This window comes from Vulpes vulpes, chromosome 10 (assembly GCF_048418805.1).
Source record: "Vulpes vulpes isolate BD-2025 chromosome 10, VulVul3, whole genome shotgun sequence".
Taxonomy (NCBI): domain Eukaryota; kingdom Metazoa; phylum Chordata; class Mammalia; order Carnivora; family Canidae; genus Vulpes; species Vulpes vulpes.
In genome coordinates, this window is record NC_132789.1 from 26192337 (window position 1) to 26264425 (window position 72089).

Sequence of the window (72089 nt, forward strand, 5' to 3'; positions counted from 1 at the left end):
CTACTCCCCTTCCACCACCCCGAGTTCTATTCCTAGAGTTAGGAGTCTTTATGTTCTGTCTCCCTTTCTGATATTTCCCACACATTTCTTCTCCCTTCCCTTCTATTCCCTTTCACTATTATTTATATTCCCCAAATGAATGAGACCATACACTGTTTGTCCTTCTCCGACTGACTTACTTCACTCAGCATAATACCCTCCAGTTCCATACACGTCGAAGCAAATGGTGGGTATTTGTCCTTTCTAATGGATGAGGAATATTCCATTGTATACATAAACCACATCTTCTTTATCCATTCATCTTTCGATGGACACCGAGGCTCCTTCCACAGTTTGGCTATTGTGGCCATTGCTGCTAGAAACATCGGGGTGCAGGTGTCCTGGCGTTTCACTGCATCTACATCTTTGGGGTAAATCCCCAAAAGTGCAATTGCTGGGTCATAGGGCAGATCTATTTTTAACTCTTTGAGGAACCTCCACACAGTTTTCCAGAGTGGCTGCACCAGTTCATATTCCCACCAACAGTGTAAGAGGGTCCCCCTTTCTCCGCATCCTCTCCAACATTTGTGGTTTCCTGCCTTGTTAAGTTTCCCCATTCTCACTGGTGTGAGGTGGTATCTCATAGTGGTTTTGATTTGTATTTCCCTGATGGCAAGTGACGCAGAGCATTTTCTCATGTGCTTGTTGGCCATGTCTGTGTCTTCCTCTGTGAGATTTCTCTTCATTTCTTTTGCCCATTTCATGATTGGGTTGTTTGTTTCTTTGGTGTTGAGTTTATTATTATTTTTTTTTTGTAAATATCCAGCTTTATTTATTTATTTATTTATTTTTTAAATTAATTTTTATTGGTGTTCAATTTACCAACATACAGAAAAAGTTCTTTCTAGATCTTGGAAACTAGCCCTTTATCTGATACGTCATTTGCAAAAATCTTCTCCCATTCTGTAGGTTGTCTTTTAGTTTTGTTGACTGTATCCTTTGCTGTGCAAAAGCTTCTTATCTTGATGAAGTCCCAATAGTTCATCTTTGCTTTTGTTTCTTTTGCCTTTGTGGATGTATCTTGCAAGAAGTTACTGTGGCCAAGTTCAAAAAGGGTGTTGCCTGTGTTCTCCTCTACGATTTTGATGGAATCTTGTCTCACATTTAGATCTTTCATCCATTTTGAGTTTATCTTTGTGTATGGTGAAAGAGAGTGGTCCAGTTTCATTCTTCTGCATGTGGATGTCCAATTTTCCCAACACCATTTATTGAAGAGACTGTCTTTCTTCCAATGGATAGTCTTTCCTCCTTTATCGAATATTAGTTGACCATACAGTTCAGGGTCCACTTCTGGGTTCTCTATTCTGTTCCATTGATCTATGTGTCTGTTTTTGTGCCAGGACCACACTGTCTTGATGACCACAGCTTTGTAGTAGAACCTGAAATCTGGCATTGTGATGCCCCCAGCTATGGTTTTCTTTTTTAAAATTCCCCTGGCTATTCGGGGTCTTTTCTGATTCCACACAAATCTTAAAATAATTTGTTCTAACTCTCTGAAGAAAGTCCATGGTATTTTGAGAGGGATTGCATTAAACGTGTAAATTGCCCTGGGTAACACTGACATTTTCACAATATTAATTCTGCCAATCCATGAGCATGGAATATTTTTTCATTTCTTTGTGTCTTCCTCAATTTCTTTCAGAAGTGTTCTATAGTTTTTAGGGTATAGATCCTTTACCTCTTTGGTTAGGTTTATTCCTAGGTATCTCATGCTTTTGGGTGCAATTGCAAATGGGATTGATTCTTTAATTTTCCTTTCTTCAGTCTCATTGTTAGTGTATAGAAATGCCATTGATTTCTGGGCATTGATTTTGTATCCTGCCACGCTGTCAAATTGCTGTATAAGTTCTAGCAATCTTGGGGTGGAGGCTTTTGGGTTTTCTATGTAACGTATCATGTCATCGGCGAAGAGGGAGAGTTTGACTTCTTCTTTGCCAATTTGAATGCCTTTAATGTCTTTTTGTTGTCTGATTGCTGAGGCTAGGACTTCCAGTACTATGTTGAATAGCAGTGGTGAATGTGGACATCCCTTTCTTGTTCGTGATCTTAGGGGAAAGGCTCCTCGTGCTTCCCCATTGAGAATGATATTTGCTGTGGGCTTTTCGTAGATGGCTTTTAAGATGTCGAGGAAAGTTCCCTCTATCCCTACACTCTGAAGAGGTTTGATCAGGAATGGATGCTGTATTTTGTCAAATGCTTTCTCTGCATCTAATGAGAGGATCATATGGTTCTTGGTGTTTCTCTTGCTGATATGATGAATCACATTGATTGTTTTACGAGTGTTGAACCAGCCTTGTGTCCCAGGGATAAATCCTACTTGGTCATGGTGAATAATTTTCTTAATGTGTTGTTGGATCCTGTTGACAAGTATCTTGTTGAGAATTTTTGCACCCATGTTCATCAGGGATATTGTTCTGTAATTCTCCTTTTTGTTGGGGTCTTTGGTTTCGGAATTAAGGTGATGCTGGCCTCATAGAACGAATTTGGAAGTACTCCATTTCTTTCTATCTTTCCAAACAGCTTTAGTAGAATAGGTGATTTCTTCTTTAAACGTTTGATAGAATTCCCCTGGGAAGCCATCGGGCCCTGGACTCCTGTGTCTTGGGTGGTTTTTGATGACTGCTTCAATTTCCTCCCTGGTTATTGGCTTGTTCGGGTTTTCTATTTCTTCGTGTTCCAGTTTTTGTAGTTTTGTAGTGGCTTTCCAGGAATGCGTCCATTTCTTCTTGATTGCCTAATTTATTGGCGTAGAGCTGTTCATAATATGTTTTTAAAATCGTTTGTATTTCGTTGATGTTGGTAGTGATCTCTCCTTTCTCATTCATGATTTTATTTTATTTTATTTTATTTTTTTGAAATTAATTTTTATTGGTGTTCAATTTACCAACATACAGAAAAACACCCAGTGCTCATCCCGTCAAGTGTCCGCCTCAGTGCCTGTAACCCATTCCCCTCCAACACCCGCCTTCTTCCCCTTCCACCACCCCTAGTTCGTTTCCCAGAGTTAGGAGTCTTTATGTTCTGTCAATTTGAGTCTTCTCTCTCTTCTTTTTAATAAGGTTGGCTAATGGTTTATCTATCTTATTAATTCTTTCAAAGAACCAACTCCTGGTTCTGTTGATCTGTTGCACAGTTCTTTTGGTTTCGATTTCATTGAGTTCTGCTCGAATTTTAATTAACTCTCTTCTTCTCCTGGGCGTGGGGTCCATTTGCTGTCTTTTCTCTAGCTCCTTTATGTGTAAGGTGAGCTTTTGTATTTGAGTTCTTTCCAGTTTTTGAATGGATGCTTGTATTGCGATGTATTTCCCCCTCAGGACTGCTTTTGCTGCGTCCCAAAGATTCTGAATGGTTGTATCTTCATTCTCATTAGTTTCCATGAATCTTTTTAATTCTTCCTTAATTTCCTTGTTGACCCTTTCATCTTTTAGCAGGATGGTCCTTAACCTCCACATGTTTGAGGTCCTTCCAAAATTCTTGTTGAGGTATAGTTCTAATTTCAAGGCATTATGGTCTGAGAATATACAGAGGAGTATCCCAATCTTTTGGGATCGGTTCAGACCCGATTTGTGACCCAATATGTGGTCTATTCTGGAGAAAGTTCCATGTGCACTTGAGAAGAATGTGTATTCAGTTGAGTTTGGATGTAAAGTTCTGTAGACATCTGTGAAATCCATCTGGTCCAGTGTCTCATTTAAAGCTCTCGTTTCTTTGGTGATGTTGTGCTTAGAAGACCTATCGAGGGTAGAAAGAGCTAGATTTAAGTCACCAAGTATAAGTGCATTATTATCTAAATATTTCTTCAGTGTGGTTATTAATTGGTTTAAATATTTTGCAGCTCCCACATTCGGGGCATATATATTGAAGATTGTTAAGTCCTTTTGTTGGATAGATCCTTTGAGTATGATATAGTGTCCCTCTTCATCTCTCACTATAGTCTTTGGGGTAAATTTTAGTTTATCAGATATCAGGATGGCTACCCCTGCTTTCTTTTGAGGACCATTTGAATGGCAAATGGTTCTCCAACCTTTTATTTTCAGATTGTAGGTGTCCTTCTGTCTAAAGTGAGTCTCTTGTAGACAGCAAATAGATGGGTCCTGCTTTTTTATCCAGTCTGAAACCCTGCGCCTTTTGATGGGGTCATTAAGCCCGTTCATGTTCAGAGTTACTATTGAGAGATATGAGTTTAGTGTCACCATGATATCTATTCAGTCCTTGTTTTTGTGGATTGTTCCACTGAACTTCTTAAAGGGGAATTTTAAGAGTCCCCCTTAAAATTTCTTGCAGAGCTGGTTTGGAGGTCACATATTCTTTCAGTTCCTGCCTGTCTTGAAGCTCTTTATCCTCCTTCCATTTTGAATGAGAGCCTTGCTGGATCAAGTATTCTTGGTTGCATGTTCTTCTCCTTTAGGACCCTGAATATATCCTTCCAGCCCTCTGGCCTGCCAGGTCTTTGTAAAGAGGTCTGCTGTTACCCTAATACTCCTCCACATTAAAGTCAAGGACTTTTTTTCTCTTGCTGCTTTAAGGATCTTCTCCTTATCTTTAGAATTTGCAAGCTTAACTATTAGATGTCGAGGTGTTGAACTGTTTTTATTGATTTTAGAGGGGCGTCTCTCTATTTCCTGGATCTGAATGCCTGTTTCCCTTCCCAGATTCAGAAAGTTTTCAGCTAGGATTTGTTGAAATACATATTCTGGCCCTCTGTCCCTTTCGGCGCCCTTCGGGAACCCCATTAAACGTAGGGTTGTCTTCCTCAAGCTGTCGTTTATTTCCCTTAATCTGTCTTCATGGTCTCTTAATTGTCTCTCTTTTTTCTCAGTTTCCCTCTTTGCCATCAACTTGTCTTCTATGTCACTCACTCATTCTTCCACCTCGTTAACCCTCGTCGTTAGGACGTCGTCGTTGAGAATGGATTTCATCTCATTGAATTGATTTTTAATTTCTGCCTGATTGGATGTAAATTCTGCAGTCATGAAGTCTCTTGAGTCCTTTATGCTTTTTTCTAGAGCCACCAGGAGCTGTATAATTGTGCTTCTGAATTGGCTTTCTGACACTGAATTGTAATCCATATTTTGTAACTCTGTGGGAGAGAGGACTGTTTCTGATTCTTTCTTTTGAGGTGAGGTTTTCCTTCTAGTCATTTTGCTCAGTGCAGAGTGGCCAATAACAAGTTGTATTGGGAAAAAGAGAAAAAGAGAGAGAGAGAGAAGGAAAGAAAAGAGAAAAAGAAAAATGAAAAAGAAAAAAAGGAAAAAAGAGAAGAAAAAGAGAAAGAAAAAGAAGGAATGGTGAAAAAAAGGGGGTGGGGGAAGCAATCAGAAATCCCAAAGAAGGAAAAAAAACAAAAAAACAAAAAACACGGGGGAGTATCTTCTGATTCTGTATACTTTAAGTCCCTTCCTTCCCCTGGAACTGGTCCGTCTGGCTGGTCTTCTGGGGGAGGGGCCTGCTGTGCTGATTTTCAGGTGTTAGATCTTGGGGGAGCTGCTCTGCCCCTGCCTGGTTCAGGGCTCAGTGGGGGTTGTTTACCCCGTGAGGCCCCAGGAGGAACAACCCCAGTGGCGTCAGCTCTGGAGCCCTGGAGTCAGCTCCCACAGTAACTCTGGGGCTCTCCGTCTGCAGGGCCTGGAGGCTCCCGGGCGGGGCCGCTGATCTGCTCAGCTCGGGGTAGGAGCGTCCTTCCTGTCCTGGGCCCTCCCGGCCTCTGCTTGTCCCGGGGGAGGCCGGATCCTGGGCTGTGTCCCGGCGCCCTGTGCTCCGGGGCCTGCGCTGTTGGATTTGCTCCCGCCCTGCAGCCCCCTCCGCGGAGCCGCCGCCCTAGCCCCTCCGAGCTGCTCCGGGTCCCGCCGTGCGCGCTGCAGCCCTTAGGGAGCTGGGCGCACTCTCCCCGGGGCGCAGGTGCCTGTTAGTGTCCCAGGGAGCCCGAGGGCATCCCCGCCCTCCTGGGTCCTGCTCTAACTCCCTGCGGGCCCCTTTCCGCCCGGGAATGTTGGTGCAGCTCCTGCTCCTCCGGGACGGGGCTCTCCTGCCCTGGGGACACTCGCCCCGGCCTCAGCCCGGCTCCTCACGGGGCCCCTCCCCCTTGGGGGCCTTTTGTTTCTTTATTTCTTTTTCCCCGTCTTCCTACCTTGATAGAAGCACGAACTCTTCTCACTGTAGCATTCCAGTTGGCCTCTCTTTAAATCTCAGGCCGAATTCGTAGATTTTCAGGATGATTTGAAGGTTATCTAGGTAATTTGGTGGGGACAGGTGATTTGGGGACCCTACTCTTCCGACATCTTGCCCCTCCCATTTCTGGGTCTTAGTTAGAGATTCAATACTGAATAATTTCCATAACTTCTTTATTTGTAACTTAAAAAGTCTTAGTAGTGGAACATATGAATCAATTAAACAAGGTATCATTATCTGGGAAATACTTCGTAACCAGAAACTTATAGTTACTCACTGCATGATTCCAGCGTAAATAGACAATAAGGATGCCTAATTGGAATGAAATATATCTTTTTTTTTAAATTTTATTTATTTATGATAGTCACACAGAGAGAAAGAGAGAGAGGCAGAGACACAGGCAGAGGGAGAAGCAGGCTCCATGCACTGAGAGCCCGACGTGGGATTCGATCCCGGGTCTCCAGGATCGCGCCCTGGGCCAAAGGCAGGCGCCAAACCGCTGCGCCACCCAGGGATCCCCGAAATATACCTTTTTTAAATCAACCTTCAAATAATCCAGCAGTCCTAGGTGTGCGTCAAATTTTGAGCATTATTCCCTAGATATCATTGTTCTCAGAGAAGGGGAATCATGGTCCAGTGAGGAGATGGGCGAGATGTTAGAGGCTGGAGGAGGAAGTCAGAGCTGGGGAACCATTACTACTTCATCTGCATCAACCGGAGAATTCTTGGTCCTTGTGAAATACATGTTTCACAAATGATTACATAGGTTCTAGAAAACATAAATCAGGTGTATGTCAAACTGGAAAAGAAGAAAAAGCTTTAGGGTTTTCTATTTTCCCCATAAGGGGTCGAGGCAACAGCCATTTTATTTAGTCGTCTACTTTCTCCTGTGCATACAGTCAATCATGTGAGATTGCTTATTTTAAGGTCACGGATGCAGAGCTTCCTTCTCATATTCTTTCCTGTTTCGTTACTTGTTCCTACTTTTCCAAAATAGGGAACAAACTCTATTATCAATCCTCAATGAGATCTATCTAGTATCTCCCACAGGAGTTCAAGTGGTAATGCCCTATCACAACCAGGTAGTGTTGTCTATATCCAAAATGAAGAAGCCCAAAAAAGATACTAATAAACAATTCTATTTAGGATAGTGTCAAGAAGAATAAAACATTTAGGATGGAATATAACAAGTAGGCAAAAATTGTAAACTGAACACTACAAAAGATTGCCAAAAATTAAACAGATTTAAATAAGTGAGAGGACATGGTGGCAATGGATTGGATGACTTAATATAGTGAAGCTTCAACCACCATCATCCAAATACATCTACACACTTGGTGTCATCCTGCCATTTGGACACTGCCCTTGTTTAATCCTTCACTGTCTACTGCTCATCCCCTCTGGTTCCTTGTCAGGCAAGATGTTAGACAATAGCTGCTTACTGGACTCAGATCTTAGACACACAACTCCAGTGAATTCCATGGAACTCTGAACAATATTTCTAGGTTAAGATCCAATGTAATTAGAGTGCAGGACTATGAGGGTTTCAGTGCAGGGGAGGTTGAAGAACCCATGCGAAGTAAGGAGAGATCCATTTATAGTAAGGTTCTCTTAATAGGAATCATCATGCTGAGTAAGTAACAGAATGAGCCTAGAAATACTAAGTATACCAGAGGGACAAACAAATTAGGATTCTGGCTAACATTCAAGGGAAAAATTGATCTCAGACCAATCAGTAGGAGTGGAAGACACATTTCCCCTGATGGCATTATATTGTCATGGCAAATATAGGCTAAAAAGCCTTAGCAGTGAGGGATGCAGACTTGACAGGAAAATCTATATAGCAACAAGAAAACAACAACAACAACAACAACAATGTTCAAACGAAAGAAGAAATCACATAGAATTATTACAAGGTGTGAACCACCTTGGTACCCTGAGAACCTTATGACCCTTACTTCTTTCAAGATGATGATAGAGTGGTAAGAACCTGAGGCACCTGGAAGAAGCAAACTCAGTGACAGATAATTCTGAAATATCTGGTAATATGAGCACCATGCAATTTATCATGTATTTAACTGTCTGGAGACCATTAGTTTTTTGAAAATATGTGTCAGGGCTAAAGTTGACAAGGGCAAGTCCTCATTTTCCATTCCTGGGCAGTGACGTTAAAATGATCGAGTTGCACATTCTGGACACCATTCCAGGAGTGTTGGGTGGGTTCAGAGGGGATGGTGGGCTAAGCATGTTAGCGCAGCAGGGGGCGCTGTCCCATGGGTCCTGTGAGAAGTTCTGTCCTCAATCCATTGGGCCTGAACCAAATGGCTTGTTGTTTTGAAGCTCGTTTGTAGCATGTATGGATTCAGACTGTGTGTTCTCTAGGCCTTGAGATGGGATCGTCCTGAGGACTTTTACTACCATCCCTGGTGTCACCCCAGAGCATAGTTATTTCCTCTTCACCAAGTCATTAGAAACACTGGCATATTTGGCCAACCTCATAGGCAAAGATTATAGCAGCAGAACACAGACACTTGGGGTTTCAGGAACACGGGAGCCGAAGGAGAGCAGCTGGTGCCATGACTGGTATGGTTCCACTTCTAGTATGATCTGGATGACTGGAAAATATGATGTGAAATGTCTCTTAGAGAAGATGAGTCCCATTTCCCCTGAATAATGACAAAAATAAAACCTAACAGAGAAAAATCAATAAACCAGAGACAGAATATATTTCAGATAAATTGCCAAACTTCTGGAGAGTTGAGCAGACATAAATATACAGATACAAATATATATAAGAAGGAAAGAAAGAAAGGATATAAAGAGAGAGAAAGAAAGAAAAAGGAAGAAAGAAAAAGGAAGGAAGGAAAGAAAGACAGTTTACAATGTATTTCTTAAAAAAAGCACAAGAAAAAAAAAACGTGGCTGAAAATTAAGTTAACAACACTACCAGATATTTCTCAGAAGGAGATAGGGAGATTTCATATAAACAGGTGATATTCTGTTCCATACTATGTATCATTAGGGAAAAGCAAATGCAAATATGAATGAGCTACCATTGCACACTTATCAGAATGGCCAAAATCCAGTAGACTGACATCAGATAGATTATGAACAGAAAAAGAATCATTTAAAATAGCACCAAATGGGGCAGCCCCGGTGGTTCAGCAGTTTAGCAGCACCTTCAGCCCAGGGTGTGATCTCGGAGACCAGGGATGGAGTCGTGTGTCAGGCACCCTGCATGGAGCCTGCTTCTCCCTCAGTCTGTCTCTCTCTCTCTCTCTCTCTCTCTCTCTGTCTCTCATGAATAAAAATAAAATCTTCAAAAAATAAATAAAATAAATAAATAAAGTAAAATAGCACCGAATGTGCATTGTCCCCACCCATACTCTCAATGATATGCCATGTTAGTATGACACATCTTCCCAATGATGCATTAAGAACATCAATTCACCTCTGTGCTATTTTTCCCCAAATCCATAATATTAATGTAATCATGAGAAAAAATCAGATAAACCCATGTTCTGGGACATTCTACAATATACCACACCAGCTGTCTCCAAATTCCCAAAATGAAGAACAGAGAAAGCCTGAAAACTCATACATTGGAGGATTTTAGTATGTACTTATGAATAAATGCAATGATGTTACTTGGATTGATTTTAGGCAAAACAGTGTTAAAATAAGTAAATAAATAAATAAGTAAATAAATAAACAAACAAATTTTGAAATCCAGATTGAGTCTGCAATTTTTTCAGGATTATCAGACCACTGGTAAATACTTGTTTTTATGAACATATCATAACAACACAAAAAGTTACCATTAGAAAAAGCTGGGTGAAACATAGAGATCTCTATCCTGTATTTGTATTTATTTCTGTAAATATAAACTTATTACAGAATAAAATTTCTACACACAAATAAAAGAAAAAAGGAATAAAAATTTCTTCTCTCCACTCCTCTGCATTTAAGAACAGAAAGACGGACATTTGTGCTCTACTGGTTTCCAGCCAGCATGCAAAACTTTTCACATTGAGTTCTTGGTTATGGAATGTATTTGCTTTTCTTTACACTGTAAAGAGTAATGTGAAAGTAACAATCAGGTTCTTTGTCTTTTATTTACACAGCTTGAGAGTTAAGGTAAATCTCCTCCCTTCCAGCAGGTCAGCAGGATCCCCACCATCGTGGCCTGGAAGAAAGAATTCAGAACGGGCACCATGAGGATCCCCAGAACTGGACAGTAGGAAGTGCTCCCATTCATGCAGGTCCTCTCTCTTACAACTGCAATGTCCTGACACACTACAACAAACAAGCATACGAACACTTATGAAGGTAGAAAGAGGAAGAAAGAAGACTTCAAACAAATTGAGGAAAATGCAACAGTGCATACCCTGGTTCCTTTTCTTGTGTCAGGTCCCCCACATGTAAGACAAGATCCTGTAGGTTCTTCCAACCAAGAAACATTCAAAGGCTGAGATCCAGAAAATCCAACCAGAAAACACTAAAACTCCAAAAGCAGCAACTCCTCTGGTCAGACGATATGGAGATAAGTTGGCCTGAGTGGAGGAAATATTTGGACAAACCTGCCCATGACTTGCACACACTAATGAATCCCCAAACTGTGCCTCACGCAGGGTTCACATTATTGCTTAGTAGAGACGTGGTGTCCATATCCTCCTGGCAGAAGCAGGCAGTGTCCCAATACCCACCTGCCATGGTGTCAGCTACTCAGGAGATAGCTGAGCCTCCATCGCATGGGAACATCAACAATTCTGGGCAAGGCAGGCCTAGGTGACTAGTTTGCACTCCAGGTTTTCGCACCCATGATTTTGGCAGATACTGGGGAGATCATAAGAACTCCCTTGCTCAGCAGAGAGAATGAGTGCAGTGGTACATGGCAAAGCTGGTTTGTTGCCATATACCCATTGCTGGTGACTGTCTGAACACTGGGGAAGTGAGCCTGGGCTCTCCCTGGGCCTGAAAATACTGAAGTACGATGCAGGAGGCAAGGGAGTTGGACCTGCATTTGACCATCCACTCTCTGGTATCAGTAAGGGCAAGGAATGCAGTGGGGATCAGAAGATCCCCTCCCTGAAGGAAAACAGCTGCATTCAGTCCTGTGCATCCCACCAAGGTGTTGCCAGGGCCCAGCAAAGAGCTTGTCCCACACCCCCACCTGATGGGAGCTGGGAGGTGGCAATCACTGCCCCACCTTCTTCAGCAGAGAGTAAGCAGCAGAGTGGTAAACATTTTCACTGGAGCCACCTGGAAGTTGACACGAACACCCTTCCCCTTGCTGCTGCACCTCAGCGGGAGGATCACTTGTTTGAAGAAAAATAACCGAGGACCAAGCATCTCATTATATAATAGCCATAATACTCAGGATCCAATAAAAAAAATGACATGTCAAGAACCAGGAAAATAAAATCCTGAATGAGAAAGGAGAATCGACTGACACCGACACTGAGATCACTCACATGCTGTAATTATTGGACAGGTAGCTTTCGGCAACTCTCATAAAATCCATGTGGTGTAAAATTACACTCTTCAAACAAATGGAAAAAATAGAAATGCAGAAATTAAGGAGAAATCATTAAAACAAACCAAATGGAAATTTTAGAACTGAAAAAGATAACAGGAGTCATCGAAAAAAAGGAAACTCTCCAGAGGGACTCAAGAGTAGATAACACTCCTTATTTGTTTTTTGGCTTATTTGTTGAAACCAAAAATGGGCTCCATTCCTCCTGTACAGTTCCCACCATCTTGACCAATCTCCGGAGGCTGTCAGCATGGGGCGCTGTGCACCTACTCAGAGCTGGCCAGGCCTGAAACCCACTGAAATGGTTCCACCTGCCTGGGCCCTGCACTGGTGCTCACTGCCAGAGGGAGAGATGACAGCAGCTGTCTCCTCCCAGGGGACAAACCCATTGCTCTCACCCACCCCAGAACTCCTCCCTGGATGGAAGCTCCAAGCTGGGCTGAGGATCCAGAGTCAGATGGCACTGTGGGCTCCTATTTGCACAATATACCACCAAGGATGCTCTTCATCCCTGGAGCCGAGGAGGAGATAAAGGAAACATCCCAAATACAAATCAAAACTAAACAGAGATATGACCCCACACCAGTCATAACAGCTAACAAACACAACAGGAAATAGCAGGTGTGGGCAAAGATGCAGAGAAAGGGGAACCCTCTTGCACTGTTGATGGGTGTGCAAACTTGTGTAGCTCCTTTGGAAAATGGTTTGGAGGCCACTCAAAACGTTAAAAATAGAAATACTCTGATTCAGCAATTACCCTCCTAGGTATTTACCCAAAGAATACAAAAATACTAATTTAAAGGGATACATGCACCCTGAGGTTCATAGTAGCATTTCCAACAATACCCAAATTATAGTGTGAGCCCAACTGATAAATGAAAATGAATATATATATATATATATATATATATATATATATATATATATATAGAGAGAGAGAGAGAGAGAGAGAGAGAGAGGACAGAGGGATGATGGAATATTATATATATATATATATATACACACACACACACACATATGGACTATTACTCAGCCATAATAACGAATGAAATATTATCATTTACAAAGACGTGGTGGAGCTAAAGAGTATAATGCTAAGTGAAATAAGTCAATCAGAGAAAGACAAATATATAATTTCACTCATGTGGAATTTAAGAAATGAAACAAAATATCATAGGGGAAAAAGTGAGGAAAACAAGAAACAAACCTTTAAATCTTTAGAACCGACTAATGCTTACCAAATGGAAGGTAGATTTGCTTTGACCTGGATGGAACTGGAGGGTATTATGCTGAGTGAAATAAGTCAATCGGAGAAGGACAAAAATTATATAGTCTCTCTGCATTTGGGGAATATGAAAAATAGTGAAAGGGAATAAAGGGGAAAGGAGAAAAAATAAGTGGGAAATATCAGAAAGGGAGACAGAACATGAAAGACTCCTAACTCTGGGAAACGAGCTAGGGGTGGTGGAAGGGGAGGTTGGCGGGGGGAGGGCGGTGACTGGGTGGCAGGCACTGAGGTGGGCACTTGACAGGTTGAGCACTGGGTGTTATTCTGTATGTTGACAAATTGAACACCAATAAAAAGTAAATTTATTTAAAAAAACAAATGGAAGGTGGGTGGACTTTATCCACTTGGGTTACAGAGGTGGTGGGGCTTCACGAGTGCACTTGTGATGAGCACTGGCTCATTTATTTAAGTCTTGAATTACTAAGTTGTACTCCTATTACACATTGTGTTAGATATTTGGAATATAAGAAAAACTTAAACAGAAAAGAGACATCCCAGAGACCAGGGCCAGTTTTAAGGCCAGGGAATCTGTGGAAATTCTATATCATGATCTTGACTCCTCTCCTCCTCCCCCTCCTCACCACTTCCCCAATTCATGGAGATTTGAGAGGCATCCTTAGGAGGGATTCATCTGCCTTTCTTCTCCATTCCTAAAAAGGGTCTATTTTCATTTCAGGGACCAATTCTCAGGTCATGGTGACTCAGGAGCTTTCATGGCCGTGTCCCCAGGAGGGACAGTCACTTTCAACAATGCCTCCAGCACAGGACAGTATCCATACCGGATCCAGGAAAAGATTGGCCAAGTCTAAGCCATTTATTTATAATAAAAACAACAAATACTGATTTCTCAGATTCCCTTCTTGGGAGCAAATCTGACTTGACCATCTCCTAGTGCCCAGCCTGAGCCCGAGACTGAGTACCCCTGGGGCTACACTATAGTGGTGCTGGGTCCAGTGAGAGACCCAGATGAGGAAGGGACACATACACTTTGTTTCATTTAGTGTAGATACAAATATCATGTGATTACTGACATCTCATGGCCAAACACCTGAGCCCGGAGCACTGTAAATGCAGACTGGCCAGGGGGAGATGGACATGGGAAGGGTCTGGACTGATTTCCATCCCTGTGTGAGTCCTAACATTGAATAAATGTATGAGTGACTCAGGAGGCCTTAGTTCACTAAAAGACAAATTCAGGTATTTTGTATTACAAAATGTGTGTAGGATCAGAACTATAGATTGAGGCTAAATAAATCTCCTCTAGAAAAAAAAGGAACATTAAAATTCTTCCTTTACAGATAAAATATTAAAAATGGAAAATTCCTCATTTTGTATTTTCTTAATGTTCACTTTATTGGGTTGTATTTCAGTGCAATGCAACTGCATTGCATATTTAAAAATAGTAATAATAATCTTAAAAAAAAAAAAAAGACACGTGCTTGGCTCAGCAGTTGAACTCCCGAGTTTGGTCCTGGGTTTGATCCTGGATTCCTGGGATGGAGTCCCATGTCAGGCTCTCTGCATGGAGCCTGTTTTTCCCAGAGCCTGTGCCCCTGCCTCTCTGTGTGTGTCTCCCTTGAATGAATAAATATAAACTTGTAAATCAATCAATCAATCAATCAATCAATAATAAATAAAACATAGTGATTATTATAAGCCTTTTTGGAAAGGATTCATCTTTCCTAATATCCTCATTTAAATTGTATCCTACCAAAGAATATATGTTGAAATTGTAGACCTCAGGCCTTAAGAATGTGACCTATTATGGAAAAGGGTGCTGCAGATGTAATTCGTACAGATGTGGTGATGAAGGGGGTGGGGTGACTTCCTAATTCGATGGATTTCTGTGCTTGTAACATGACAGTCAGATGGAGACAAGGAGGGATCCTTGGGAGGGTGGAGACAAAGATTGTAGTTCTGCAGCTGCAGACAGGGAACCCCAAAAATTGTCCTCAAATTTCTCACAGTTATGGAGAGGCATGAAGGACTACTCTGCAGGTACCAAACAGATCATGGCCCCTCCCTACAGACTGTGGAGTTGTGTATGAACAGCAGAAATGCCTTTTTATTGTTTTAAGCCACTGATTTTGTGGTGCTTTATTATGGCAGCCCTAGAAATATAATATAATCTAAAAACCAATTTATAGATCTAGGAAGTGTCACTAATAAGTGGATTACAACTAAACAATGAAGTTATTTCTCAATATAAAATTGGAAGATATTAAGTTTGACTTTATCCACTGAAATTGTGTGCTGAAATAGGAAATCTCATACTGCGTTGATGTGAGTATGAATTGGTAAATCAATTTTGGAACATAAATTTTAAGTACTTTAAAAAATATTAAATATATATATGACCTGCATCACTGTTACAAATTTTTGAGATCAACTCTAATGAAAATTATCTAGCTAATACACTCCAAGATAAAATATACAGGTACATCTAGTTAAAACATGTTAAAATAACAAATAATTGAAACCAACTTGAATATTTCTCTGTGGAAAAGTGAAATTATGGTAAATTATCCTATGCATAAATGAATTATGAATCAAAATGAGAGCATCCTAAGCTTGTCAAGAATCCGAATGCTTGTCAAAAATCAGTGATTAGGGGATCCCTCGGTGGCACAGCGAGTTAGCGCCTGCCTTCGGCCCAGGACTTGATCCTGGAGTCCTGGGATCCAGTCCCACATCTGGCTCCCTGCTGGAGCCTCTTCTCCATCTGCCTGTGTCTCTGCCTCTCTCTCTGTTTCTTTTTCATGAATAAATAAATGAAATCTTTAAAAACTATTTTAAAAAATTCAGTGATTATGTTTTATGAGGAGCAATGGAACTACATAAAAAAACAAGATTGTGTTATGTAATATATATGTGTTGTGTAGGTGTGTGTACGGGTGGGAGTGTGTGTATATAAAATACTAGAGCAAATCTAAGACAGTATTATCAGTTATCCCTTCAGGAGCCTGCTTCTCCCTCTGCCTATGTCTCTGCCTCTCTCTCTCTCTCTGTGACTATCATAAATAAAATAAAAAAAAAATAAAAAAAGGAAGTAAGTGGCAGCCAAACTGAGGGTGCATTGGTATCATATTAATTCTTGTAAAAGATTTTATTAATTTATTTGAGAAAATGAGTGAGAGAGGAGGAGCAGGGAGAGGATCAGAAGGAGAGGGAGAAGCAGACTCCCTACTGAGCAAGGAGCCCAATGCAGGGCTCTATCCTGGAATCTGGGATCAGGATCTGAGCTGAAGGCAGACACTTAACCTACTGAGCCTACCAGGCTCTGCATATCAATTTTATAGACCATTTAGAGCAATGTTATTTAATATCAACCTTTGTACTGAGCAAAATTACACAAGTAGACAAAAAACATCTTAAACGTATCAGCAAGTCCTTACAAAATAATTGTTGTAAGGGTAATATACAAGAATAAATGAGAAGCCACAGAAGTAACCAAGAGCAAAGGACATGTCATCCCTGAATGCATGATACTCTCATTGCAAGGACAGAGATAAAAGCCAAGACATGCACATGAGGGCTGGTGAACCTAACAGGAGATCCTGCCAACAACAACAAAAGCCAAGTAAATCAGCTTATAAGGGTACCCCAAGTAGAAATATTACCCAGGTTGAACCAATGGGCTGCTCTAGAGACTTTAAATCTTGAGCTCACTTCAAGTGCATTAAATCCCAATAATGATGCCAGGGACAAGACCTATGCAAACTCCAGTGTCAGGAAATCTTGAAACATACTGTGACATAAATATTTCAGTTAGCTGTCTAAATGATGGCATTGATGCCCTGGAAAAACGAATGGCTCAACCCCACAGAGCTGACCTGCTCATTGTACTGTCCTGGGTGGTGACATAACAGGTCCAACTGCAAAGCTCAGAGGCCCTTCCAGGAGGACTGGGAAGGTTGATACAGGCTGGGGGACATGGTGTCTGAGGCCAGCAGGGGGCGCGAGTGGGCTGCTCCTGGGAGTCAGGTTCTGGGACAGGAAGACCAGGAACATCTATCACTGGCCCCTGCACCCTAGAGCAAGCAGGGTCCTCCCTATGGGTGACTTTCCTGCACCTAAGGCCTTGGAGCCACAAGAGCTGTCAGCTCTGAATCACACAGGCCTCATAATTCATCCTCTACTACGTCATGGAGTAACCTGTCCAAACATTATTTCCATTTCCCTGGAATGATAGATGGACGGGACAATCATACAATACAATCATCAGCAGAACACAAAGGGGAATGGAGCTCAAAATGCTCCATAAGCATCACTTGTTCACACAATGTCATGCTCATTTCTGATAAAGAGACATCCCTGTTCAGCTCCCCGGGGACTACAGCAACAGGGTCCATGATTAACTGAGAGGAGACCAATGCTCTTACCTCTGTCACAGGAGCTCTGAGATTCCCAGTGTCTTCACTGCTGGAAGAGGCACCGCTAAGACCCTCCAAGACAGAAGAGGGAATGTCACTGGGGAGGGAAGAAAATGTTCCAGGGATGGGTTAGATTTGAGGTGAAGTAGATATGAGGCCAGGGGGTGAGAACACGTCCAACACCTCCTCATTCAGCTCTCAGGCTTTCCAGAGAAGAAGCTTGGGACAGAGGTCACTAGAGACAGTATGGTGGTCATTTGCTGAAGGATGTCCTCCTGATACCCTGTGTCTAAGGTCACCCTGCAGTCACTTCTGGGTGTGAGGTCCCAGAGTCTGCTCATTTCAAAGTCTCCCAGGGGACATGCTGGTGTCTCTAGGGCAGAGAGAGAGAGGAAGCTGATTTGCATGAAGTGCCTTCTTAACCTCATAGGACAGGAGACATGAAAAGGTCCAGGGACACCCCATTCCATCCCATTCCATTCCACCCCATCCATCCAGCATCCCTGAGGAAGCTGCAATCTGAGAGGGTCCCCACCATGGCTTGGACGGTGCTTCTTCTCGGGCTCCTTGCCTATGGCTCAGGGTGGCTGACTGTGCAATAGATCTGTCCTGAACATGATGGTTACCAGGCAGAGGGACTACAGCTGTGTCCACCCCAGAGTCAAGTCTGACCTCAGATTGCTCTGCCCTGGAGGCTCTGTGCGTGATTGGTGACTCCATGGCTGACACGGCTCTGAAATTTGTCGGCATAGGCTCTCCTTGAGTTTCCTTAGCCATCTCTTTGGACTTTCCTGCTTGTAGAGAAAACCCACAATAGTACAGCTATGACCAAAAAACAGAGAGCTAATTTCATTAAAAGTTGGAGACTCCTTTTCAAACAAGAACAAAGGCCTTCCTTTAAAGTTGTTGTTGCATCCAATACCTTAACCAGACTTTTCGTCCATATTCTCTCTGCACTAAGCACAGATCTGGGAAAGGTGCATAGTGATTCCACCTGCAGCCTCACAGTTACTTTGTCACTGAGTTTAAATCAATCTCCCTGAGAGGCATTTTGTGTGAAGGAGCCCACATCCCTTTTAAATGCCCAGTTGACTGAGGGGTGACTCACACATCACTCTGTCCCTTGGTCTCCGTCACAGCAACTTCAGCAGTCACTCCTGTCTGACAAGACCTTCCAGCAGGTTTGCCCCTGTGCTCTGATGTCAGCGGCGCACACAACCTCACCTGCCTGGGCTCCTGCAGTCTTTTGACCATGTGCTGGGAGGACAGATCCTAGGAGGAAGTCCCTGCCCACAGGATGGGGAGAACTTATGTTTTAAACAGGAGAAAACAGTGAGAGATGACAGTGATGTTCAGTGTATAACCTTTCCAGGAATGCACACGAGGGCTTCCACCTACAACCTGGAGAATCCACTCCCTGGGTCTTCAGGATTTCAGGAAACTCAGAGAAGGGGATGGCTGCAATCAGGGGGATCATATATAAGGAAGGTCTCAGTATCTTGTGCAGAAAAGGCCACTTGTACAAGGGGACCCTTCACTCCTCTGGATGAGACAGTGATATAAGAGCAGTTGGTCTACAGACACCACCTCCATCCTAAATGACCCATGAAAAGCCAAGTGAGCTGTGGCAGTAATACTCACACAGAGAAGCAGAGAAATAGGGAGATGGATCAGCAGGCTCCCTGCAGGGAGCTGGATGTGGGACTTGATCCCAGGACTCCAAGACCATGCCCTGAGGCAAAGACAGATGCTTAACCAGTAGGCACCCAGGAGTCCCTCACACCAAGAAATTAAAGTGAAGCCTAAAATCTATGTTGCAAGGTAGGAGACCACGTGCATGGACACACATCCTGATCATAGGAGGAGAGTGGATAGAGCCCCGGAGACAGGACCTGAGTCGCATGGCCAACTGATCCCCATGTCATGCAGGGTGAGGTGGTGTCAGGATGCTAGAAGTCGATTGAGGCTTATTTCTGAGGGCTCAGGCTTGATCAGAGCTGGGAAGACCACCTGGCACTGACTGGCCTCTTCTCAGGGCTCACAGCTGGGACTTCCCTAACCACACCCCAGCCCCAAACAGCCCCTCCCCTGCCCACCTCCCTGACATCCTCAGGCAGAGGGACCTGACCCAGGGCCAGGGAGAGTCAGAGAACTGGGGTCTCATTTGCATGGAAGGGCCCCTCCCTCTCTCAGAGGATGAAGAGGGGAAGGGAGAGAGGAGGGGTGGCTCCTCTCAGCTGTGGGACCACAGAACCAGGATCAAGGATGACCTCCCTCCACCGTGGGATGGTCCCCTCTCCTCCTCACCCTCCTTGCTCACTGCACAGGTGACTGAATATGGGACAGGGGGAGGAGACCTGGGAGGACATGTGGGGTTCTGTTCCCTCCTGTTGTATCCAGGCCCCAGCATCACCCTCTCTGTGTCTCTCCCTTTGCAGGGTCCTGGGCCCAGTCTGTGCTGACTCAACCGGCCTCAGTGTCTGGGTCCCTGGGCCAGATCGTCACCATCTCCTGCACTGGAAGCAGCTCCAACATCCGTAGAAAATATGTGGGCTGGTACCAACAGCTCCCGAGAACAGGCCCCAGAACCGTCATCTATGGTAACAGTAACCGACTCTCGGGGGTCCCCGATCGATTCTCTGGCTCCAAGTCAGGCAGCACAGCCACCCTGACCATCTCTGGGCTCCAGGCTGAGGATGAGGCTGATTATTACTGCTCAACATATGACAACAGTCTCAGTGCTCCCACGGTGCTCCAGGCCTGTGGGGAAGTGAGACAAAAACCTACTTACCTGTCTGCAAAGTGAGTGAGCGCCCCAGCAGCTGCCTGCTTAGGCTCCCCTGGGTTTCTGCTGATTCTTCAGTTGATGCCGGGAGCCCAGTTGCATCTTGGGGACCCTCCTGGGAATGGAGACTCCTTCACGTCTCTGACCTCAGAGTCACTCTCAGTAGCCCCATTTACACGGAGGGTCTCAAAGGAAAGAGAAAGTTCTGTCCTCATGAGCTGGGACAGTTTCTTCTAGGCAGTGTACATTCACTCATCTTGTTCTGATTTCTCAATAAATGAAACACCCTTAGGTCGTGAAGCTATGATGGTCCTTCAACCTGGTCCCTGCTCTGTTGATGCACATGTCAGCTCTCTTTGCAACTAGGATCATTATTTCCTCACCTCAAACAAATGACTAGTTTTCTTTATCATTTGATGATTGCATGAAACACATAAATCAATGCCACAATCAAAATAATAAAAGGTATAAAAAAAAAGCTTTCCAGATAAAAACCCCCATGTGCTTGCTTATGGTGACTTTATTCATAATCAGCACCCCTGAAAGCAATAAAAAATTTACACACTGATTTTTTATACCAGCTGTTTATAAAATGATCAGACTGGATGTAATGAAAATGTCCTCAAACATGTTGTATATTCGTAGAGGGTGATATTAGTCAATATTTAAAGAAAATAAGATCTCAAGTCCAAAATTATGCATGGAAATTACCTGCACATTTCTTCGGGAAGAAGAACATACCACAGGCTACACTCCACATCACTGGAATCTCATTGTATTTTGGAAGACGTGGGAATCTAGAGGTGGTAAGGAGGCCAGGGATTCACAGCAGGTGGAGGAAGGAGGAGGGTGAGTGTGTGAGGTGACTGCATTCCTGGTGATGTCACTCTCCTACACAGCACTGTGAAGGCGGCTGCACCACTCTGCTGTGTTGTCACAGCTCAGTAAACAGGACCCCAGAGCCACAGCACCTTCATGCAGGCAGAGAATGTCATCTAGGAGTCTGGGATCCATGACAGAGCTGACAGGGTGACATCATCCCTCCACTGCTCCAGGGCGTGTGGCCCCATGTCCTTGAATGGGGGAGGATAGGAAGGAAGGGACCTGAGGGAGTTTGAACAGGCAGTTAGAAAAGGGAGCAAAGAAACTTCACATGAGCCCCTTAGTCCAGATGGCAGAGCGTGTCCCAGGGTGGAGGGATCAGTCATTGTCATGTGTCAGAGCCGTGCCTGGAATTGAACCACGACCTCCATGGTCACAGAGGGTGGGACCCAGTGTTGTGCCTTCAGGAACAGAAGGTCCCGTGTTGTGAGGGTCTCAGCCTCTCCATAACCAATGTCAAGGTCGGATCTGCCTTGTGTTTCTGATGACGACTGCAGGAGGTCCTTCAGCTACAACACAGGAAACTTTGAAAAGTAAGGCTTGGTCATCTATAAACCTGTAAATATAGCACACACCTGGGGCTACAGAAAGAGGTCATCAAAGAGACAGAGTGAGCCTGTGGCCTCCCCACCAGGAGTGTGGACAGAGGCTCAGCTGACAGAGGAAGGGGCTGGGGTGAGAGACAGAGACAAAGAGAGATCAGGCTTCGGGGACCCACACTGGAATCCATGGGGGCAGCATCCCTGTCTTTGCCCATGTGCTCCCTGCCCTGGGGATTGTGCTGACCCTGAGCCTCACTCTGATCCTGGAGAAGCAGTGGAGCAGTGGGGACAGTTGGAGACAGTACCCGAGGGAGGAGCTACAGCATGGGACTCTGAGCCATTGGGGGTCTTGAGGTGCAGCCTCAGGAAGGCTGGGTGTGACCTGGGTGTGCCCTGTCCTCCATGCACAAGGGGTCGGGATCCAGAGCACTGGAGGCAGGGGGCTCTGCTCTGGGTTCCTGTCCCCTCATCAGTCAGGGGGGACCAGGGCTGGGGCAGAAGGGGAGTGGGGGTCTTCCCCTGGGGTCCATGGGGTACTGACACCTAGAAGACAGCTCCTACGTGTGTCTAGGTCCAGGTCCCACTTGCTGTCAGCCCCAGGCCCCCACAGTTCGGGGGGATCCTCCAGGGCCCCTCCATGACCAAAATCAAGGAGAGGAATTTGGGGTGGAGTGTTGACCAGGATATATTCTCCTCCTCCCAGGGGCTGAAGGGATGAGAGAGAGCCCCCAGATCTGCCTCCCTGTGGCTGCTGTCCTGGGGATGTGCAGGTGGGTGCAGAGGTTGGGGTTCGTCTCCACCCCCACTTCATTGTGCCCACTGTCCCAGGTACTGCAGCCTGACCTTGGACATTCAGCTCATGCTCCTCCCTGACTCCTCCTCCCCCTGGGGTGTGAACGTTTGCAAACATCCCCCGAACACATGCTCACTCCCCTCAGCCTTGCGTGAACATTCCCGTGGGTCTGAGGGACGTTGCCTCCAGGACTCCTCTGCCCCTGCTGCACCCCGGGAGGGGGCTCTGAGTCTGTCCCAGGATCCTGTCCCCTCTGCCCAGCCACACCCACCCTGGGGCCTGCTCACCAGGCCTGCACACCAGCCTCGGGCCATGGGCACTGCTCCTGCTGCTCAAGGTCTGGGGGCCCCATTTCTGAGCTAGGAATTCAGTGTTTGTGCTCCTTCCCCAGATATTCTACTCCTTCATGCACAGAGAAGCCTCTTCCTACCTGAGGCTCCCCTGCACTGACAGCAGCACCCTCTGAAGGGCCTGTCATAGCAGAGACCCTGGTTCACATAGTCATCTTCCCCCTTCTCTCCCCGCCTTCCTCCTGCTGCACAGGCCTGAGTGGCTCCTGGGAGCACAGATGCTTGCATCCCCGCCTGTGTTCCTGTCTAAGTTGCTCTGCCCTGACAACTTGGTATCTTCAGTCCTGCCCTGTTCTCTCTGCCCTCCCATCCGGGGAGGAGATCCCCAAAGGAGGGGATCTCACCGGGGAGGTGACCCAAATTTCACCAGGTGCTGGCGCTTCTGTGAAATCTCTGCCTTCCATCCTGCTTTCAGGATCCTTATGCCCTGCTTTGATTTTCTCTTCTATGACTCTTTGTGCAGGACACGGTTACTCCTCTCTTGAGATGAACTTGAAAGGCGCTCCTCCGAGGGGCTCCTGAAATGTCCCACAGGTGGGATAGGCTCAGTCTTTTGCATGACTTTTATTTTGTAGACATTCCCACAGTCACAGGGGTGATTATAGCTAGATGACTGTTCCCTCCATGTGGGAAGCTCTCAACCACAGACAGTGTATCCATGTTCCTTGCATCAGACCCCACAGGCTGCTTCACACAGTCTTTCAGGTCACAGGTGAGTGCTGGTGACACAGCTCTGGATGTTAACCTCATTATCCTGAGGACCCTGAGTGGGACACGTAACCGGCAGGCGGAACTGTGCATGTCCTGGGCCCTGCAGGGGGACCCTCCTAGCTGGTGGAGGCCCTGGACCTCAGGGCTGGGCAGAGGCTGAGACCCCAGCAGCCTGGTGCCCTCAGGGCCTGGCAGAGGCTCCTGGGCAGGGTCCTGTGGGAGTTCCCACATCTGCTCCCTCCACCCATCCCTGTTTCCCACTGAGCAGAGCCTGTTCTCAGCCTTCTTGTCCTCAGGTCCTACCTCTGCTCCTGAATCACTAACAGGTGGAGTCTAAGAGTAGGGTGGAAGGTGCAAAGTTGCAGAACACGCACTTTCATTTCTCTGGGTCAGCAGTGAGATATGACACTCCTGGGACAGGCCAGTCCCACTGTGGGGGCAGGGTCTTCAGCAACATGGCCTAGATACCTGTCCTCCTCCTGTTCTTGTCTCTTTGGTCAGGTAGGGACAAAATCTGACTTCTGGGAGAGATTCCAAGATGTTATCAGCCCCTATGACTGAGAACCTTCTGGCAAAAATGCCCTATCACTCAGGCATGTCTGTGTTTGTAGGTACCCTGTTCCAGCCTCTGCTACCCAGCACCCCCTTCTCTGTGTCTCCAGGTACTACAGCCAGAATCACCAGGACCCTGAGCAGGGGTATCAGTGTTGGCAGCTGTTCCTTATAATGGCTCCCGCAAAGGCAGGGAGCCCTGCCTGGTATTTGCTGAGGTTCACCTCTAATAGACACCACGTCTCTGGATCCAAAGAAACCTGGGCCAATGCAGGGCTCCTGCTCATCGCTGTGCTGCCACCTGACGACTAGTCTATCAGTGGGGGTGGAGGACTAGGACGATTACTGGGATGCTCTGGTTTGGATGCCAAATGGAGAACGTTTTTTAAGGAGGAGGAAACTGTCTTTTTCAAATGCTGTGGGTACAGCTCATGGCTTCACGACTTATAGTTTCTCAGATAGTGAGGATGTGAGACAATAAACCTTGGGCCCACAGGCTTTGTATCTGATCCTCTTTTATTGAGAAGCTTATGTGAGTGTCCTTTCAGGAAGAGTACTGTGTTGGGACACCTGTCCCTGAGGAGGGAGGAGTGACGCACAGATTCTGATGTTGACTGAGGCACTACAGGTGTCCCGGGTGCACAATGAGGTGAAGTAAGAGAGCCCAGCTACAAATACTACAGGGTCTGTGTAAAATTAGAAAAAAATACTTTGGTAAAATATTTTATTTATTTATTCATAAGAAACACGGAAAGAGAGGCAGGACACGGGCAGAGGGAGAAGCAGGGTCCCTGCAGGGAGCCCGATGTGGGACTGGGTCCAAGGACCCAAGGATCATGCCCTGAGCCAAAGGCAGATGCTCATCCACTGAGCCACCCAGGCATCCCAACAAAGACTTTTAATACAAAAATCTTGGACTTCCTCCTCTTGTCTCTCCTTTACTACACACACTAAATGTTTTACATATCATACTATTGTCTTAAATCTTATGTTTTTTAGGCTTTTGTTTTTTTTTTCTCTCTTTTTTTCTTCTTCTCCCTGAAACAAGCAATTCTGTGGGATGTGGTCCCGACTGGGTAGGTCAATGTAACACTTAATTTCTCTGTCCGGAGACTGTGTCAGAAGCACAGGATCAGAGCTCAGTCCCTGGACACGGCTACCTTCCTTGATGCCAACAGGAAGGAATAGCTTACCCATACCTTCTGTCCAGCTTGGGTAGGAATCAGGGGTTCTCAAGATTCCCTCCTCAGATTTGATTAACTTGCTAGAGCAGCTCACAGAACTCTGGGAAACTCTTTCATCTGTTTGCCAGTCCATTAAAGGACCTGATAAATGAGATAGGTAAACAGACCGGTGAAGAGACACCTAGGACTAAATCTGGGAGTAACTTATGTGTAGGAGCTTCTCTGCCTGTGAAGTTGGGATGCATCACGCTCCTGGCATGGATGTGTTCACCCTGCTGGAACTCATTTCATCTCTCTCTCAAGGATGGGGCTAGGCGAGTGAATTTTGCCAGCCTCTGACCACCTTTTGATCTCTCTAGGGACCAGCCCCATCTGGAAGCCACCCAGGAGCCCATACAGAGTATCCTCATTCAAACAAAGATGCTCCCAGTGCTCTTGTCACTTAGGAATTGATGAGGGTTTCAGGAGCCAGGAACCAGAGCCAGACCTGAATGTAGTTTCTAAGATCTCACAATAATGTATCTCAACTGAAAATAGGGCCAAGACAGTCAGGCTCATACCCACATCTTATGCCATAAAATGTGACTTTTGTGTGACTGAAGACACAACCATAGACCGTATGTTAACACTCACCTTGATCACAGACACAATTTCCCCTTCATCTGAACCAACTGACAAAGAGTCACAACTTCTTCAGACTCCCTGACAACACTTCCACCTCCATACTCCTCTTCTCTCCATCCCCTTGTTCTTCATGCTCCAGTGTCTCTGGCTTTTCAGTTCTGAAATCTGTGTCCACGTGAAGATTTCAGAAAAAAATGACAATACTCTTGGTGTCATTTCTGGTTTCCAGGGTCCATCTCTAGGCAGAAATAGTAGAACTTGGACCAACATGGAATCCCTTCATCATCTGATTCCTCATCTCATCCCCAGATGTAGTTCGCACACCCCACCAGCCTGGGGCAATCTCTGTAATATGGCAATGATACTATTTTATTTCCCACACATGGATGTTCTTTCAGGTGTTGAGGGTTGGCACATAGGAACTACTGGTGTATTTAATTTTTCACCTTCAGCATCACTGGGGCCCCAAAGAAGGTCAGTGTTGATATAATTGGAACAGGAGAGAGTGGATTTTTATTTTCACACATATCAACTATTTTTTAAAAAAATGTTATCTATTTCTTCGAGAGAGAGAGAGAGAAAGAGAGAGAGAGAAGCAGAAGGAGAAGCAGGCTCCATGCAGGGAGACAGATGTGGGACTGGATCCCAGCCTCCAGGTTCAGGCCATGGGCTGAAGGCAGCAGTAAACCGCTGATCCACCTGGGCTTCCCAACACCAACTATTTTTCTTGATTTTGAGAATGTTTGTTTCTAAACCCATCAGGACATTGACTCAGCCACACACTTTCCCTATATCCATGAAGTCACATTCATTAGCTCTTTGACAAATGGTCCCTCAAGGGCGGAAGGCCCCAGGGGATCCTGGGCACAGGAGATATGTCTGTTAAGTGGAAGGGTAGGAAAAGGGACTATGTGGTCCCCTCTGTGCTGTGCTTCCTGAGACCTGGAGACCCTTCAGCTGTGAGACTTGCGTCTGCAGGGTGAAAATGGACAGACATCTCCCACTGCACAAGACTCAATCTTCCTTTTCACAGGATGTATTATCAGAGTTGATCTGCTCCAAATTAATCGTCCTTGTGTCAATTCCATCCTGCTTTTGGAAGTGACATTCCAGACCTGGCCTTCTTTGGCTCCAGACTCCAGGACCCTGGAGTCTTATAGGAAGCCTACTGTGAGGATGGGTTTGGAAGGAAATAACCCAAGAGGGTGGCGAAGGCATAAGAGGGACAGTGGACCTGTGTCCTCATGCTTGGCCTCTGAAGCATAGGTATAGTGAGTGTACATGGAGATTTTTCTCATTCTAGGTGTGTGTGTGTGTGTGTGTGTGTGTGTGTACGAGTTTCTGACACCCCTCTCTCCTATTCTCTCATAGAGTTTGTCTCTGCAGTTTCCAGGCTTCCCTCTCACTCCAGAAATCAGGGTCCCCCCTATTACAATCTCCAAGAAGCATAATCCCCAGCAACAAGTAATACCAGTGACACTCAGTATAACAGTGTTCCTGTCACCAGGGAGGCCATGACATTCCCTGAACACCTGCTCTCCTGGGATGAGACTGATGTTCAGGGACCCAAAAGCGAGTCTGTCCTTTTAGGCAGCTCAGCTCCAGAGGATCTCTGGGCTCTGGTGTGGGCCTGAGGGTGGTAAGTACATTGATTCTATGAAAACAGGGTTGTGATGCTGTCATGCTGCTCAAAACTCATGGGGACCCTCAGAGCAAGGAGAGATCTGGAAAACAGAGAGATGTCACAGAAGAAAAAAGTACACCGAGTCCTTCACAGAAGGGGTCTAGGGGCACACATAACTGCTCTGGACATTTTTTAAAAAAATTTTAATTGAAGTTCAATTTGACAACGTATAGCATAACACCCAGTGCTCATCCCGCCACGTGCCCCCCCTCAGTGCCCATCACCCAGTCACCCCCACCCCCTGCCTACCTTGCCTTCCACCACCCCTAATTCGTTTCCCAGAGTTAGGAGTCTTTATGTTCTGTCTCCCTTTCTGATATTTCCCACACATTTCTTCTCCCTTCCCTTCTATTCCCTTTCACTATTATTTATATTACCCAAAAGAATGAGACCATATAATGTTTGTCCTTCTCTGTTTGACTTGTTTCACTCAGCATAATACCCTCCAGTTCCATCCATGTCGAAGCAAATGGTGGGTATTTGTAGTTTCTAATGGCTGAGGAATATTCCATTGTATACATAGACCACATCTTCTTTATCCATTCATCTTTCAATGGACACTGAGGCTCCTTCCACATTTTGGCTCTTGTGGACATTGCTGCTAGAAACATCGGGGTGCAGGTGTCCCGGCGTTTCGCTGCATCTGTATCTTGGGGGTAAATCACCAGCAGTGCAATTGCAGATTGCAGGGCAGATCTATTTTTAACTATTTGAGGAACCTCCACACAGTTTTCCAGAGTGGCTGCACCAGTTCACATTCCCACCAACAGTGTAAGAGGGTTCCCCTTTCTCCACATCCTCTCCAACATTTGTGGTCTCCTGCCTTGTTAAGTTTCCCCATTCTCACTGGTGTGAGGTGGTATCTCATTGTGGTTTTGATTTGTATTTCCCTGATGGCAAGTGATGCAGAGCATTTTCTCATGTGCATGTTGGCCATGTCTGTGTCTTCCTTTGTGAGATTTCTGCTCATGTCTTTTGCCCATTTCATAAATGGATTGTTTGTTTCTTTGCTGTTGAGTTTAATAAGTTCTTTCTAGATCTTGGAAACTAGCCCTTTATCTGATACGTCATTTGAAAATATCTTCTCCCATTCTGCAGGTTGTCTTTTAGTTTTGTGGACTGTTTCTTTTGCTGTGCAGAAGCTTCTTATCTTGATGAAGTCCCGGTAGTTTATTTTTGCTTTTGTTTCCCGTGCCTTCATGGATGTATCTTGCAAGAAGTTGCCGTGGCCAAGTTCAAAAAGGGTGTTGCCTGTGTTCTCCTCTAGGATTTTGATGGAATCTTGTCTCACATTTAGATCTTTCATCCATTTTGAGTTTTTCTTTGTGTATGGTGTAAGAGAATGGTCTAGTTTCGTTCTTCTGCGTGTGGATGTCCAATTTTTCCAGCCGCGTTTATTGTACATACAGTCCTTTTTCCAGTGGATAGTCTTTCCTCCTTTGTCGAATATTAGTTGACCATAAAGTTGAGCGGCCATTTCTGGATTGTCTGTTCTCTTCGTTTGAATTATGTGTCTGTTTTTTTTGCCAGTACCACACTGTCTTGATGACCACAGCTTTGTAGTACAACCTGAAATCTGGCATTGAGATGCCCCCAGATCTGGTTTTCTTTTTGAATATTCCCCTGGCTCTTCAGCGTCTTTTCTGATTCCACACAAATCTTGAGATGATTTTTCCAACTCTCTGAAGAAAGTCCATTTTATTTTGATAGGGATTGCATTAAATGTGTATATTGCCCTGGGTAGCATTGACGTTTTCACAATATTGTTTCTTCCAATCCATGAGCATGGAATATTTTTCCATCTGTTTGTGTCTTCCTCCATTTCTTTTAGAAATGTTCTCTACTTCTTAGGGTATACATCCTTGACCTCTTTGGTTAGGTTTATTCCTAGGTACCTCATGCTTTTGGTGCCATGTAGATGGAATTGACTCCTTCATTTCTCTTTCTTCAGTATCATTGTTAGTGTATAGAAGTGCCACTGATTTCTGGGTCCTGATTTTGTATCCTGCCACACTGCAGAATTGCTATATGAGTTCCAGCAATCTTGGCGTGGAGTCTTTTGGGGTTTCTATGTTCTGTATCATGTCATCAGCGACGAGGGAGAGTTTGACTCCTCTTTCCCAACGAAGTTGAATGGTTGTGTCTTCATTCTCATTAGTTTCCATGAATCTTTTTAATCCTTGTCTAATTTCCTGGTTGACCCTTTCATCTTTTAGGAGGATGGTCCTTAACCTTCATATGTTTAAAATCCTTCCAAAGTTCTTGTGGTTTCGTTCTTGTTTCACAGCATTATGGCCTGAAAATGTGCAGGGGATGATCCCAATATTTTGGTATTGGTTACGACCTGATTTGTGACCCAGTATGTGGTCTATTTTGGAGAAAGTTCCGTGTGCACTTGAGAAGAATGTGTATTCAGTTGGATGTAAAGTTCTGTTAATATCTGTGAAATCCATCTGGTCTAGTGTATCATTCAAAGCTCTTGTTTGTTTGGAGATGTTGTGCTTAGAAGATCTACTGTTTCTGGAAAGGGCCGTGTTCAGGTCTCCCAAGTATTAGTGTATTATTATCTAAGTATGTCTTAACTTTGGTTAATAATTGATTGATATACTTGGCAGCTCCCACATTCAGGGCATAAATATTGATGATTGTTAGGACTTCTTGTTGGATAGATCATTTAAGTAGGATATAGTGTCCCTCTTCATCTCTTATACAGTCTTGGGGATAAATTTTTATTTATCTGATATGAGGATGGATACCCTTGCTTTCTTTTGAGGACCCTTTGAATGGTAAATGGTTCCTCAAACTTTTATTTTTCAGGCTGTAGGTGTAATTAGGTCTAAAATGAGTGTCTTATAGACAGAAACTAAGTGGGTCTTGATTTTTTATCCAGGCTGAAACCCTACACCTTTTGATGGCATCATTAAGCCCATTCACATTCAGAGTTACTATTGAAAGATATGAATTTAGTGTCATCATAATACTTATTCAATCCCTGTTTGTGTGGATTGTTTCCTTTGACTTCTTCTTTCTTTTACAGAGTCCCCCTTAATATTTCTTGCAGAGCTGATTTGGTGGCCACATATTCTTTCAGCTTCTGCCTATCTTGGAAGCTCTTTATCTCTCCTTCTATTCTGAATGAGAGCCTTGGTGGACAAAGTATTCTTGGCTGCAGGCTCTTCTCATTTAGGACCCTTAGTATCTCCTTCCAGCCCTTTTTGGCCTGTCAGGTCTCTGTGGAGAGGTCTGCTGTTAACCTAATACTTCTCCGCATAAAGGATAGGGATATCTTGTCTATTGCTGCTTTAAGGATCTTTTCTTTTCTTTGGAATTTTCAAGTCTCCCTAGTAAATGTCAGCGTGTTGAACAGTTTTTATTGATTTTAGGGGGGGATCTCTCTATTTCCTGGATCTGAATGCCTGTTTCCCTTCCCAAGTTAGGGAAGTTCTCAGCTATGATTTGTTCAAATATGCTTTCTGGTCCTCTGTCCCTTTTGGCGCCCTCTGAACCCCAATTTTTTTGAACCCCAATTAAATATAGATTTTTTCCTTCTGAGGCTGTCATTTATTTCCTTTAACCTTTCTTCATGATCTTTTAATTGTTTTTCTCTTTTTTCCTCAGCTTCCTTCCTTGCCATCACCTTGTCTTCTATGTCACTCACTTGTTCTTCTACCTCATTAACCCTCATCGTTATGACCTCCATTTTGGATTACATCTCATGAAATTTATTTTTAATTTCGGCCTGATTAGATCTAAATTCTGCAGTCATGAAGTCTGTTGAGTCCTTTATGCTTTTTTCTAGAGCCACCAGTAGCTTTATAATTGTGCTTCTGAATTGGCTTTCTGACATTGAATTATAATCCAAATTCTGTTACTCTGTGAGAGTCGTACTGTTTCTGATTCTTTCTTTTGTGGTGTGTTCTTCCTTCTATTCATTTTGCTCAGTGTAGAGTGGCTAAAAACAAGTTGTCTTTGATAGAAGCGAGAACTCTTCTCACTGTAGCATTCCAGCTGTTCTCTCCTTAAATCTCAGGTTGAATTCATTGGTTTTCAGGATGATTCGAGAGTTATCTAGGTAAGTTGTTGAGGACAGATGACTTGGGGATCCTACTCTTCCACCATCTTGTCCCGCTTTAACTCCTCTGGACTTGATCATGACTTAAATATAGTTTGTGTAGAGACACCAGCTCTGTCCTGACCGATGAGGACCTGAGAGCACCAATGTTGGACTCACCTGAGGAGTCTAAGTAGAGCATAAAGTCTACATTGAGGTAATGGGAGGGCCCTTAAGGGGACAGCTGGTGAGTCCTGAATGGAGAAAACAGGAGACAAAGAGGAGGAAAGATAGAACTTATCTCTAATGATTTCTAGTCACCAATTAGATGAGGATATGTCTTGCATCATGCACCAGGGGGCACTTGGGTCCTTTTCCCTGGAATCTGAGTTAATCTGAGCTGGGACCTGCCACCTGCCACTGCCTATGCTCTCTGCTCAGGGCTCACAGCCGGGAAATCCCCGTGCCCTGGGGCCACACACAGCCCTCCCCTGCCCACCTCCCTCATATCCTCTGGCAGAGGGACCTGATCCTGGGCCAGGGAGGGGTCAGTGGGCTGGGGTCTCATTTGCTTGCACAGGCCTTCCCTGTCTCAGAAAATGAAGACAGGAAGGGACAGATGATGGGAGGATTACATGGAATTGTGATCCAAATTCTGTAACTCTGTGGGAGAGAGGACTTTTTCTGATTCTTCCTTTTATGGTGAGTTTTTCCTCCTAGTCATTTTGCTCAGTGCAGAGTGGCTAAAAGCAAGTTGTACTGGGAAAAGGATGGAAAAGGGGGGAAAACGGTTGGGAAAACAAACAAACAAAAAAAGGAGAGGCATCCTCTGATTCTATATACTGTAAGTCCCTTGACTTCCCCTGGAGCTCTCCTGTGATGCTTGGTCAAGAACTTGGTCTTCCCCATCCTTTCAGCTGTTCTTCTGGGGGAGGGGCCTGCAGTGCTGATTCTCAGGTGTGTGCACCTGGGGGAGCTGCCCAGCCCCTGACAGATGCAGGGTTCTGTGGAAGCTGTTTATCCTGTGAGGCCCCTGCTCCCTGGTGGACTCGCTCATTCCCAGGCACAAGGAAGGTGACACAAGGAAGAACAGCAGTGGCGGTGGCCAGCTCTCCAGCCCTCGAGTCAGCTCCCACAGTAACTACTACAGTCTCCCAGTCTGCAGAGGCCTGGATGCTCAGGAGGCAGGTGTCGCTGATCTGCACAGCTCAGGTCCTCCTGGCAGAAGGAGTGTCCTTGCTGTCCTGTGTCCTCCTTGCCTCCACCTGTCCCGGGGAGATTCCTGGATCCTGGGATGTGTCCTCTGGTGCCTTGGGCTCCGGGGCCTGAGCCGCTGGAATTGCACTCCTGGGTCTTGCATCCCCCTCCATGCAGAGCCTCAGCATGAGCCGCCACTTGAGCTGCTCCCGGGGCCCTGCGAGGTGCGCGCTCCAGGTCCTCAGGGAGCTCAGCCCGCGGGGTGTGGCACACTCTCTCCTGGGGGGTACCTCCGCCGTTAGTGACCCTGGGAACCTGGGGTTCCACTGCCCCTCCTGGGGTCCTGCCAGAGTTCCCTGCAAGCGCCTTTCCATCAGGGAAGATTGGTAAAGTTCCTACTTCTCTGGGACTGGGCTTTCCTGTCCTGGAGGCACTCACCGCTGGGCTTTAGCCCGGGGCCTCATGGGGGCCCCACCCCCACTGGATGCTTTTTCGCTTATTTATTTTTTTCCATCTTCCTACCTTGATAGAAGCGCGAACTGTTCTCATTGAAGCATTCCAGCTGTTCTTGCTTTAAATCTCATGCCAAATATGTAGGTTTTCAAGATGATTTGAAAGTTATCTAGGTAAGTTGGTGGGGACAGGTAACTTGGGACCCTACTTTTTCACCATCTCACCCCGACCCCGATAGTCAGGGTTTTTTAGAAGCTAGAGAAAAACATGATCCAGTCGAGGTTTTAATGAACAGAATTGGATACAAATATTTACTTGGGAGTTTCATTGAAGCACATTTTCTTTCTCAACAATCACCCTCGTTTCTACTAAATATAGCTGATTAAACATTAATTGATTTACCAAATATGTGTAGTTTCAAAATTTTTCTGATTATTCACATATTTGCAGGAAGCATGACAGTAATCATACAGGCTCTTTAAAACCTGCTTGACAGGGCCTTTTATAAGATACCTTTGGGTAAATTTTTAACAGCTCCTCCAGGATAGGAGCCAAGTGAAAACTTGTGTCACATACTTGCCATCAGACCTAACCTACAACACCTATAGAGTTGAGTAAATTGTTCTTGAAGTATCTAAAAACCCAAGATACCTGCACCTGCTAGGACATGACTTTCTTGATTCATGGAGTAAAGAGGATGGAAACTGTAAGAAGGTGCCTGACTCATATTTCCAAGAGGCTTTATTGGATCCATAAAGTCAACGTTAGTTCCTTAGATCTGTCTGGTCATACCTGATTATGTATGTATAGATATATATGTACATACACACATCTCTTTCAAACATGACATTCTAGTCAACATCTTGGTAATATAGCCAATGTTTCCAATTATATCTGTTACAAGGAAAATAGAATCTTATCAAACTTATGTTAATAAATATATTGCCATAAAAGTATAAGAATAATGGCATTTTCTGAGTTTTGGAACAATCAAGTATGGATAAAAGATAAATAGTTGCATTTGTTCAGGAATGAAGCAGAGGTACCTGTCCTACAGGGGGAACAGGCTTGGGACCTGCTCTCAGAGCCAGTGTAAACTGGGAGGATTTTAGTCCTAATTTGGGATAAGGAATGCAGGGCCTAGTTTCCTTTGAATCAGCACTGGGTGTTTCACCACTGATTTGTTGTCTCTAATGTGGTTAGGCTCCGTCCTGTCCTGGAAGAGACTGTCAAGTTTTTCATACCCTTTATCTCCTTAAAATTCTTAACTACTGACATGAGTTCTGTTCTTTTTGTTTGTTTGTTTTGCATTTCTTTTTAATTCTGATATGTTCTGGGAAGACCTGCAAGACAAGTTTGGGGAAGGTGGAGCTACTAGCACTGAGATCCCAGAAAAGAGTTGGGGTTAAAATGACCTCTCTTGTGTCATGAAAGCTCTATCCTATTTTTTCTCCTGGGCACCCCTAGCTTTTTCTGCTCACACTTGGACCCACTGATGGGATTCCTGGGTACCATAGACCCCCATGAATAGAGTGCATCAGTGTGGGCCTTCAGAGATGAGCAGCACAGTCAAAGACAGCTCTCCCCGTGGACAGCCTGCATCACCCTAGAGCCAGCGGGGGAGAGGGTTTCTGTCTGCATCTTCCAACTTTGGGAGGGGCTGCTGGGCCCTGGGTTCTCCTCCCACATCCAGTTTTCCAATCCTCGTGCTCACCACTGACTCCAGACCTCAGTAGTAGGAAAGGGTTCCTCTGACCCAGGAAGCCTTGGGGATGCCTGAGACAGGTCTAGGGGTGGCTCAAGGCTCCCTTCAAGGTGAAGGATCCTTGCTGATTGCTATGACTCCCCAGTTTATTCACGATGAAATATATTTCATTAGTTCTCAGATTGTCATAATTTTAGTTGTTATTTCTAAGTAATATGACATCAATCACTTGTTTCTATGTTTTATGTTGACTTATAGAACCTGACATTGTGTTTTTGAGATATTTTTCAATTATTCTTTATGATTCTTCCTTTTCTTCTTACACGTTAGGTCATTCTTATCTTCAACTTTGATATATATAAAACTGCAAACTTTTTTACAGTGTATCAAAAAACCTTGTGATAAATAGACAAAGTGATTGATTAGGAATCTATGTGTGATATGCTGGGCTCTCACACACAGACATTGAGAAAAGCAAACAGCAACCATGCACATATATGAAACATACAAGTACGAGCGATTCTGAAATGTATAAAAATCGTGTTTTATTTCATCTCATGATGAAGAGAGATTTGACATAACTGGACATTCCTTAAATGTATGTTTAAAGAAAAAAATGAATGAATGAATGAATGAATGGATGGATGATGCAGACCAAGCCTTCAATTAGGTGGTTAAGGTAACACACACATCCATCCTCTGGAGGAGGGCAGGCACCCTTACAGCCCTGGTTGTCTGTTAGTGTCTCCACACCTCTCTACGTCACACCATAGACACTGTGACACATGATGAGAGGACCATCACCAGCCTTCAACCTGTTATCCCCTCTGGACCTCAGTTGTGTCACTCCAGGCAACCCTGACAATGTGGGAGTTGAAAAAATCACCTGAAATTCTGGAACATCCCTGTGCCTCCCACAGCTGGGGTCCAGTGGGTTACCTCTCACTGTCCCACCTTGGGACACAAGCCCTTCACCCTTCCCTGTTTCCTCTGCTGTCATATTCCTCCTGCCATGCCCTAATGTAACTTCTAGGTCTCCTATCCCTAGCTTTGTCCTAGGACGTCCCCTGGAGCTAATTCTGTAATGAGCAGCAGTGACGACAGGCACAGCTGGGATGAAAACTCTCACAGTAAAAGGAAGGGAGGTCACAGGATGGCCCTACTCTGGTTCCTGCTGGATGCCTGTTCTGTCTAAACCTCGAGAAAAATCATCAGCCTTTGCTGTGTCCTGTCAGTCCTGCTCAAGAAGGGCCCAGCATTCCCACCCTCTGTGTCCTCCTCTATGAAGATGTGTGTCCATTCCACAAGCTCCTGCTCACACTCCTCACTCAGAGCCAGCCCGTCTCCCTTGGGCTCCCCCTGTGGAGACAGACCCCCTCTGCTCTCTGTCCCCTAAGTTTTGTCCTCAGACCTACAGCAGTTCCCAGGCTTTCCTGGCTCCGCACTTCACAGGTCCCTCCCGCTAGATCCAAATACGCAGAAGAATCCTGATCAGAGACGACACCCAGAGATGTCTATCCATCCCTGGAGCATCACTCTCACATGGTGGGAGAACAGGTGTCAGAGAAACAGGGGAAGAGAGGCTTGCCTGAAGTGGGAAAGAAGGAGCGATTTGTCTCAAGACCAGCAGGGGGCGAAGTGAGATGGAGTCTCAGGGTTTCTGAAGGACAGGGGTTCTAGGTTGGGCAGCCCTCCACTGATGGGAGGCCTAGGCCCTGGGCCCTTTGATCTCAGTGGGTAATGGGCAGCTCTGTCCTCTCTGGACCCGGAGGAGTCCCAGGACCTGGGTCTGTGTGTGGTTCCCAGCAGCTGCTTCCTCCAGGCCCACCAGGGGGAAGCTAGTGCATCAGCAATCCTCCCTCTCAAAGGGACACAGACCTGTAAGTGCACAGGAGGGAGAGGCAGGGGTGGTCACATTTGCATGAGCGGCCCCTCCTCTGTGAGGCCCTGGGACAGGGGATAAGACAGGCCAGGGGCAGCCCAACCCCAGCTCTGTGGCCTACGAAGGGGCTGCGTCACTATGGCCTGGACCCTTGTCCTCCTTGTGCTCCTCTGTCACTGTACAGGTAGGGGCAGGCCCCAGTGAAAGAGGAGGGGGGACCCCAGCCTGAGTCGGATCCCTGTGGCTCAGCTCCTCAACCACATGCACCCTGTCTCTTGTTGTCATTGTGATGTGTGTGTGTCTGCAGGTTCCCTGTCCCAGCCTGTGCTGACCCAGCCACCCTCCCTCTCTGCATCCCCAGGAACAACAGCCAGACTCACCTGCACCCTGAGCAGTGGCCTCAGTGTTGGTGACTATGACATGTACTGATACCAGCAGAAGCCAGGGAGCCCTCCCCGGGATCTCCTGTACTACTACTCGGACTCATAAACACCAGGGCTCCGGGGTCTCCAGCAGCTTCTCTGGATCCAAGGATACCTCGGCCAATGCAGTGCTCCTGCTCATCTCTGGGCTGCAGCCTGAGGACGAGGCTGACTACTACTGTGCTACAGATCATGGCAGTGAGAGCAACTACTCTTACCCACAGTGTCTCAGATAAGGAGGCAGTGAGACAAAAACCCCTGGGCACTCTTCTCTGACCCTCATCATCTAAAAGGTTCTACGTAGCTTACAGTCAGGTGTATGACACTGATGCTAAGCACAGTGACAGAGGCAGATGAGGGGGTGGGTCACAGTACCAAGCCACAGGTTCCAAGCTGGGACACATGTACTGAGGATGCTAATCCCTTTACTGGTGACAGCAGTAGAGCATAGTCCCTGGGATCTGATATGAAATGGTGCCCCCCCCATAGTTCTTTCTTTGTTACACACAATACCCATGGAGACTTTAAAATGTTAAGCAAAATGTATATTAATACTAAAAAATATTAACATCACATATATTTTTCCCTGTAAATTGTGTAGAACAGAAGATTAAATCCATCCACATGACAGCGCACACCATCATACTAGGTGTTAGGAAACGTTACATATTATGTATATTTTTTCCTTAAGATTTAATTTTTCAGTAATCTCTACACCCAGGTGGGGCTCAAACCTACAAGCCAAAGATCCAGAATCCCACCCTCAGTACTGACAGAGTCGCCAGGGCCCCTATAGATGTATATTTTCAACACAGAGTGTCACTTGCAGTCCATGATCCCAGGGACTGCTTTTTGCCTCCAAATGAGAAAGCTAATTAAATAAATGAACTTTATGACGAGCCTCCCTCCATAACAGAGATGTCTCCAATAACCAGTGTGTCCCCCACTGAAAACTGGCAGTGAGCCCAGGGTTCAGAAACTATACTGCCCAGAGGTTCTGCTGTTAACATAAAATGCTGCCTCTGGGACCAACAGGTAAGAAGCCCTGGGAGCTCAGCTCAGGGACCTCACACTTTGTGTTGTGGTGGTTGTTTCTTTGTGTTTGTTTTTTCCTCCTCATTTTAGAGTCCAACACACCATCCCTCTGAGCCTCAGAATATCCAGGGCCTCTCCAATGGATAGTAACATATGTCCTATAAAATTAGAATTCCTTTTTTTTGTGCAGTACTTCACCCCATTCTGTCACAAATTAAGTTTCCTGCCTCTTATGAGGTTTTATTTTTCATTTTAAATTAAAGTAGAGCAGAGCCTTTGCATGTGAGAAAGAGAACTGTTTCATTTTAATTCAGTCGCAATATTAAATATGCCTGGAGATAGGGCTCCTTTTGAAAGATCCCAGTTCAGTTCACCAATGAGAGAAGGTGCTGTCGTGATTATTTCACCGGGATCTATTTTCTATATTGCCAAATTCTCATCTAAGTGTACCTCCTTCAATGATGATAGAGGGAATTCAGGACACCCGACCCATAGCCAGCATTTGACGGATTGTCCAAAAGAATCTAGCTTCCTGTGTGTGCCAATTCAACCTTTGTTATTTCAACATTTAGTTCCTATTTCATTTAAAACATTTCATGTCTTCATGGATTTCCAGTGGACAAATGTTTTAAGCATTTATGTTCTATGTTGTTATCCGAAATTAACAGGCAGGCATCATGTTTCTTTTTTCTGTCCTAATACATACGTAGGAATGGTTCCTTCTCTAATGTAAAATCTTTTCAAGCACTTCTTTGCAATCAGTATATTTTCCTCGGTGTACTGTGCTCAGTTAAAAAAAAAAAGGTAGGGGATTTTTTATGTTCTCCTTGTTGAATTTCAGAGTTCTTTACGTGTTCTGTGTGCAGATCTTGAGATGAAATGAAAATAGAATAATTACAGGAATAGCCCTTCTATCTGCTAGTCCAAGTGCTCATGGGCTTATGAGAGAAGAGAACCAAAGTTTCCAAACTGCAACTTGGTTCAAAGGCTCCCTTGTCGTGTTGTTTTTTAATGGAAGGGAAATTAAAGCTTGGACTTAAGGAAAGAACTAATCATTGCCAAGCTACTACACATTTGGGCTCAGAGATCTAGACATGAAAGTGGAGAATGACATTATCTTTAAAAATAGGGAGATATGCAAGAGGACACACATTGCCAAGGAAGGAAGGAAGGAAAGAAGGAAGGAAGGAAGGAAAGAAGGAAGGAAGGAAGGAAAGAAGGAAAGAAAAATGGCCCTAATCAATGACTCACACAAACATCATGCATCCTCCCAGGATCCTCCCAGATCCTGTCCCCGAGGTTACATTCCTGACCTGAAGGTCCTTCTCCAGGTACCTCATGTCCTCCTTTCCCACAACACCATGCAGCCCCTTCTTCAGTGCCCCAGGACCACCGGGCTGATCTTGGCTGCCACTGACTGGGGCAGAGGAAGGGGAGTGAAGGAGCTGAAGGGTGGGGGCTCTGGGTCTCAGCTCCTGGATCCACAGGACTGGGAAGCATGAATCAAGCCACAATTGGTAACAGATCTTCTCTGCATGGGTCCCAGAGTACCCAGGGTGACCTCTCCTTGTCCCCCTCCCTTTCTTCACAGGATCCAGCCACAAGGGTCTCAGGCACACAAGGCTGTCCTGAGATGTTTCTGGAGACTATCATGCTTTGTCTTCCTCTCTACTTTTACCACATTCAGTTTCCTCCTTTCCTTTGTAGTCCCTTTCGCTATTTCTTATATTCCACATGAGTGAAACCATATGATTGTCTTTCTCTGACTGACTTATTTTACTCAGAATAATAGTTTACAGTTCAATCCACATTGAAGTAAATCGTAGGTATTCATCCTTTCTGATGGATGAGTAAAATTCCAGTATATATAGATATCTCTCCCACATCTTCTTTATCCATTCATCTGTCAAAGACACGGTGGCTCCTTCTGCAGTATGACTCTTGTGGATATTGGTGCTATAAACATTGGGGTGCAGGCATCCCGGCATTTCACTGCATCAGTATCTGTGGGGTAAATCCCTAGCAGTGCAACTGCTGGGTCGTAGGGCAGATCTATGTTTAACTCCTTGCGGAACCTCCACACAGTTTTCCAGAGTGGCTGCACCAGTTCACAATCCCACAACAGTGCAAGAGGGTTCCCATTTCTCCACATCCTCTCCAACCTTTGTTGTTTCCTGCCTTGTTAATTTTCCCCATTCTCACTGGTGTGAGGTGGTTATCTCATTGTGGTTTTGATTTGTATTTCCCTGATGGCAAGTGATGCGGAGCATTTCCTCATGTGCTTGTTGGCCATGTCTATGTCTTCCTCTGTGAGTTTTCTGTTCATCTCTTTTGTCCGTTTAATGATTGGCTTGTTTGTTTCTTTGCTATTGAGTTTAAAATTTCTTTATAGATCTTGGATACTAGACTGTTATCTGATATGTCCTTTGCAAATCTCTTCTCCCATTCAGTAGTTTGTCTTTTAGTTTTGTTGACTGTTTCTTTCGTTGTGCAAAAGCTTTTTATCCTGATTAAGTCCCAAAAGCTCATTTTTGCTTTAGTTTCACTTGCCTTCATGGATGTATCTTGCAAGAAGTTGCTGTGGCCAAGTTCAAAAAGGGTGTTGCCTGAAAAAAAAGAGGGTGTTGCCTGTGTCATCCTCTAGGATTTGGATGGAATCTTGTCTCACATTTAGATCTTTCATCCATTTTGAGTTTATCTTTGTGTGTGGTGTAAGAGAGTGGTCTAATTTCATTCTTCTGCATGTGGCTTTCCAATTTTCCCAGTACCATTTATTGAAGAGACTGTCCTTTTTCCAGTATCCTTTTCAAGTCTTTGCCACTTTGTCGAATATTAGTTCACCATAGAGTTCAGGGCCCATTTTTGGGTTCCCTATTAAGTTCCATTGATCTATGTGTCTGTTTTTGTGCCGGTACCAACCTGCCTTGATGACCACAGCTTTGTAGTACAACTTGAAATCTGGCATTGTGATGCCCTGGCTCCATTTTTCTTTTTTAATATTCACCAGGCTATTTGGAGTCTTTTCTGATTCCACACAAATCTTAAGATTATTTGTTCCAACTCTCTGAAGAAAGTCCATGGTACCTTGCTAGCAATTGCGTTGAACTTTAATAGAAAAGGCATTATTTCTTCTTTAAATGTTTGATAGAATTCCCCTGGGAAGCAATATGACCCTGGACTTCTGTGTCTTGGGACATTTTTGATGACTGCTTCAATTTCCTCCCTGGTTCTTGGCCTGTTCAGGTTTTCTGTTTCTTCCTTTACAGTTATGTTAATTTGTGGTTCTCCAGAAATGCATCCACTTCTTCTAGACTGCCTAATCTTTGGCTTATAGCTGCTCATTATATGTTTATAAATTGTTTGTATTTCCTTGGTTTTGGTTTTGGTCTCTCCTCTTTCATTCATGATTTTGTGGATTTGAGTCATTTCTCTCTTCTTTTTAATAAGGCTGGCTAAAGGTTTATCTATCTTATTAATTCTTTCAAAGAACCAACTCCTGGCTTTGTTGATCTGTTCTACAGGATTTCTGGTCTCTATTTCATTGAGTTCTGCTTGAACCTTCTGCTTGGTGTAGGCTTTTTTTTGCTGTTCTTCTCCAGTTCCTTTAGGTGCGACATTACCTTGTGTATTTTTCTGCAAATTCTTGAGAGATGCTTATATTCCAATGTCTTTCCCTTTTAAGATTGCTTTTGCTGTATCCCAAAGATTTTGAATGGTTGTTTCTTCATTTTCATTAGTTTCTCTTTTGAAGCTCATGGTACCTTAAGCCTTTTTGAGGAATAGTTCCTAATAATATTGTGTATTTGTTCTAAGGAAATTGGTCTATTTAAGCATTTTTGGACCATTTTATTATTCTTAATTAAGTGTATCTGTAATTTATTATTAATCCAATTTTTTCATTATTTATTTTTGTCCACATTCCATTACCTATTTCCATATTTGAGTATCATGCATTTTTTTAAATTAATTTTTATTGGTGTTCAATTTACCAACATACAGAAAAACACCCAGTGCTCATCCCGTCAAGTGTCCGCCTCCAAAAGACATGAAGAGAAATCTCACAGAGTATCATGCATTTTTGTTTAAAAGTTCTCAAGAGCCCCACTCAGTGCCTGTCACCCAGTCACCCCAACCCCCTGCCCACCTCCCTTTCCACCACCCCTTGTTCGTTTCCCAGAGTTAGGAGTCTTTATGTTCTGTCACCCTCACTGATATTTCCCACTCATTTTCTCTCCTTTCCCCTTTATTCCCTTACACTATATTTTATATTCCCCAAATGAATGAGACCATATAATGTTTGTCCTTCTCTAATTGACTTACTTCACTGAGCATAATACCCTCCAGTTCCACCCACGTTGAAGCAAATGGTGTGTATGAGCACTAGGTGCTATTCTATCTGTTGGCAAATATATATATATATATATATATATATATATATATATATATATATATAATTGGTTTTCAATTATATATATAAAATATAAACAAAAAATTAAAAAAGAAAAAATAAATAAAAATTAAAAGTTCTCAAGAGGTTTATCTTATTTGTCATTGAAAAGCCTGACTCTGTAGCACCATTGTGATTTAAATACAGGCCATCATAGTGTGAACACCAGGGGGCTCTGGGTAATTGAGATTGACAAGAAAAAATGACTGATGCCAACCTTCTTCACATGTGAGAAAGGCCTGAACCAGCTCCAGTGGGACATGGAGTGGGGACTCCAACCATCTGAGTGTCTCCTGTGCTGTAACTCTATAACCCCCTGGTGAAACCGAATGGTGGCTTTTCCCCAACCCATATGGAAACATACATCATCTCTTCCTTCTTCCTTTGACTAGAGCCATCACCAGTCCAGAATGATGTAGGGAACAGTCATGGGGAATGAGACCACATATGTCACGAGTGACTCCATTCCCAAGAGCAAAAGGGAAGAAGGAGCAAGACTATCCCCAGATCTCATGGTGGTGCCCAGGAGGCTGTGCTGTCATATTTCCTTCATGGTTTAGTGCCCAATTGCGACCTAAAATGCACATAAGAAAACCACTTGCTACCAAAATGTAGCTCAGAGAGAAGATCCTGCACTCACTTAAAGGACGTGGTGCCCACCACGCCACCCCCACACCACGTGGGATTCCAGAACTCCCACGTATTTCTACTCTGCACACATGAGCACCAAGAACTACACAGTCAGCATGATTAAGGTCCCTGTTCTGGTGACCAAATGTCAGAGAGGGCAACTTTGGACAGGACCCTTGTGATGGGAAGAAGAACTGGGGGTGTCCTGAGAGGAGTGAGGAGGAGGTCCCTCAAATCAGCAGACTAAGGTGAGTGGCAGATGATAAGTTGTTAAGTTCACAGGGGCTTCTGTGACCTGTCAGTAGCCTGAGTTGTGTAAGAATCAATCTTCTCCCAGGTTCACTATATCCATCCAGCTTCCTCATGCCCTCAGCCATTCACTCCAACACATTCTGCAAGTTCCTCAGACAGCTCTCCTGTGGAAGGGCAGGTGCTCTGTGCCTGGAAACCTACAATGATTCAGGCAGAGGAAGTCCATTCCCTTTGCCTTAGATGGTCCTCCCTCACCCTGCACTTTTTGCTTAAACTTCGCTCCTCTCCTGAGCATCTTCAAAATTTGTGCTCCTATGCCTGCACCATATTTTTCTATGACAGAATTTAATAATTCTTTCTCCAACTTCTTCTTCTTATACTTGCCTTTGTCTAAGTCCAGAAGTAGAGACGGGCAAACATGTGGAGTCGATGTATAGGAATAGGCCACTACCTCATATAGCAAAGATGCATCTTTGCAAGGGAACCTTAGTTTTGTTGAAGGTCTATGTATCTTCCCAGGAATCCTCATTCAGATCCTTCCTCACTTGGAGAGTTCAGAGGTGGGGCAGACCCACACATCTCAGGGGAGGACTGCTGGACTTTGACAACATCTTTCCCTAAAGAATCACTTAGATGGTCCCCATCCTCCTCAACATGAATTACCCTTATTTTCACAATCTGACCTTTTTGTTATTCGTATGTCATATCCCATCTATACCTATGTATTTTAGATATTTATATACAGTTCAGATACTACCAAATATATGAAATTTATGTCCCTTATGAATATCTGGCTCTCACTCTAGAGACTCAATACTGAATAATTTCTGCAACTTCTTGATTTGTAATGGAAAAATTTTCAGCGTAGGAACATATGAATCAAAAAAATAAGGTATAACTATTCGGGAAATAATTTATAACGAGAAACTTATAGGTTACTAACTGCACGATTCCAGCGTAAATAGAAAAAAGATGCCTAATTGGAGTGAAATATGCTTTTTTTTTTCTCTACCTTCAAATAATCCAACAGTCCAAGGTGTGTAGCAAAGCTTGAGGGGTATTCCCCAGATGTCATTGTTTTCATAAAAGGGGAATCACAGTCCAATGAGGAGATGGGGGAGACTTTAGAGGCTGAAGGAGGGAGTGGGAGCTAGGGAACCAGCAGAGAAAGGCTGCTTGTAGGGAGGTCGGTGTCCTCTCCCAGGGGCCACATCCTGAGGAAGAAAAGAGCTGGAAGCATATTTCTCCTCTCCGTCCAGTCACATTCACTAGGTTAGGTACACAGAGGGCATCTCTTTCTTCACCCTACCTATTAATCCTTCATCTGCATCAATCAGAGGATTCTTGGTCCTTGTAAATTACATGTTTCATAATTGATTCCATGGGTTCTGGAAAACACAAATCATGTGTATCTCAACCTGGAAAAGAAGAAAGGCTTTAGGGTTTTCTATTTTCCCCATAATAGGTAGAGGCAGCACCCATTCTATTTAGTCATATATTTTCTCCTGTGCATACAGTCAATCATACGAGATTGCTTGTTTTAAGGTCATGGATGCAGAACTCCTCATATTCTTTCCTGCTTCGTTGCTTGTTCCTACTCTTCTGAAATAGGGAACAAACTCTATCATCAACCCTCAGTGGGATCTATCTAGTATCTCCTACAGGAGTTCAAGTGGTAATAACCTATAACAATCAGGTAGTTTTGTCTATATCAAAAATGAAGAAGCCCAAAAAAGATACTAATAAACAATTCCATTTAGGATAGCATCAAAAAGAATAAAACATTTAGGAGGGAATATATCCAGTAGGAAAATAAAAACTTGTAAACTGAAACTACAAAGATTGCCAAAAATTAAACAGATTTAAATAAGTGAAAGGAATGGATGCTGTATTTTGTCAAGATCTATAAAGAATTTATAAAATTCACCAGCAAAAAAAAAAAAAAGAAACAATCCAATCATGAAATGGGCAAAAGACATGAGCAGAAATCTCACCGAGGAAGACCTAGACATGGCCAGCAAACACATGAGAAAATGCTCCACATCATTGGCCATCAGGGAAATACAAATCAAAACCACAATGAGATACCAACTCACACCAGTGAGAATGGGGAAAATTAACAAGGCAGGAAACCACAAATGTTGGAGAGGATGCAGAGAAAGGGGAACCCTCTTACACTGTTGGTGGGAATGTGAACTGGTGCAGCCACTCTGGAAAACTGTGTGGAGGTTCCTCAGAGAGTTAAAAATAGATCTGCCCTATGACCCAGCAATGCCATTGCTGGGGATTTACCCCAAAGATACAGGTGCAGTGAAATCCCGGGACACCTGCACCCCGATGTTGAAGAAGCAATGTCCACAATAACCAAGCTGTGGAAGGAGCCTCGGTGTCCCTCAAAAGATGAATGGATAAAGAAAATGTGGTCTATGTATGCAATGGAATATTCCTCAGCCATTGGAAATGACAAATACCCATCATTTGATTTGACATGGATGGAACTGGAGGGTATTATGCTGAGTGAAATAAGTCAATTGGAGAAGGACAAACATTATATGGTCTCACTCTTTGGGGGAATATAAAAAATAGTGAAAGGGAATAAAATAGAAAGGAGAAAAAAATGAGTGGGAAATATCAGAAAGGGAGACAGAACATGAAAGCCTCCTAACTCTGGAAACAAACTAGGGGTGGTAGAGAGGGAGGTCGGCAGTTGGTGGGGGTGACTGTGTCACGGGCACTGAGGGGGGCACTTGATGGGATGAACACTGGGTGTTATTCTATATTTTGGTACGTTGAACACCAATAAAAATAAATAAATAAAAGGACACAGTGACAATGGACTGGATGTCTTAATATAGTGCATGTACAAACACCACCATCCAAATACATCTCCACACTCGGTACCATCCTGTCATTGGGCACTGCCCCTGGTTTAATCCCTCACTCTTTAATCTCCTGCTCATTCCTTCTTGTTCCCTGTTAGGCAAGTTGTTGGACAACAGCCATTCATTGGACACAGATCTTAGACACACAATTCCAGTGAATTACATGGACATCTGAACAAAACATCTAGACTAGGGTCCAATGTACCTAGAGTGCAGGACCACGAGAGTTTGAGTGCAGGGGATGTCAAAGAACCCCTCAGAAGTGAGGAGAGGTCCCTTTAGAGTGATGTTCTCTTGATAGGAATCATCATGCTGAGTAAGTTACAGAATGAGCCTAAAAAAAATAAGCATATGAGACAGACAAACAAATCAGAATTTCTGGCTAACATTCAAGGGAAAATTTGAACTCAGAAAAGTCAGTAAGAGTGGAAGACACATTTCGCCTGGTGGCTTTATATGGTCATAAAATATAGGCTGAAAAGCCTTAGCACTGATTGCTATGCCCTGACTGGAAAATATATAGGCAACAACAACAACAAAAAACCCCCACAACAACAACAACATTCAGATGAAAGACAGAACATGAGAGACATCTAACTCTGGGAAACAAACAAGGGGTAGTGGAAAGGGAGGTGGGCAGGGGGTTGGGGTGACTGGGTAACTGGCACTGAGGGGGACACTTGACGGGATGAACACTTGGCGTTATTGTATATGCTGGCAAATCAAACACCCTTAAAAATATATACAAAAAAAAAGACTATATTTAAAATTTTAAAAATAGAAGAATTCATATAGAATTATTACAAGGTGTGAACCACCTTGGTACACTGAGAACCTTATGACCTTTACTTGATTTCTCTTTTTTTTTTTTTACTTTAGTTTTTTATATTTATTTTTATTTTTTTTACATATTTATTTTAATTGGAGTTCAATTTGCCAACATATAGCATAACACCCCGTGCTTATTCCATCAAGTGCCCCACTCAGTGCCCTTACTTGCTTCAAGATGATGATACACTGGTAAGGACCTCAGGCACCTGGAAGAAGCAACTCAATGTCAGATAATTCTGAAATATCTGGTAACATGAGCACATGCAATACATCATGTATTTAATGTCTGGAGGCCATTAGTGATTTGAGAATAATGTCAGGGCCAAAGGCGACAGGGGGCATCTCCTCATATCCTGGGCAGTGACCTTAAAATGATCCAGTTGCACAGTCTGGACACCATCCCAGGAGTGTTGGGTGGTGTCAGAGGGGATGGTGGGTTAAGCATGCTAGTGCAGCAGGGGCGCTGTTGCATGGGTCCTGTGAGGACAGACATTTAAGAAAATACACAAATTCTTGCAAACTCAGCAGGTAGTATCCTCAGTGAAGTGTGTTGTCCTGCACAGGAGTCCCTGGAGTCTCATGAGTTCTCAGTTCTGACTCACTTTCTCCAGTCACATTTCATCCTCAATACCCACGGAGTCATTTTCAGAACTGATATTCAGGCAGGGGGAGACAAACCCATACCTGGGCAAATTTGCACTTTAAAAAAAAATCACCAGTATTGCTACCTGCTACCTGGGTCTAAGGTGAGAGACCCTTGAGGAGAGGAGGAGAGGAGTGCTATCAGTGATGAAGAAACCCCACACCCCCGCCCCCGTGAGTGGGACCAGCCCTAATCCAGAGGCAGCCCATCCAGGCGCCTCCCATGAATTCAAGCAACAAAAACATTCTGTTTTTCCGAGATAAGAAAACTATCCCCCCCCTCGCCCTGACTGGAAAAGTCCCTGAACATGGTCGTGTTGACCTTCAAAGAAATCAATCATGTCATAACCCGAATGCTATGCTACTCCCGCGGTTTTTTGCCCTTAAAAGATGCCTGTAATTGCTAATCGGCGCTCTGCCACCTCTGAGGCGGAGAGCCCATTTGCGCAAACGTCCAATAAACCCTCTTGCTTGTTGCATCTGCCTGTCTGGGGTCTGAGTCTCTGGGGCGTCCACCGGGACACGTTGGCACCCGTGAGCCAGGGTCCAGCAAGAGGTCCCGGGATCCGAGACGCCCCCCAGGCTCAATCCTAAAACAGGTAGGAGGTAAGACTGAGCTCGCTAAATGTCATATTTGTCTCGTCCGTTTGTCTGACTGGCCGGGTCTGTATTGTGCCGGGTCTGTATTGTGCCTGCAGGACGCTGTACTCTGTATTTGGACCAGCGGGGGAGGCAGACGTGCCCGAGATCCCTGGTCCCCCTCCGGAGTCGGACTCCGGAGTGGTCTGGAAGAGGGAGGGAGCCCTGGCACTCCCTCCTCTTCGGGGAGGGTCATTGTTTGAGACCGCTCCCATCTGAATCTGCTGCGCTGGTCCTGTCATCTGTGTGCGTCTGTCTGTTCTGTGTCTTTCTCTCTGTCCTCTTCCTCCCTGCTCACCTCTTTTCTACACCCATGGGACAGACTGTAACCACCCCTTTAAGCCTCACTCTAGATCACTGGAAAGAAGTCACCGGCCGGGCACACAACCTTTCGGTCGAAGTCAGAAGAGGAAGATGGGTCACCTTCTGCTCTTCAGAGTGGCCGACTCTCAACGTCGGGTGGCCCAGGGACGGAACTTTTAACATTGGTATTATCTTGCAGGTGAAGGCCCTGGTCTTTCAGCCAGGACCCAATGGACACCTTGATCAGGTGCTGTACATCATAGTTTGGGAGGATCTCGCTAAAACCCACCCCCCTGGATAAAATGCTTCACCCCTTCTCAGGGGGGACCGGGCCGAGACCCCCACCCCCTCCCTGCGTCACTCCCCTTATTCCCCGCCCTACCTCTCCCTCCGCTCCCTCAGCCCCGTCCCCGACTCTACTGGGGTGAAGAGGCGACCCCTCGCTTCACCCCCGCTCTCCAGCCGCCTCCGCTTTCGACGAGAGCGCGAGGGGGAGTCGGAAGACGTCCGGACCTCCCGGGCACTTCCCCTCCGATCAGTGGGCGGCCAGATGCAATCCTGGCCGTTCTCTGCCTCTGACCTTTACAACTGGAAAACTCATAACCCCACTTTCTCCCGAGACCCCCTGGCACTAACCGGGTTAATTGAGTCAATTCTGTTGACCCACCAGCCGACCTGGGATGACTGCCAACAGCTCCTGCAGACTCTCCTCACCACGGAGGAGAGACAGCGCGTCTACCTTGAAGCTCGGAAAAGCGTCCCGGGGGCGGATGGGAGGCCGACCCAGCTGCCTGATGAAATTGAGGATGTTTTCCCCTTGGTTCTCCCGACCTGGGACTGCGACACTGCTACTGGTAGGGAGTGGCTCCGTCTCTATCGCCAGGTACTCCTAGCGGGTCTCAGAGGGGCAGGGCGATGCCCCACCAATTTGGCAAAGGTACGTGCTAGAGTGCAGGGAAAAGATGAGACGCCGGCAGGTTTTCTGGAAAGATTAATGGAAGGCTACCGTATGTACACCCTCTTTGACCCCTTGGCCAAAGATCGGCAACCAGATGTAATCATGTCCTTCATCAGACAATCGGCCTCGGGTATTTGTAATAAGTTACAACGGTAGGAGGGACTTCAGGGATACACCTTACAGGACTTAAAAAGAAATAATGAAAAAGCAATAAAGAACTGACTGGGATACTGGCCACTATAGTACAGGGCTCAGGGCAGAGTAAGTCAGGACAGAGTAAGGACCTGGGAGACAAAAGAAAACCACGGGTTGAATGAGACCAGTGTGCCTACTGCAAGGAAAAAGGACATTGGGTTAAAGATTGTCCAAAGAAGGGCCAAATGCAGGGACCTAAAAAGAAGCCCATTGCCTTTCTGTCCCTAAAAGATAAAGATTAGGGGTGTCAGGGCCAGGAGCCCCCCCCCCCCCGAGCCTCGGATAACCCTTAAAGTGAGGGGCCAGCCAGTGACCTTCTTGGTTGATACGGGAGCTCAACATTCAGTTTTAACTGAGGCAAAAGGACCCTTGAGCTCTAAAACGTCTTGGGTTCAGGGAGCAACTGAGGCAAGTTCTATCGATGGACAACCGAATGGAAGGTCCACCTGAGCACTGGGCAAGTAACACATTCCTTCCTACTGGTCCCAGACTGCCCCTACCCCCTCCTAGGCAAAGACCTTCTTTCAAAAGTAGGGGCTCAGATCTATTTTCATCAGAAAGGGGCCACCATTACTGGTGCAGAAAGGCAGCCCCTCCAGGTATTGACCTTGCGCCCAGAGGATGAACACCAGCTGCACGAGGACTCTCCACCTTCCATGCAGCCCCTAAATTCTGAATGGCTCACTAACTACCCTCAGGCCTGGGTGAAAACAGCCGGAATGGGACTAGCTGTTAACCAGCCACCCATAATTATAAACCTAAAATCCTCGGCCACCCCTATATCGATCTGGCAATATTCAATGAGCAAAGAGGCCAAAGAGGACATTCGGCCACATATACAGAGACTATTACAATTGGGCATCTTAATACCTTGTCAGTCGCCCTGGAACACTCCTCTGTTGCCCGTAAAAACAAAACAAAACAAAACAAAACAAAACAAAACAAAACAAAACAAAAAACCCGGCACAGGAGATTACCGGCCTGTACAAGATTTAAGGAAGTTAACCGAAGGGCAGAGGACATACACCCCACGGTGCCGAATCCCTACAACTTACTCAGCACCTTGCCCCCGAGCCATGTCTGGTATACGTTTTAGATCTAAAAGATGCATTCTTTTGCATAAGATTAAGCTCTCAAAGCCAGCCTATTTTTGCTTTTGAATGGAAAGATCCTGAGACGGGATTCTCAGGACAACTCACTTGGACAAGGCTGCCACAGGGATTCAAAAACTCCCCCACCTTGTTCCACGAAGCCTTGCACCAGGATTTGGCAGACTTCTGAGTTGACCATCCGGACCTCATCCTCCTGCAGTACGTGGATGATTTGCTCCTAGCGGCAAAGACAGAACAGGATTGTGTAAAAGGTACGGGGACCCTGCTCGAGAGACTGGGAGGACTGGGGTATAGGGCCTCTGCCAAAAAGGCCCAAATAGGCCAGAGACGAATGACCTATCTGGGATATCTCCTGGAAGGAGGCCAGAGGTGGCTGACGGAGGGCCACAAAAAGGCTGTAGCCCTGATCCCTGCACTCACTGACGCCAGAGGGCTACGAGAGTTCCTTGGCAGTGCCGGGTTCTGCCGCCTCTGGATACCCGGGTTTGCAGAGCTGGCGGCTCCCCTATATCCTCTCACGAAATCCAACACCCCCTACCACTGGGGAAAAGAGCAACAATTGGCTTTTTACAAAATATAAAGGGCCTTATTGACTGCCCCTGCCCTGAGCCTCCCAGATGTAACCAAGCCATTTGCGCTATATGCTGATGAACTCCGAGGAATAGCCAAAGGGGTCCTAACTCAGAAACTGGGACCCTGAAAAAGGCCTGTGGCATACTTTTCAAAAAAAATTAGCGTGGCTGCAGGATGGCCCCCATGTCTCCGAATAATAGCGGCTGTGGCAGTCCTGGTAAAAAGACTCAGATAAGTTGGCCTTCGGCCAACCCCTCACTGTGGTGGCCCCCCCATGCCATAGAGACAGTTATCCACCAGCCCCCTGATCGATGGCTCTCAAATGCTCAGGTCACCCATTATCAGGCCATGTTACTGAATTCCGAGCAGATACGGTTCAGAACGGCTACATCCCTAAACCTGGCCACCTTGCTTCCAGAAACCGAGTCCCCCTCCCTGGTAATGCATAATTGCCACCAGATCCTAGCCGAGGTCCATGGCACCAGAGGGGACTTGACGGACCAGCCTTTGCCAGATGCTGAAGCAACCTGGTACACAGATGGGAGTAGCTTTCTACAAAATGGTGAATGTAAAGCCGGGGTGGCCATGGTAAATAAAACAAACAAACAAACACACAAACAAACAAACAAAAAAACTGTCATCTGGGCCAGTGCCCTAAAGCCTGGGACTTCAGCTCAAAGGGCGGAGCTTATAGCCCTAACTCAGATCCTAAAAAGGCTAAGGACAAAAAGGTCAACATTTATACTGACAGCAGAAAATTGAGTATAATTCACTGTCCTGGGCATCAGCACGGCAGCGACCCAGTAGCAGAGGGGAACAGGATGGCCAATGAAACAGCACAAGCCGCTGCACTAGGCCCACAGGAGGATGGGCAGAAGCATCCCCCACCAGACGAGAAACTGCCCAGGTGGTTGTCAAGAAAATCCTAGAAGAAATTTTCCCCCGGTTTGGACTGCCCAAGGTAATAGGGTTGGACAACGGCCCTGCCTTCGTCTCCCAGGTAAGTCAGTTGGTGGCCAGATTACTGGGGATAAATTGGAAATTATATTGTGCATACAGACCCCAGAGCTCAGGGCAGGTAAAAAAAAAAAAAAAGAACAATTAAAGAGGCCCTAACCAAATTGACATTGGAGACTGGCACTAGAGACTGGGTCCAACTCCTCCCCTTGGTCCTGTTCCAAGTCTGGAACACTCCCACGCGCCATGGACTAACTCCTTACGGGATTCTCTATGGAGGTCCCCCACCAGTAACGGACTTACTAGATTCTGCTATTGACCCTCTTGCTAACACTCCCGGTTTACAGGACAGGCTAAAGGCACTCCAGATTATCCAGCACCAGATCTGGAGACCCCTGGCAGCTGTCTACCGCCCTGGAGATGCAACCGACCCACACCCGTTCCAGATCGGTGACTCCATCCACGTCAGGAGACATCAGTCCAGGACCCTTGAGTCCCGCTGGAAGGGCCCATACACTGTACTACTAACCACCCCAACCGCCCTAAAAGTAGACGGTATTGCTGTTTGGGTCCACACCTCACACGTCAAGTGCGCCCCATCAACGAGCACCACTGATGCCATCCAGGACGGACCGGGCGAGCCACTCCAATGGAAGCTCCACCGCATCCAAAACCCGTTCAAGATAAGACTTTCAAAAATTGCTCAATGACAATTATTATATTCCTATCTCTCCTAGCGCTTTTCACCCCCACAAAAGGTAACCGTCATGCCCCCAAAAAGTTAACCTGCCAGGTGTTAACGTCTGGGGGGGACAAGGTCAGGTCAATAACAAAAACTACTCCCATAGGAACCTGGTGGCCTAACCTATATCCTGACTTATGTAAATTAACCATAGGGGCCCCCAGCCCATGGGGCCTAGAGGGGTATTCCGACACCTCTAAAGCCCCCAACTGAGAAAGCCCCCCAGACGAAAAGGATTAGACCCCTGGGGAGGATGTGGGATGCCTAAGGAGGGCCATGTTACCCACCCTCCCCTTCTATGTCTGTCCCGAGTACCACAGAGATCGCAGGCTAAACCCCACCTGTGGGGGGGGAACACTGCCGTTGTAAAAATTGGGGGTGCGAGACTACGGGAAACACAGGATGGGAGGCCCTCCTCCTCCTCCTGGGATTACATCACTGTCAAGGCTAACTATACTCACCCGGGTTACCAGGAACTCTGCAATATTGCCGCCCTGATTTTAGGGACTGACTCTTACCTGGTGCCCAAGCCGGGAACCTGGTGGGCATGCAACAAAGGCCTCACCCCCTGTGTATCTGCTCAGGTCCTAAATGACTCTGAGGACTTCTGTGTTATGGTGCAGATTATGCCCAGGGTATTCTATCACCCTGCTGAAACTCTAAAAAAATCAATATGACAGACATCCCACCCGTTTTCAGCGCGAGCCTGTCTCCCTAACCCTAGCCGTTATGCTGGGACTAGGGGTCGCAACTGGGGTGGGTACTGGCGCAGCTGCTCTGATCCAGGGCTCACGTTAGATGTTATTTAGAACTCCAAGCAGCTGTAGATAAAGATCTACGGGCACTAGAGCAGTCCGTAAGTTTTTTTTTTTAAATATATTTTTTTTAATTTTTATTTATTTATGATAGTCACAGAGAGATAGAGAGAGGCAGAGACACAGGCAGAGGGAGAAGCAGGCTCCATGCACCGGGAGCCCGACGTGGGATTCGATCCAGGGTCTCCAGGATCGCGCCCTGGGCCAAAGGCAGGCGCCAAACCGCTGCGCCACCCAGGGATCCCAGCAGTCCGTAAGTTAAAACAATCCCTCACCTCACTTTCAGAAGTAGTACTTCAAAACAGGAGAGGCTTGGATTTACTATTCCTGAAAGAGGGAGGACTGTGTGCGGCCCTGGAAAAAGAATGCTGTTTCTATGCAGACCACTCTGGAGTCATCAGGGACTCCATGGCCAAACTCAGAGATAGGCTAAATAAAAGACAAAGGGACTGGGAGGCCCAGCAGGGTTGATTTGAAGGCTGGTTTAACCAGTCTCCCTGGATGACCACCCTAATCTCTACCATTATGGGCCCTCTAGATATCCTGCTCCTACTGCTAACTTTCGGCCCCTGCATCCTCACCCGGCTGCTCCAGTTCATCCGAGAAAGATTGTCCGTTACCCAAGCTCTGGTACTAACTCAACAATATCGGGCCCTTCAAACTGAAAAAAAAAATAAATAAAAGTTCCCTAAGATTTTAAGGTTAAAATCAGTCCAAACAAAGAGGAGGGAATGAAGAAACCCCACACCCCCGCCCCCGTAAGTGGGACCAGGCCTAACCCAGAGGCAGCCCATCCAGGTGCCTCCCATGAATTCAAGCAACAAAAACATTCTGTTTTTCCGAGATAAGAAAACTATCCCCCCCCCGCCCTGACTGGAAAAGTCCCTGAACATGGTCGTGTTGACCTTCAAAGAAATCAATCATGTCATAACCCGAATGCTATGCTACTCCCGCGGTTTTTTGCCTTTAAAAGATGCCTGTAATTGCTAATCGGCGCTCTGCCACCTCTGAGGCGGAGAGCCCGTTTGCACAAACGTCCAATAAACCCTCTTGCTTGTTGCATCTGCCTGTCTGGGGTCTGAGTCTCTGGGGCGTCCACCGGGACATGTTGGCACCCGTGAGCCAGGGTCCAACAGTGAGTCCTCAGGAAGCAGAGTATTGGGGCTTCTCTGTCCTGTCCTGATTCTCCCTTTACCTCTTCCCTCATCAAAAGGAGTTCCTTTCAGTGATGAGGGAAAAGATGCAGATGCAGAGGGAGGTCATGTGTATTCCCTTGCTCCCATCATTTGCATAGGATGGTCATCACCCCCGTCTTCCTGTTGCCTTACAGATTCAGACTTTTCTTCAGGGGACTAAACTGGAATATGCTATTCTTTCATCCTTGATAACTAATTTTCACTTAGAGAAAAAATAAATTCATATTTGCATCTAATGTGTAATCAATATATATATAAATATAATATATTTGTAATTATATTTCATAAAATATGTAAGCATTAAATATATATGTTAAATATATAGTATATTATTTTAAAATATAATAATTCAAAGAAGAGAGAGAGAATGTGTTGGGAAGGGCAGAGGGAAAGGAGAGAGAAATTTTAGCAGATTCCTAGCTGAACAGATAGCTGAGAACAGGGCTAGGTTTCAGGTCCCCGAGATCATGACCAGAGCCAAAACCAAGAGTGGGAAAATAAAACAACTGATCTGCCCGGGCACCCCAAAGGAAATACATTTTAACTAGCCTCTTCATTATCCTCATGCCTATGATGATTCTCACAACAAAATTTAAATCAATACTTGTGAGCAAAAAATGACAGATGCAGGGGGATTCATACAGCAACAGCAGAACGAAGAACACAGTAACACACAAGGTAATAAGGGAAACCTATGCAGAACTGTAATGAGTTGTGGAATTATGGGATACTCTGGGGACCTGTCACCTTTAACACTGGATTTAGATGGCCCTAGGTTGGTAATCACACTGGGCGCTGGCAGAGAACGACTCAGTGCCAGGTTATGCTGAAATCCCTGTAGAGGTGACAAGTAGTTGTGGGGAATTGAGACCGAACTTCCTTAGTTCTGTCCTCAATCCATTGGACCTGAACAAAATGGCTTGTTGTTTGGAAGTTCATTTGCAGTATGTATGGATTCAGGCTGTGTGTTCTCTAGGCCTCCAGATGGGATCATCAGAAGGACTTTTAGCACCAACCCTGGTGTCACTCCAGAGCAGAGTTATTTCCTCTTCACCAAGTCATTAGAAACACTGGTGTATTTCGCTAACTTCATAGGCAAAGATTATAGCAGCAGAACACAGACACTTGGGGTTTCAGGAACACGGGAGCCGAAGGAGAGCAGCTGGTGCCATGACTGGTATGGTAACATATCTAGTATCATCTGGCTGACTGGAAAATGTGATGTTAAATGTCTCTAAGAGAAGATGTGTCCCATTTCCCCTTAATAATGACAAAAATAAAACCTCAGAGAAAATCAATAAACCAGAAACAGAATGTATTTCATATAAATTGCCAAACCTCAGAGAGTTGAGCAGTAATAAAAAAAATAGAAAAATACAAATATATATAAGAAGGAATAAAAGAAAGGATACAAAGGGAGGTAAATAAATAAATAAAAGGAAGAAAGAAAAAAGGAAAGAAAGGAAAAAAGCTATACAATGAACTTCTCAAACAAAGCACAAGAAAAAAAAAAACCTGCATAAAAAGTAAGTTAAAGACATTATCACTGAGGTGGGAACTTAACGCAATGAGCACTGGGTGTTATTCTGTATGTTGACAAATTTAACACCAATAAAAAATAAATTTATTAGAAAAAAGACGTTACCAGATATTTCACAGAAGTAGATAGGCAGATGGAATTTAAATGTGTGATATTCTGTTACGTATTACATATCATTCGGGAAAATCAAATGCATACGTGAATGAGCTACCATTGCACATCTATCAGAATGGCCAAAATCCAGTATACTGGCATCAGATAGATTATGAACAGAAAAGGAATCAGCAAATTTGGACTGTCCCCATCCATATGCTCAATGATACGTCATGTTAGTATGACACATCTTCCCTATGATGTATTAAGAACATCAATTCATCTCTTGTTATTTTCCCCCAAATCCATAACGTTAGCATAATCATAAGAAAACATGAGATAAACCCATATTCTGGGACATTTAAAAAAATAGCATACCAACTGTTTCCAAATTCCCAAAATCAAGAGCAGAGAAAGACTGAAAACTCCTACATTGGAGGATTTTGGTAAGTCCTGATGAATAGATGCAATGTTGTTACTTGGATTGATTTCAGGCAAAAGTGTGTTAAAATAAGTAAGTAAGTAAGTAGGTAAGTAAGTAAATAAATAAATAAACCTTGAAATCTTAGTTCTGTCTTGCAGAACATCTTGCAATTTCGCAAGATGATCAGGCAAGTACTTGTTTTTATAAATATGTCATAAGAACACAAATGCTACATTAGTAAAAGCTAGGTGAAATATAGAGATATCTATCCTATATTTGCATTTATTTCTCTAAATATGAAATTATTACAGAAAAAAGTTCTACACACAAACAATAAGGGAAAGAAGGAATAAAAATTTCTTCTTTGCACTCTTCTGCATTTAAGAACAGAAAGCCAGACATTTGTGCTATGCTGGTTTCCCACCGGCCTTTAAAACGGCTCACATTGAGGTTTTGGTTATGGAATGTGTTTACTTTTTATTACACAGTATAGAATAATGTAAAAATAATAATCACGTTCTTTGTCTTTTAATTACACACCTTGAGAGTCAAGATAAATCTCCTCCATCAGAGCAGCTCAGCAGGATCCCCGCCATCCTAGCCCTGGAAGAAAGCATTCAGAGCAGGTACCATGAGGATCCCCAGTTCTGGACAGTAGGAAGTGCTCCCATTCATGCAGGTCCCCTCTCTTACAAATGAAATGTCCTGACACACGACCACAAACAAGCATAGGAAGACATCAGAAGGTAGAAGATGGAAGAAGGAAGAGTTAAACAAATTGAGGGAAACACAACAGTGCATACCCTGGTTCTTTTTCTTGTTTGATGTCCCCCACAGGTAAGACAAGATGCTGTAGGTTCCTCCAACCAAGAATCATCCAGAGCCTGAGATCCAGAAAATCAAACCAAAAAACACCAAAACTCCAAAAGCAGCAAATCCTCTGGTCAGAGGATATGGAGATAAGTTGGCCTGAGAGGAGGAAATATTTGGACAAACCTAATGAATCCCCAAACTGTGCCCTCATGCAGGGTTCACATTATTGCTCAGCAGGGACATGGTGTCCATATCCTCCTGGCAGAAGCAGGCAGTGCCCCAATACCCATCAGCCATGGTGTCAGCTACTCAGGAGATAGCTGAGCCTCAATCGCATGGGAACATCAACAATTCTGGACAAGGCAGGCCTAGTGGACTACTTTGCACTCCAGTATTTACCACCCATGATTTTGGCAGGTCCTGGGGAGCCCATCTGAACCTCATTGCTCAGCAGAGAGAATGAATGCAGTGTACAAGGCAAAGCTGGTTTGTTGTCATATACCCATTGCTAGTGACTGTCTGAACACTGGGGAACTGAGCCTGGGCTCTCCCTGAGCATAAAATCACTGAACTTTGATGCAGGAAGCAAAGGAGCTGAATCTGCACTTGACCCTCCGCTCCCTGGTGTCAGTGAGGACAAGGAATGCAGTGGGAAGCAGAGGATCTACTCCCTGAAGGAAAGCAGCTCCATTCAGTCCTGTGCATCCCACCATGGTGTTGCCAGGGCCCAGCAAAGAGCTCGTCCCACACCCCCACCTGATGGGAACTGGGAAGTGGCAATCACTGCCCCACCTTCTCCAGCAGAGAGTAAGCAGCAGAATGTTAAACATTTTCACTTGAGCCACCAGGAAACTGACACAAACACCCTTCACCTGCTGCTGCAGCTCAGCGGGACGATCACTTGTTTGAAGAAAAGTAACTGAGGATCAAGTATCACATTATATAATAGCCATTATATCCTGGAGCCAATAAAAAATATGACATGTCAAGAACCAGGAAAATAAAATCCTGAATGAGAAAGGAGAATCGATTGCCACCAACACTGAGATCACTCACATGCTGTAATTATTGGACAGGTAGCTTTAGGCAACTCTCATAAAATCCATCTGATGTAAAATTACAAACACTCTTCAAACAAATGGAAAAAATAGAAATGCAGAAATTAAAGAGAAATCATCAAAACAAAGCAAATGGAAATTTTAGACCTGAAAAAGATAACAGAATTCATCGAATAAAAAAGGAAAATCTCCAGAGGAACTCAAGAGTATGTAACACTTCTTATTTGTTTGTTTTCTGGCTTATTTGTGGAAACCAAAAATGGGCTCCATTCCTTCTGCACAGTTCCCACCACTTTGACCAATCTCCTGAGGCTGTCAGCAGGGGGCGCTGTGCACCTGCTCAGAGCTGGCCAGGCCTGAAACCCACTGAAATGGTTCCACCTGCCTGGGCCCTGCACTGGTGCTCACTGCCAGAGGGAGAGATGACAGCAGCTGTCTCCTCCCAGGGGACAAACCCATAGCTCTCACCCACCCCAGAAATCCTCCCTGGATGGAAGCTCCAAACTGGGCTGAGGATCTAGTGTCAGATGGCACTGTGGGATCCTATTTGCATAACATATCACCAAGCATTCCCTTCATCCCTGGAGCTGAGGAGGAGATAAACGAAACATCCCAAATACAAATCAAAGTTAAACTGAGATATGACGTCACACCAGTCATAACACCTAACAGACACAACATATGAAACAGCAGGTGTGGGCAATGATGTGGAGCAAAAGGAACCCTCTTGCACTTACGTTGGGTGTAAAACTTGTGAGCTCCTTTGGAAAACCATCTGGAGGATACTCAATACATTAAAAATAGAAATACTCTATGATTCTGCAATTACCGTCCTAGGTATTTACTCAAAGAATACAAAAATACTAATTTAAAGGGATACATGCACCCAGAGTTTCATAGTAGCACTTCCAACAATACCCAAATTATAGTGGGAACCCAACTAATAAATGGTTAATGAAGTTTTATATAGATATAGATACATAATGATATATAGATATCATACATATATGAAGGAATATTATATATTATATATGATGGAATATTACATATAAAATATAATGATGGAATATTACTCAGCCCTAAAAACGAATGAAATATTATCATTTACAAGGAAGTGGATGTAGCTAAAGAGTATAATGGTAAGTGAAATAAGTCTATCAGAGAAAGACAAATATCATATAATTTCACTCATGTAGAATTTAAGAAATGACACAAAGTATCATGTGGGAAAAATACAGTAAAACGAGAAACAAACCCTTAACACTAGAGAACTAACTAATGCTTACCAAATGGAAGGTGGGTGGAGGGATGGGTTTAAAAGGTTGTGAGGAGGGCAGCCCAGGTGGCTCAGCTTTTTAGTGCTGCCTTCAGACCAGGGCCTGATCCTGGAGACCCGGGGTCGAGTCCCACACCAGCCTCCCTGCATGGAGCCTGCTTCTCCCTCTGTCTGTGTCTCTGTCTCTCTGTCTCTCATGAATAAATAAACAAATAAAATCTTAAAGTAAATAAAAGGTGGGGGGGGTTAAGGAGTGCACTTGTGATGAGCACTGGCTGATTTATTTAAGTCTTGAATGACTAAATTGAACTCCTATTATACATGGTGTTATATAATTGAAATATAGAGAAAAACTTAAATAGAAAAGAGACATCCCAGAGACCAGAGCCAGTTTCAAGGCCAGGGAATCTGTGGAAATTCCACATCATGATCTTAACTCCTGTCCTTCTCCTCCCCCTCCTGGACACTTCTCCTGTTAATAGAGATTTCAGAGGCATCCTTAGGAGGGATTCCTCTGTCTTTCTTCTCCATTCCTAATAAGAGTCTATTTTCATTTCAGGGACGAATTCTCAGATTGTGGTGACTCAGTAGTCTTCTTGGCCATGTCCCCAGGAGGGACAGTCACTCTCAACAATGCCTCTATCACAGGACACTATCCATACTGAATCCAGGAAGAGATTGGACAAATCTAGGCCATTTATTTATAATAAAAACAATAAATACTGATTTCTCAGGCTCCCTTCTTGGGAACAAGTCTGACTTGACCATCTGCTAGTGCCCAGCCTGAGGACGTGGCTGAGTACCCCTGGGGGCTACACTATAGTGGTGCTGGGCCCAGTGAGAGTCCAGGATGAGGAAGGGAGACATACACTTTGTTTCATCCACTGTGGATACAAATATCATGTGATTACTGACATCTCATGGCCAAACACCTGAGCCCAGAGCACTATAAATGCAGACCAGCCATAGGGAGATGGGGATGAGAAGGATCTGGATTGATTTCCATTCCTGTGTGAGTCCTAACATCGAGTAAGTGTATGAGTGACTCAGGAGGCATTAGTTCACAAAAACCCAAATTTAGGTATTTTGCATTATAAAATGTCTGTTGGATCAGAACTATAGATGGAGGCTAAATACATTTTTTCAAGGACAAAAAGGAACATTAAAAAAATCTTCCTTTACAGCTAAGAAATGAAAAATGGAAAACTCCTCATTTGTATTCTCTTAATATTTACTTTATTAGATGGCATTTCAGTGCAATGCAAGTGTGTTGCATATTTAAAAATAGTAATAATAATGTTTTGAGGGAAAAAAAAGGGATGCCACCTTGGCTCAGTGGTTGAACTCCTGCCTTCTACCCTGGGCTTGATCCTGGAGTCCTGGGATCAATTCCCATGTTGGGCTCCCTGCATGGATCCTGTTTCTCCCTCTGCCTGTGTCCCTGCCTCTCTCTGTCTCTCTTGAATGAATAAATAAAAATTTTTAAATAAATAAATAAATAAATAAATAAATAAATAAATAGTGATAATTATAAGCCTTTTTCGAAAAAATTCTTCTGTCCTAATATCCTCATTTAAACTGTATCCTACCAAGGAACATATGTTGAAATTGTAGATCTCAGAACTTTAGGATATGACCTTCTATGGAAAAGGGGTGCTGCAGATATAACTGGTACTGATGCGGTGATGAAGGGGGTGGGGTGACCTCTTAATTCAATTGATTCCTGTGCTTGTAACATGACAGTCAGATGGAGTCAAGGAGGCATCCTTGGGAGGGTGGAGACAGAGATTGTGGTTCTGCAGCTGCAGACAGCAAACCCCAAAAACTGTCTTCAAATTTCTTATACTTATGGAGAGGCAAGAAGGACTCCTCTGCAGGTTCCAAACAGATAATGGCCACTCCCTACAGACTGTGGAGTTGTGTATGAACAGCAGAAATGCACTCTTATTGTTTTAAGTCACCGATTTTGTGGTGCGTTATTAGGGCAGCCCTTGAAAAAAAAAGTGTATCTAAAAACCAATATATAGATCTAGGAAATGCACTGATAAGTGGATTAAGTGGAATAAGTCGAGGCTGGTGAACCCAGCAGGAGACCCTGACAAAAACAGCAAAAATCAAGTAAGTCAGCCTTTAAGGGTAACCCAAGGAGAATTATTACCAAGATTGAACCAATGGGCTTCTCTAGAGACTTTAAATCTTGAGCTTACTTCAAGTGCATTAAGTCCCAGTAATGATACCAGGGACAAGGCAGATGCAAACTCCAGTGTCCGGAAACCTGAAACATACTGAGGCATAAATATTCCAGTTAGCTGTCCAATTGAGGGAATCGATGCCCTGCAAAAATGAATGGCTCAACCCCACAGAGCTGACCTGCTCATTCTACTGCCCTGGGTGGTGACATCAGAGGTCCAACTGCAAAGGTCAGAGGCCCTTCTAGGAGGTCTGGGAAGGTTAATTCAGGCTGGGGACATAGTGTCTGAGGCCAGCAGGGGGCGCGGGTGGGCTGATCCTGAGACTCAGGGTCTGGGTGAGGAAGACCAGGAAAATCTATGACTGGGTCCTGCACACTAGAGGAAGCAAGTGGCCACCTCACTGTGGGTGACTTTCCTGCACCCAAGGCTCTCAGCTCTGAATCACACAGGCCTCATAATTCGTCCTCTACTGCAGCATGGAGTAACCTGTCCAGACATGATTTTCATGGAATGATAGATGGATGGGACAATCATACAATACAATCAACAGCAGAACACAAAGGGGAATGGAGTTCAACATGCTCCATGAGCATCACCTGTTCACACAATGTCATCCTTATTTCTGATAAAGAGACATCCCTGTTCAGCTCCCCGGGGACTACTGCAGACCGGGTCCATGATTAACTCAGAGGAGACCACTGCCCCTACCTCTGTCACAGGGGCTCTGAGATTTCCAGTGTCCTCACTGTTGGAAGGGGCACTACTAAGACCCTCCAAGGACAGAAGAGGGAATGTCACTGGGGATGGAAGAAAATGTTCCAGGGATGGGTTAGGTTTGAGGTGAGGTAGATGTGGGGCCAGGAGGTGAGAACACACCCATCTCCTCATTCAGCTCTCAGGCTTTTCAGAGAAGAGCCTTGGGTCAGAGGTCACTAGAGACAGTATGGTGGTCATTTGCTGAAAGATGTCCTCCTGACACCCAGTGTCTCAGGACGCCCTGCAGTAACTTGTCTGTGTGAAGTCCCAGTATCTGCTCATTTCAAAGTCTCCTAGGGGACAGACATGCTGATGACTCTCAGACAGGGAGAGAGAGGAAGCTGATTTTCATGAAGTGCTTTCTTAACCTCATAGGAGAGGAGACATGAAAAGGTCCAGGGACACCCCATTCCATCCCAGGAGTCTAAGGAGGCTGTAGTCTGTGAGGGTCCCCACCATGGCCTGGACAGTGTTTCATCTTGGGCTTCTTGCTTATGGCTCAGGTCAGGGAAAAGACTTTGCATCTGTGGGGAGCACTTAAAACAGGGACTCATGTGAACCTTGTCTCCCATATCAACACCTTTCTCTCCTCTTGATTTTAGGAGCAGATTCTCAGACTGTGGTCACCCAGGAGCCATCACTCTCAGTGTCTCCAGGAGGAACAGTCACACTCACATGTGGCCTCAGCTCTGGGTCAGTCTCTACAAGTAACTACCCCGGCTGGTACCAGCAGACCCAAGGCCGGGCTCCTCGCATGCTTATCTACAGCACAAACAGCCGCCCCTCTGGGGTCCCTAATCGCTTCACTGGATCCATTTCTGGGAACAAAGCCGCCCTCACCATCACAGGAGCCCAGCCTGAGGATGAGACTATTATTGTTCACTGCATATGGTTATTACATTTACAAAGTGATTTAAATCTGTGGGGAGGTGCAGCCAAAACCTCCTTATGGGCTCAGAAAAGCTCAGCTTTAAAGGCAGGAGAGAAAGTGAGATGTGAAAGAGTCAACACCACCATGGGAAGTGAAGCTCCCTGGCCCCGTTCTCCTGTTCAGTGGTTCTTGGTAATGAACCCCATTTATTTCTCCCAGGGTGTATCCATCTCTCCAATGTGACCTTCCAAGACTGTGCTTTCTTGCTCCCTCTCTGTCTAAAATGTTGAGGAGTGGGGCTTCCTTTCCATTATACGTAAACAAATACTGAGCCTCAATCGACAGTTTTTTTTAATCAACAGTTTTCAATATGGTCTATTAAACATAGAGCCTTGGTAGATCTCATTTTATTCAGTAATTTGATGATGAGGACCAAATTAATATTTTCATCTTGTGGAGCTTGATAAAACTATAATTCTCCATGTTAGATTTCTAAATCAGAAACCATTCTCATTGTTTATAGATGTATATTTAACAAGCATTCCAAGATACTCGTATGCAAGTTAGTGTTAAGAAGCGTCTGTTATTGTATTAATATGAAATTAGTTCTGAAAATATCCCCTTACATGTAAAGAGAGTAACATCTTCTTACTTAATCATTCCCACATCCCACTAACGATCCAAGAACACTGAGAAACAGATTCAAAATTGCAATCCATTTGTGGTCACAACAGCCTGCTTTGGAGCAGTGCATGCTGTGACATGAAGAGGTGAGAGACAATACGTGACCAGTAGATGTCAATGTGTAATTCAGCCTGGAGACTGTACGATTTAGGCATCATGGTTCCTGATGACCGTGGGCTCTCAGGGAAATGTCAAGAGACATAGGATAGCGTAATTATTATCTGTCAGATGGCTCCTTCTAAATAATGTTGTACAACACTTGACATTATACTTGGATGGTTTCTGTTTGTTTTGATTTAAAATACATTATATTTATTAAATATTACTAAAATCTCATTGTAATAAAATTAGTATTTTAGGTCTTTTTACATCAACAATGATATTAGGGGCACCTGGGTGGGTTATTTGGTTAAGCATCTGTCTTCAGCTCAGATCATGATCTTGGTGTCCTGGGATTGAGCCCCACATCCGGCTCCCTGCTCAGCTGAGAGCCTGCTTCTCCCTTGGCCTATGCCTGGCTCTCTGCCTGACTGTGTACACTCTCTAAAGTCAGAGATCACTCTGTCAAATACATAAATAAAATATTTAAAATAAAAAACAAAAGAAACAATGATATTAAAGGTAAATGAAAATTACAACCAAATAAAGCGGAGCCACGGACATAATTTATGCACTGTAGATTATGTTTAAGAAATGAGAAATCACGTTGTTTAACTTATGCTCACCAGCACTTGTACCAAATTATTTGTTCATATATGGTGCTGACATCCTTGCCACAAAGATAACTCCAGGTTCAAAGGCTTCTCTAGAGAACCCCTTCAAACATTTAAGGAGGAAATAATGAGAATACCACAGAGAAGCAGGGAGGAATGAACAACTTTGAGTATACATTATAAAGCTTATTTTCCTCATTTATTATACCCAGACTCAAATTTCAAAATAAAAGATATTAAAAGTCCATAAGTTTCATGAAGATAGGAACCGAAATATAATGAAATATTTGCAAATGCAATCTGACAGATTATCAAGAGTGGTCATTTTAGACATTTAATTTGTGTAACACTTAAAATCAATCAACTTGTCAGGTATCCTGCTCAGGAGAGAGCCTGCTTCACCCACCCACCAGCCCCCCACTCATCTGTCTCTCTCTTACTATCCCAATTCTCTCTCTCAAATCAATAAATAAATCTTTTATAAAGATATAAAAGAAAATCAGGGCAACCGGGGTGGCTCAGCGGTTTAGCGCCGACTTCAGCCCAGGGTGTGATCCTGGAGACCCTGGATCGAGTCCCACGTTGGACTTCTTGCATGGAGCCTACTTCTGCCTCTGCCTGTGTCTCTGCCTCTCTCTCTTTCTGTGTATCTCTCATGAATAAATAAATAAAATCTTAGATAAAGGAAAACAGTCAATGTAATACGTTTTATAAGAGAATAAATTAAAAGATATGGCCATCTAAATAAATGTACCATGACTCATCTGAAACATTTATCCTAAAGTTGTCTGAGGGAAGAAGGTGTCAAGGTCATATATCATTTACCTCAGGTCCTTATGAGTCTAGAGATTTCGTGACTATTTGCACATATACCAAAGTTGTTTGGGAGAACATGATTTCTGCACGCCTATCCGAGGCATGTGGATACAACGATAAAACTTCACACTCATCTTCCAATTGAAGGAAAGGAAAGGGTACGAAACTACAAGTGAAAATAATTGGGTACACTTGATGGGATGAGCACTGGGTGTTATTGCTATATGTTGGCAAATTGAACTCCAATAAAAAGAAATTAAAAAAAGAAAGAAAATAATTGGGTACAATATAAACAGTGTGTGAAGCAACAAATATCCTGAGAGGAATGGGAAAACACAAATGCACAGAAGCATTAATTTATGAGATATGTCTCACTTCCAAACCTAAAGAGCTATGTCTAATATTCACCAGTCAATGTTCCGCCAGGCAAAACTGTTTGCTTTTCACAAATCACTCGGTCATATCTGATCCCGAACAGATTGTAACAGCATCACTTGAACTTTAAAATCATTGCTGAACTGCTGTCTTGGCAATCAGCCAGGAACCTTACTTCCTGGACAGTATGCAACTCCAGCAATCCCTCATGATCTGCTACAAGCCCCTCAAACCAGCTCCACTGTCATCTGATCAGTGATGCTTGAAAGGATAAATACTTAACTTTCACCTTGTGGTAACTTCTCTGGTGACACCCGAATAGGTCATTTGTGTACATGTTTGTCTTTTCCATAGAAAAGCATCACGTCAGAGAATGAGGAAGCAGAGTAATCATGTGCAGTGTGTACGAATCATGGTATCTAGAGATCAGACATGGGACTGTGAATAGACATGGACCTGGTGAGCTGGTGAAGGCCCCTGGGATCCCAGGTCTTTGGTCCAAGGTGGGCTGGGTGCCTGTGACCAGTAAGGGGAGGTATGGGCCCATAATCCCTACATAGCTGCTCAGTGAGGACCCTTCACTCTGTTTATTGGGCCCTGTGCTCCTTGTTGGGGCTCAGCAGCTGTGTACTCTCAGGCATGGAAGAGTCCCTTAAGCAGACACTTGTATGTGGTCTCAGCAGGTGCATTGTCCAGGGCTCTCCCCAGGGGTGAAGCAACTCCCAACCTCCACAATGTGGTGTGAGCTGAGCTCCAGCACCAGGGCTCAGCGAGGGGCTTAGAAATCACTAGATGGACTTCATTTGCATGGACACCCCTCTTGCTCTTGTAGAAAAGAGTGGAGGACAAAAAGAGGTCCGGGGACCCCACCTGGTGTGGGGATGGTCATCATCGCTTGTACTCCTGTCTCCTGATGTATTTCTCTCAGTGCACAGTTACAGAGAGGCCACACATACCAGGTCCCAGTTACTAGGCTCCATCAGCCCCTTTGGCTCAGATGCTGGGAAGTTTTACTTTGGTCTCTGCTCCATTACACATAAGTGTCTGTGTTTGCAGGTCCCTGTCCCAGCCTGTGCTGACCGAGTCGCCCTTCCTCTTGGCATCTTTGGAACAACAGTCAGACTCACCTGTACCCTGAGCAGTGGCCCCAGTGTTGGCAGCTATTACATCAACTTGTTCCAGAAGAAGCCATGGAGCCCTCCCCGGTATCTCCTGTACTACTACTTAGACTCAGATAAGCACCAGGGCTCTCGGGTCCCAGCTGCTTCTCCTGATCCAAGGATGCCTCAGTCATTGGAGGGCACCCTCATCTCTGAGCTGCAGCCTGAGGACTAGACTGACCTTCGCTGTCTAATCAGAAACAATAATGCTTCTCACAGTGACACTGGCAGATCAGGACATGGGACAAAATCCTTCATCTGTTCAGATTCTTCTTCCACGAAAATTTATAACGTGTAAAATAAGTGATATATCTAATGGGTACTTAAAAGTACCTCCTGGTTCATAATGAGCCTATTCTCAATTATCTCTTCAAGTTCTATATGTCCTAAGAAATAAGAAAACAAGAATAAAACAAAACACTTCAATGTGGTAACAGTCATGTTACCTGGGTTTCCAAATGTCATAAAACCAGAGTCTGTGCTTCGAAGATTTTTTTTCTCCTGAAATGAGGACAATGAGCCTTTCCTTGACTTTATCTCCCTCAGAGGTCCAGGACCATCTAATCAGAGGGTGCAGTCCTCCCCAGCATGGATTCAGCACCTCCAGGGCTCAGAGCAGAGCCTTCCCTTCCCTCACAGGCTCCACTGCTCAGAAGTGACCAAGGTTCACTGTGTCTTAGGCCTGAACACTAAGATGTGGGATGTTGTGTGAGGACAGAGGTCGTAGGCAATTCCATTCTCAGAGCTGGGTGGGATCCCTCGCTCAGCACCTGAGGCTTGGGTTGTGCACTTGAGGAGAAGGGGTCCGTCAAAGTAGGAATTTGGGGCCTATGGCCATGAACCCTTTTATGGGCTATGAGATTTGGGGGATGTTGCACCATTACTTGGAAAATGCTCAGCCTGCCTCAGTGAAGTTGGTTGATGTGGGTGCATGAATGAGCCTTTGCTATTGCTGCCACCAAGTTGATAGAGACTTCTGTGAGTGGCTATCCTGAGCCCACAGGTACTGACTCTGTCTCCCTCTTCCCTTAGTCCCCATTGGAAATTTTCCATAATCCAGGGCTGTAGCGGATAGGAATATCAAGAGTAAGAACTCTCCCATGTGTACATGTATCACTGCCCTAAGGAATCTCTTGATGACTCCAGATCCAAGGTCATCTTCTCTTTCACAAGAGCAGTAGAAACACAGGGGTTACCATGGCAATGTTACCACAGCTCTCAGGCAGAGATCCTATATTGTGACCCAGAACAGCACTGAGAGACCAGCCAGGGATTCAAACCTAATTTTCCAGGCCCAGGTGTGTTGACAAAAACGTCTTTGACCACCTTGGGCTGCAGCCTGGGGAGATTGATCATCATTGCTGTAGAGCCACATACGATCAATATCACCCAGATAAGTTCTGTTTCCCAGGGACATGTGATAACATCTACTCTTCACATCTTTTATTTTCTTCTATTTATTTATTCATGAGAGACACACAGTGAGAGAGGAAAGACACAGGCAGAGGGGGAAGCAGGCTGCATGCAGAGAGACAAATGTGTGACAGGACCCCGGGTCTCCAAGATCACGCCCTGGGCTAAAAGCAGCGCTAAACCGCTGAGCCATTTGGGCTTGCCCTACTATTCACCTCTTATTCCATCACTCCCCTGTTGAACGGTTGTGTCTTCATTCTCATCAGTTTCCATGAATCTTTTTAAATCTTCCCTTATTTCCTGGTTGACACTTTCTTCTTGCAGCAGGCTGGTCCTTAACCTCCACGTGTTTGAAATCCTTTCAAACTTCTTGTGATTTAGTTCTAGTTTCAAAGCGTTATGGTCTGAAAATATGCATGGGACATTCTCAATCTTTAGTATTGAATAAGATCTGATATTTGACCCATTATGTGGTCTATTCTGGAGAACATTCCATGTGCACTTGAGAAGAATGCATATTCAGTTGTGTTTGGATGTAAAGTTCTATAAATATCTGTGAAATCCATCTGGTCCAGTGTATCATTTAAAGCTCTTGTTTCTTTGGAGATGTTGTGCTTAGAAGATCTGTCGATTCTAGAAAGCGTTGTGTTCAAGACACCAAGTATAAGTGATTTATTATCTAAGTATGTCTTCACTTTGGTTATGAATTGATTGATAACATTGGCTGCTCCCACATTGGGGGCATAAATATTCACGATTGTTAAGTCCTCATGTGGGATAGATCCTTTAATTATGATATCATGTCCCTCTTCATCTCTTACTACAGTTTTGGGATAAACTTTAATTTTTCTAATATAAGGATGGCTACCCCTGCTTTCTTTTGAGATCAAAGTCGTGTTCCTGAGGTGCACCGGTGGCGAGGTTGGTGCCACATCTGCCCTGGCCCCGACGATCGGCTGCTGGGTCTGTCTCCAAAAAGGTTGGTTATGACATCATCAAGACAACCGGTTATTGGAAGAGTCTAAGGATTACAGTGAAACTGATCATTCAGAACAGACAGGCCCAGATTGAAATGGTACCTTTTGTCTCTGCCCTGATTATCAAAGCCCTCAAGGAACCACCAAGAGACAGAAAAAAGCAGAAAAACATTAAGCACAGTGGAAATATCACTTTTGATGAGCTTGTCAATATTGCCCAACAGACGCGACATGGATCTCTAGCCAGAGAACTCTCTGGAACCATTAAAGAGATCCTGGGGACTGCCCAATCTGTGGGCTGCAATGTTGGTGGCTGTAAGCCTCATGTCATCATAGATGAAATCAATAGCTATGCAGTGGAATGCCCAGCGAATTGACTATAAAGGAAAATATTTTAATAAATGATCATTGGAAAAAAAAAAAAGAGGGATCCCTGGGTGGCGCAGTGGTTTGGCGCCTGCCTTTGGCCCAGGGCACGATCCTGGAGACCTGGGATCGAATCCCACGTCGGGCTCCCAGTGCATGGAGCCTGCTTCTCCCTCTGCCTGTGTCTCTGCCTCTCTATCTCTCTCTCTCTGTGTGTGACTATCATAAATAAATAAAAATTAAAAAATATTAAAAAAAAAAAAAAAAAAAAAAAAAAAAAAAAGAACTTGCTCTTCCCCTGTCCTTCTAGCTGGTTCTAGGGGAGGGGCCTGTTGTGCTCTTAGGTGTGTGCACTTGGGGAGTTGTCCTGCCCCCTGCCAGGTCATGTCTCAGTGGGAGCTGTTTATCCTGTGAGGTCCCTATTCCCTGGCAGCCTTGCTCTGTCTGTGGCACAAGGTGACACCAGGAGGAACACCAGCAGTGGCGGCAGCCAGCTCCCAGCCCTGGAGTCAGCTCCCGCAGTAACTACTGCAGCTCCCAGTCCGCAGGGACCTGGATGCTCCTGGGCAGGGCCGCTGACCTGCTCAGGTTGGGGCCTCTGGCGGCAGGTGTCCTCGCTGTCCTGGGCCCTCCCAACACCGCCTATCCCGGGGGGCAGCCGGATCCTGGGCTCTGTCCTCGGCGCCCTGGGCTCCTGGGCCTGCTTTGCTGGAATCGCGCTCCCGGCCATGCAGCCCCCTCCACAGAGCCTCGGCCTGAGCCCCTCTGAGCTGCTCCCGGGCTGCAGGGCGCACTGCAGCCCTTTAGGGAGCTCCGCCACTGGGTGTGGGGCTCTCCCCGGGACAGGGGCTCTGTTGGTGCCCCCGGGAGCCTGAGGGCATCCCCGCCCTCCTGGGGTCCTGCTCCGATTTCCTGCGAGCGCCTGTCAGTCTGGGAAGGTTGGTGCAGCTCCTGCTCCTCCGGGCGGGGCTCTCCTGACCTGGGGGCACTAGCCGCGGCCTCAGCCTGGCTCTTTGGGGACCCTCCCCCTCAGATGCCTTTTGTTTCTTCATTTCTTTTTTTCTTTTTTCCCTGCCTTCCTACCTTGATAGAACCATGAACTCTTCTCACCGTAGCATTCCAGCTGTTCTTT

General features: G+C 44.9%; 2 pseudogenes and 1 gene segment (V, D, J or C); all 3 read left to right on the forward strand.

Moving 5' to 3' along the window:
- Positions 1–19002: 19002 nt before the first annotated feature.
- On the forward strand, positions 19003–20210 carry LOC112912886 (immunoglobulin lambda variable 1-40-like). The segment is given in 2 exon segments: positions 19003–19021; positions 19843–20210. Coding segments are annotated over 2 exon segments (387 nt in total).
- A 16727-nt stretch (positions 20211–36937) lies between these two features.
- On the forward strand, positions 36938–37457 carry LOC140594093 (probable non-functional immunoglobulin lambda variable 5-48; annotated as a pseudogene).
- A 31574-nt stretch (positions 37458–69031) lies between these two features.
- Positions 69032–70968, forward strand: LOC112912584 (large ribosomal subunit protein uL11-like; annotated as a pseudogene).
- Positions 70969–72089: the final 1121 nt, after the last annotated feature.